Here is a 71419-nt window from a genome sequence, read left to right on the forward strand (position 1 = left end):
TTTGTAAACTGCTCTGAGTGGATATTAAGTCGTCCTGAAGGGCGGTATATAAATGGAATGTTGTTGTTGTTGTTATATGCCCAACAGGACTTCGTGCAACCCCCTCTTCCCCCGTGTACACCAGGTATGCAGCTGTTCCAAATACCCTTTCTTCATCTGGCAGGTGTTCCAATCCCTTGATTGTTTTGAATTTTCCTTTCTTGTACCTTTTCCCAGCTCTTGAGTCAGTTAAACCTTCTGAAACAATTTAGAGCAGTGTTATGAGAACAGGAATGTATATGAATGCTGTATTCAAGGAGAGCGAACTGTTGTTCTTGGCTTTTACTTTGGAACCTGAAGAATAAACTAGAAAGGTAGAAACGTTGGCTTAAATATTCTACTTTGCTGCCGTTGGTGACCTTCTCAGTCTGTGGCAGAGCATGTTCTTCTGATGTGGAGTCCAGTCCCTATGGTGCAAGGTGCTTCAGCTAATGTGCAGCCAGCATCTTCCAATGAGCAGAAGGCACCTAACTCCAGAGGAACGTGTTCTACAGCGGAGGGCCCCCTTTTCCAAGATATGAAGAGGAATCCACATGGAAGCAAGGCATAAGACTAGGCTATCTTCTTAAGCCAAACCAAACCTATAAACCACACATCATAGCTATAAAACAGCCACTGCCTTAAGAAGCTCCATATAAGGCCAGAAAGATTTCTGACCTCAGAGAGGGGTGCTGAGAGAGAGAAGCACTGCAAGCTCCCTTTGACAACATAAAAAGCAGCAGTTACCTGACATTAATTGAGACCTGCGGGCTCCTTGGAAGGCCAAGAACGGAAGAAAAGACAGTTTTTGAAAAACTTCCCTGTCCTGCTCTGTGGCGCCTTATTTGGTAGAGAGGGCAGGAGAGAACTTGGATTATAGTAAATTGGACAGTGGGGTCCTCCAAGGTAACGGTTGAGCTATTGCTCAGTGGAAGAGGCTTCCTGGGAGGCGGTGGGCTCTCCTTCCTAGGAGGTATTTAAGAAGAGGCCAGATGGTCATCTGACAGCTATGATGATTCTCTGACTTAATAGGAATGTTCCAAGATGTGGAGAGGGAGGGCATGAAGGGATGAGCCGGTACTTGGCTCTCATGGCCCTTCTATGCCCTGGGTAATGCCTATCACCACTTTGGGGTCAGCAAGGAATTCTCCTCCAGGCCAGATTGGCCAGGGATCCTGGAGGTTTTTTGCTTTCCTCTGGGCATACAGCAGGGGTCACTAAGGGAAGTGAAGGGGGATAGCTGTGAATTTCCTGTGTTGTGCAGGTGGCTGGACTAGATGACCCTTGGGTTCCCATCTGGCTCTATGTTTCTATGTTTCTGTGAACAGCTAACAATATTTGATGATCGATTGACCAACATTGCAACCCAAGATAAAAGTTCTCTGAAACAACAAACAACCTAATTTAGTGGCAAAGTGGCCTCTCGACACCACGGAGGGCTTATAACTCTGTGCGTGCTCTTCTGCTTTCAGCTATTTTTTCAGGCAAGGTCTTGGTCCAGAAGGCAACTTGCTTCTCTTTCAGCTTCTTTGACACCTTTTGCTTCAAGCCGATTTCCAGATATTGTTCTTTCTGGTCGTACTTGGGCCACGCTGTCAGGCCATCTCCATTAGGGTTCCTAGAAGCATTCAAAATGGAGAATTAGTTTGCTCTTTAATTCATCTTGGTCTTTAAAGCTGCACTCTGGGGGGAAAGAAGCAAGGGCTGCCGTAAAATAAAAAATAAATGACAGTGGATTCTTCACAGGGGGCTTGAGCCCAGCTTTCTCCCAGCTTCGCACTTTGCAAAGCAGATGCAATGCCTCCAACTTGCAGAATGATTTGTTTTAGACGCCTGCTGAATGGCAGGCCCTGCTGCTTTACAACTGTGGTATCTCTTTTCACCATAGCTGATTCCTACCCAGGAGCTGAAATTTGCTATGCAAAGTGCTTTTGAAAATGCCAGTAACTGGACCACTTATGAGCTCCGTTGAGGAAGACAAGCATGAAAACGTGGATCTGCCTGATACTGAATCAGACCCTCCATCCATCAAGGTCAGTCTTGTCTTCTCAGACTGGCAGAGGCTCTGCAGGGTCTCAGGATGAAGTTTTCACATCACCCACCACTTGATTCTTTTAACTGGACATGACGGGGATTGAACCGGGGACCCTCTGAGCAGATGCCAGGCAGATGTTCTGCCACTCAGCCTCAGGGCCTCCTGGAATGTTGCTCTGCTTTCCAAATGCACCCCAAAGAAAAAGGTAGGACTCCCATTCCATTGGAGAGGCTAAGATCTGTGGCTTGGGGTGGAACCCAAAGTGATGCAAATGGAAGGATGATGAGAAAAGGGCAGGAGGCCAGTCCAGAAGTTTCGATCTGCCTGCTGCATATTCCATTGCATGAATAAACGTCCGCACCCATTATGGCTGACCTTTTTTCCCCACTTTACATTGCCTTGCTTTACACCATAACAATGTTCTTACCCAGTGCGAGCAAAGTTAGCCCAGTATTTCATGATTATTTTGCTCAGGTTTCTCTCTTCTTCGTTAGCATTATCTGCAAAGCAAGGCATAAAACAATAACATCAGCAAAAGTTAGAAGATTTATGCCTGGTTTTTCAATGAAGTCATTGCACAAGCAATCAAAATGGTGATTGTGAGAGCTGAAACGGAAATTGCTTTGAAGGACAGGCCAGATGGATCTACTCACCAAGATGGGGAGCATTTCTAAAATTAACATGTTACCTAGAATACTATCTGTATACAGTCATAGGGAATAATATCCCATTATCTGTTTTTTATAGTGTAATCTTAAACAGAGTTACAATCATCTAAGCCCACTGAAATCAAAGGGCTTTCTGTAATTCCTTTCTTAAAAGATGGCAGAAAATTGATTTTGAATTTCTTCCAGGGGACCTCCTATAATCTCTTCATCTGTACCAGCATGAGAGGATGGGCAATCATAATACCAGCAAAAAGGGCTGGGGGTTTACTGTTCTTTTCTTTTTAATGAAAGCTAGGAAGTCAAAGAACAGAAAAGACAGATTGTTAACTTTGATACATCTATAGTGAACGTGATATGTCAGTTGCAGATTAAAACATCAAGCCAAAAAGCCCTCCAGAGGTATAATGAACGGTCACTGCAGGGGATGGGTGTAGAGAAAATGGCGCCAAACTGAGCAGGAAGATCCAGACTGTCCTACCCATTTGGAAGCCACCCTGGCTTTGTTACGTTCTTTCTCAAATAATCGCAGCAATGCGGGTTTCATAGAATCATGAGATTTGAGAAAGATTGCAGGAAGAACACAGGAAATCTGGGAAGTACAGAGAAGCACCACAATGCTGTGGGGAAGGGGGGAGGCCTACTACCCAATAGCATCATAGGTGGGGGTCAGAAATCTGCATGTATGTGACCACAGAACTTTCAGGATGAGAAAGCAAAAACCCAAATTGCCACCATTGAGCAGAATTTTTATGCCTATAAGCCAATTTTATCCCTGTGCTGCATACACCATGTATAATATAAATATGTATTAAAATGTTTCATTCTTTTATTCCTTCACTGTGAATTGTTCTGAGCTGCAAATCACAGTATTTTCTGTCCAGGCCCCTTGTAAGATCTGGAAACTGAAGCACCTACAACAGTGGATTTGGGAAGCTTGCTGTCTACTGGAGTTTATCCTGCCCTTCTGCAAGGTGGCAGAAATGGCCATCATTCTTATGTTTATCCTCAAAACCAACTTAGGCTGAGAGAGAGAGTGACTGGCCTGAGGACATCTAGTGAGCGTCATGGCAGGGCGGAGGTTTGATTCAACCGCAGGTCCTCCCAGCCTATAAGCTCTAATCACTAAAAAAATCTACTGGTGATCTTGGACCCCAGGGAGGCTTGACTGGCCTCGACCAGGGCCAGGGCATTTTCAGTCCTGGCCCCAACCTGGTGGAACTCTCTGTCAGAGGATACTCAGGCCTGCCAAGACCTGGGCCATTTCCACACACGTTGAATAATGCACTTTCAATGCACTTTCGCAATCCTTTTGAAGTGGATTTTTTGTTCCACACATGGAAAGTCAGTTTCAAATGTTCACTAAAGAGTGTTGAAAGTGGATTATCCAACGTGTGTGGAAGCAGCCCTTGTGTCTTTTTGGTGGGCCTGCAAGACAGAGATTTTCCACCAGGTGTATGGTTGAGGTCAGCACTAATATCTATTGAATTAGCCTTCCTGCCAGTCTCCTATTAGCAGGGGGCCATACAACCAATTGCCCCCCTCCCCCATGTATGAGTTCTGATTTGGAACATCAGTCTCACATCTCCACCCCTCCCCTCCTTTTTATGGGTTGCGAGGAAGGATGAATAGAATCCCGTCTTGGGGCATTAGAAGTGAGATCGTAAAGCCTGTTTTATGCCACTGAATTTGGAGTATGAACCTGTGATTTTATTGCTTTTTATTGTAACTTATTTGTTTTTATTTGTATGTTGTAATCCGTCCTGAGCCCATTTGTAGGGGGGGTGGACTATAAATTTAATAAATAATAAAAATTATAATAATACATCATGCTAACTCACCTTCCAAGAAGGGCTTTCCGAAGACAAAGCCAATTTCATCACCATGATCTGCTTTCACAAAGTCCGGCTTAAGAGCTTCGTACCAACTTGGACGATGCTGGAATTCATACACATAGGTTGGGTATCCGGCATCTGAGGGAGGGAGGAAGATTTCATCATGGCAGCTGGATTGTACCCAAACAAGGCACGGGCTGATTCCCATTCACTGCCTCCCCCTTCACCACTTCCTTTTTGGAACTTCTTGTTCCTCACCCAAAGAGCAAACCCCCTCTGTAACCTTTCCCCTCAGGTTACTTTATTTTAGGTTGATAGTCTTACGTTATTTTTTTTACTTTAGATACCTCAGGCAGGTCTCTGGAGAGGCATCAGATTCTCAAAATACTTAAATACTTGCACTTCCCAAAACCTGGGTCTCCCCATCTGACCCTGCCACTGCCTCTGCCCTCTCCTTTGGAGGTCTCGGCATCTCCCATCGCCTGAAGACTGCCACGGTGACCTTCTGCTTTCCAAATTGTGTCACTACCAGGCCCCACCCTCAGCCCCATCTCACTGAGGGAAATACTTGGGAGCTATTGTTTTATTTTGGTTTTAACTGGAAATTTTTTAAACTACTGTAAGCCACCTTGAACCATGTGGAAAGGTGGGTTATAAATGTTTTAATAAACAAAGAAACAAACAACTTCTCAACCTTCAAAATTCCTTCAACAGGACTTTGCTCCCCTCAGCAGCTCTCGGTTGCCGTCCTGTGTTGTTTCTTCCCCTGAACTTCTAATTCAGCCTGCCTGGCCTATCTTGCTCCTTGTTGACTACAGCCCCGCTGTTGAATGTGATCTCAACATTCTTGTTCATCAGCCATCTTACCCATCAGTTTCCCTATCTCCTAGCCTTTGAACTCCGTTTTTGGACTCCAACACAAATAGCCTCTGTCTCACTTCTGATCTTGTCTTTATTTATTTAGATATTTACGCCTCACTTTTCTCCCAGTGAGGATCCAAGGGAGCTTACAATATTGTTCCCCCACCTCCATTTTACCCTCTCAACAATTCTGTAAGGAAGTTAGGATGAGAGTGAGTGACTGGACACAGGTGACCCAACAAGCTTGACTTTATCAGGAAATGGGCAATTTTGCAATGGACTTTGCATTGGATCCCACTTCTCTCACTAGCGACTGTTGCTTGAAGGGCATATTCCTTGCTGAACAGTTGGACTTCAGGGACTCATCTTGGCGGGTGGTGGGTGTTATGTATTGGGCTAGCTTCGAGTAAAACAGGGCTCCTCAGGTATCCAATCCTATTGGGAATTGGGGTTAGCAACAGCCAATCGTTCCTCCGGGATATGAGCCAATTGCTGCCTTGTAAACATGTTACCTTTTGTTCAGGGCATGCAAATGAAGGATCCTAGTGCATGTGCTCTTATTGGGGGGTTACTGAAAGGGGGTGTAGTTTGAGGTGTATAGATCTGGCTCTTTCGGGAGCCACATCTCAGTTCTCTTGCAATAAAGTTGCTCTCATGAGCTGAAATCACTGCCTGGCTGAAATCACTTGAGCTCAAGGCTCAATATTTAATAGCGGGGGTATCTATGAGCCAGTCTTTCTACCACTATTATCTTGCAGATCTCATGAGGACCATTTCCAATCCAATCTGTTGTAGCAGAATCTCACCTCTGTGGAATCTCGCTGTTTGAATGCTAGGAACAACAAAGACGATATCTCCAAAAAAATCGAGAAGTCGGTCCCGCAGTTGTATGGGGTCCTCCGAATCCTTTAGATATTCATCGAGAATGATGTGAGCATGTTCGGGGGCAACATTCTGTCAAGGGCAAATGAAAAATCAGGGAACGTCTCTAGTTTCCTATTATCTCGGGAGGATTGCTTCCTCTACGGCTCACAGTCAGTATAGGTGAACAATGGACCTTAGCATCCCTTTCTGCTGAAAAGCCCGGCATTTCTTTCCCTGTGCCCCCTTCACGTGGGTGTCCCAGGTGGCAGCCAATGCTTTAGAACTCAGATTTTGGGGGGAGGAGGGACACCTCCTTTTACACTCAGCATAACAGATCTTGAGCAGTCCCTCCCGCTGCACTGCCGTCTATTTCTCCCACCCCTTTCTCCTCTAAATATTTTTTTAAAACAAAGTTCATTTGGGGCCAGGATGAAGTCAGGGATGGGTACCATGTAAAATGAACCTGAGAATTCCTTTCTCACCGTGAATTGTTCTGAGCCGAGAATCACAGAATCTACTGTTGCTCTGTCTAGGCCTCTTCTGAAATCTGGAAACTGGAGCACCTAAAAGAGTGGATTTGGGATGTGAACAGTGGAAGAAGCATAGGGTGTTTCTCAAAAGGCTTAAAGTGTGCATTAAAAACAAAATAAATGTCTTACATTCAGAATAACCCATCCGTACTCATGGTTATTGACCCCAGTAATGTAGGGTACATTATTGATTTTTTTCTCTGCTAGGAGCTCCTTGGGCGGCCTGGGTAAAAACACACCATCAACAACTGCAGGGAAAAACACAACATGCTGGAATAGAAAAGGGGGAAATGTTAAAAATGTTGAAGTACCATCCAAGCTGGTATTTATTAATTTGCAAGGTTTTTTTAAATACCATTTCTCCAGAGTCTACTTTATGTCAGAACAGCTGGCCCAGAAAATGTAAGCGAAGCAAAAAGTGACCCAGATTCACCACACTTAGCCCCCAATGTCCCAACACAATCCCAGCCACCAAGTCCAGTGGGGTGGCCAGAAGATTGGAATATCAGAGCCAAGCTACAAGTGACGCCTTTCACAGGTTGGACACTTGTCAGCTTCCCTCAAGTTTTGATGGGAAATGTAGGCGTCCTGGTTTTACAGCTTGGCTCTCCATTACAGCTGCAAGACCAGGATGCCTACATTTCCCATCATAACTTGAGGGAAGCTGACAAGTGTCCAACCTGTGACAGGTGTCACTTGTAGCTTGACTCTCAGTAGCTGAAGGAATTGCCCTACCAGCCTCTCTGCAGCCGGAAGGAATAAATAAGATTGATAAAATCAAATTTGTCCTAATACTAAAATCTCTGTTATTTATAATAGGATGTTATTTACCCAGGCAATGTTATTTATCTCCAGCCATGAAAAACTTCAACTGCCCATTTCCACATATTACACCTCTGTTAATAGTAGTAGGTTTAATTATATATGGCCAAAGGCCATCACAATACAGAGTTTAGAACAGTAAAAACAGAAATTTATCGCACAAGCATAAAATACAGTTATTAAAATAACAAAAATAAAATACAATTAAAATGGAACCTTAATAAATACCAGATAGTTATGAAAAAAGTTAGTTTTCTGAGGAAACAATCTTGGCCCTAATCTTTTTTGCAGCTAAGGCAAACAGGGATACTCTGCTAGTGACGAATCAGTATCAGAGAACAAAAAAACTAATCTGTCAATATCAGAGGTAAAGTTACACCCTATACCTCTGTTAAAGGGACAGGACATTTTCCTCCAGGACAATTGGCAACTCTAGAGAGAAGGAACGTCTTTCAACCAAGTGTGCGGCAATTTAATTTCATTCACTCTAGTTCCAGGATCAATCCCAGGTTTGAATCCCCGCTCTGCTACAGAAGCATGCTGGGTGATCTTGGCCCCGCCACTTCCTCTTTCAGCCTACCCTACCTCCTAGGGCAGGTATCATGGCCCAGTCTGAGAGTGAGGTCTCCTCTGGAGGAGAGGAGCCTCGTGTAGCCAGCCAGGACTCCTCAGGAGAAGAGGAGCCCTGTGTAGCCAGCCCTAGCCCTGATTCAGCAGAAGCCAGCAATCAGGAGCAACAGCTGCTGGCTGATCAGAGCTTACAGCCAGCAGCTGAGGCACCAGCACTCTCTAGCTCCAATACTACAGAGGAAGCTCAGCCAGGGACTTCTACAGGTGCAGCGCAGCCAAGAGCCTCCACCCCACCCCACCCCCCGCCAGGTTCACCCACGCCCAAGGAACGCCGCAGGCAGCGCCAGAGACTGGAACTGCAGGAGAGATGGCGCAGTGCTTGCCTCTTGAGCCAATGCCAGCTGCTGGAGAGTGATGATGAGCAGTGGCAGGATAGAGCCCCAGCAGCTGGCTGAAAACCACGCCTGACTATAAGAGCCAGTCTGGAGGAACTGCTGGGCGTGGAAGCAACGTGTCTACTGCCTGCAACCACTCTGTGTTTTGTGAACCTTGCCCGTGCCTGCTTTTGGACCTGACACTATCGGTGACTGACCTTGGACTGTGCCTGACCTTGCTTTTGGACTCTGGACTCACTCCTGGCTTTATCTCGTGCTCTGACCACTGGTTTGACTTGGCTTTTGCTCTTGGAACTCCCCTTTGACTTTGGCCTTAAGGTTTGGACTTGAACCACCCTGCTTGGGCTGGCCCAGCCCGTGACAGCAGGTTAAAATGGGGAAGGGGAGAGTACTGTGAGTGTGGCTCTCCTGCCTGAGCCACCTCTCTGTTCTGCAGGTCACAAGTCTTTCTGGCGTACTGTACTCTTGTTTGGATAAGATAAGGGAGGAGAAAGCCAGACATGTCTTTGGGCAGGGCACTGGCCCAAAGTGCTCGTACAGGAGAAAAGCAGGATATAAATTAAGTAGGCAAGCAAACAAATATTGTTCTTTAAAAGTCTGTTGCCCTTAAAAAGTCTGTTGCATAGACTCGGGAAGATGGGCGGAATTGCAGTTTGTTCAGGCAAGTGGCCTGTCCAAAGGCACGTCTAGCTTTCTCATCCCTTATCCAACCAAGAGCACAGCATACCACAAAGACATGTGACCTGCAGAACAAACAGGTGGCTCAAGCAGGAGAGCCAAGCTTCGGGCTGCAGAGAAGGGGAGCCGACACAAAGTCTTTATCCAAGTTGACCTCCAACAGAAGACCTTCCAAGCCCCCCAATATGACAGCAGACATGGGTTGTATACAAAGACCCATCCACCCAGGTCACCCATCCCAAGTGGTTTTCTGTGTGCATAGATCTGGAACCCACAGAGCTGCAAAAAAGCAAAAGGAAGTCATGTGTCATGAAAAGGAAGAGCCAGAATTAGGTCTTTGCTGTTGTCCAGGTTAGGCACATGGACAGCAGATGAAGCAAGTAGGGGACAGGGAACACAAGCCAGGAGGTGTACCATAGTGAGGAACAAGCCAAGGGTCAGAGCCATGAAATAAAAGTCTGCTCCACTGGTGAGTGACCTTGTTTTACCAATCGACTGCTTTTCTGAGCATGTGTGCAGAGAGGGAAGCAGTATGGCACCCTTGTTCCCAACACATGCGCACTAGGAGCAGGTCCTTCCAAAAAGCCTCAGCAGAAATGTGACACCATAGAGCTGAGCCTCTAAAGCTGCTGTTCTCCAGAGGAACTGATCTCTGTAGCCTGAGGATCACCTGTAATTCTGGGAGAATTCCAGAACCCAGCTGAAGGTTGGCACTTGTAGTCCCACAACCCGTAGATTGAAGATCATACACCTCCGACTAACACACAGGAAAGTGTGCGGAGAGGTTCCTGAAAACAGTCACTAAGGTCACCAAAAAAGACCAACTCAGAAGGGTTCATCTGGACAGCTAATCATTTCTGCCAGACCAAGAATGACTTCATTTCTAATCTCTTCACCTTTGTCGTAGTGACATATTTAAAATTCATGCCTTAGTAGAATCCTCACTCTGAAGTAGTGAAATACACTTGGGCTGGGAACCAGCCTTTGTTCCCTGTCCATCTTGCCTTTCCTACTTTGAAACTTAGAATTCCTACCATTTCCCCACTTCTGCAGAGAGATTTTCAAGGATAAAAAAGGACTGTATTTTTGTTTTTCAGAATAAAACACCAAGCAAACCTTAAAGGAGATAAGAGAGCCAGTTTGGTGTAGTGGTTAAGAGCAGCAGGACTCTAATCTGGAGAACCGGGTTTGATTCCCCACTCCTCCACTTGAAGCCAGCTGAGTGACCTTGGGTCAGTCACAGCTTCTAGGAGCTCTCTCAGCCCCACCCACCTCACAGGATGTTTGTTGTGGGGATAATAATGGCATACTTTGTAAGCTGCTCTGAGTGGGCATTAAGTTGTCCTGAAGGGCGGTATATAAATCAAACGTTATTATTATTATTATGGATGGCGTGTCTTATCACTTTAAACAGAAATACAACCCCCTTAAACTGTTGTTCAGCTTATCTGAACATCCAGGACGACTCCCTGAATGAGCTCACCAGCTTCTTGACCAAGTTCACAGCTGCGCCTGACAGCTACCACAGTCATCAAATCAGTCCCAAAAACGAATGCACCTTTTCACGAGATTATTTTCCTGTCCTTCCTTAGTTCATTTCCTCAAGCGTTCTTTTCCTCGTATTGCTTTCGGAGAAAGTTATCTGGAGAAGCAATCCATGGAAGGTCATGGGCAGGCCACAGGTCAGCAAAGAGGTACTTACTTTTTCATCTTTCTCCACACGGACTGTGGTAAATTCCTGGAATTGCAAGAGAAACCGCAACAGGGGATTCATTTGTACACTTATGGACACAGAGCTAAGCATGTTCTCCTGCTGCATTCTGATCTAAGCAGAGCCCTTGAATGCTTAAACGTGTTCCCTTTTTCAAGGCTGCCCATTAATAACAACAGCAGCAGCAGCATCCCTATATTCCACCCTTCTGGACAGATTAGTATCACACTCAGTGCAGTGAAGTCAGTGTTATGATTACCCCCACAATACAGTTGGGGAGCTGGGGCTGAGAGGACTGGCTTACACCTGCAGACCTCATGGCAGTAGTGACAGTCCATCCACCAGAGTGCTGATTCACAGTCCAGCCACTTGACTACTATGCTACAGTAGCTCTACTCTATGCTGCTTGCAACAATAAGTCACCTTCATTCAACAAAAAATAACTTCAAAGGGAGACTCCTGGTGATTCCAAGGTTAATTCTATTAATTTAGAACTCGCTCAAAAAGGGGACAGTTTCACTGTGTTTTATCTTGCAATCTGAGTTTGGCATGGAAATGTCACAGCTTGTGCTTTTGCATTTCAGAGCTATTTTCCCCCAGTGTTTACACAGACACACACGCGCACAAAAACATACACAAACTCCACTTTATGTAGTTATGTAATATGCATGGGTAGCATTTCATTCATCTGAGAGAGTTCATGAAAAACTTCTGTCAAAATAAATATGTTAGTCTTGGATTCTTTACAGAAATAATTTGGTTTTGCTGTGACATAACATATTAGCTAAGCCTGCCATATCTGTTTTTATTAATTCTTTTACATTTTTCTGGACTGCGACCATGGAAATAAATGACTTCTTAACAGAAATCTCTGACCTTACCTAGCTACAGCTACAGTGTTATTTTCCAGCCATCATAACAAAGTGTGTTTATTTAGTTTGTATTAATAATTCTACATCTTACAAGTAAAGACCAGGAACATAGTCCAAAATGGCATCCTGTCTTGAAGTCTCTCACACACACACACCCAACACGCAGCAATGATTACCACAAAGTGCAGGCAACTGCAGAGCTCTACCGTATTGCCAAGTAGAGAACTTCGTTGACATGCATGCTGAAGGTACCTATAAAGTTCTGCATCACTGCAAACTGAAGGCAACTGCAGAGCTCTCTGGCATTGCAAACTGCAGGCTCCAACAGAGCTCTGCAGCAGTACCAGAAGAAGGCACCTGCAAAGCTCTGCTTTGGTGCAAGGTGCAGAGCTCTTTGGCAGGGCAAACTGCAGTCTCCAACAGAGCTCTGCAGCAGTGCCAGAAGAAGGCACCTGCACAGCTCTTCATTGGTGTAAGCTGCTAGCAACTGCAGAGCTCTTTGGCAGGGCAAACTGTAGGCACCTACACAGCTGTGCAGTGCTGCAAAGTCCAAGCATCTTCCTAAGTGCCAGCATTCTGGTCAAATATGAGTTGGACCTCAGAGGAGAACTGAACTCTGCTACACAGTTTGAATTCAAAACAACATGAACTAAATCATTGGACAGTTCAGAATGAAAATTCAATGTTTCCTGTTGGCATTCCTTCCAGTCACAGTAGGCAGTCTACATCAAGCGTGCCCTTCAGATACTGGGAAAGGAGTGTACGAAGCAGTCAACGTTCGAACTAACCCGTTATGAAACCAGAGGCAACATGAATGACCAATTACATAACCTTCATTGTATGTGTGACAATGCCCTTACTACTTTTCCTTAAACTTAGGAAAAAATGGTGCTTTTGTGCCTCCATAAAACTGGTTATTAAACTGTATAAACACATGAGATCCAGTCTGGTGTGCTGGTTTGAGCGTCAGACTAGGATCTGGGAGACCCAGGTTCGAGTGGTGCTGTGGAAGCTCGCTGGGTGACCTTGGGCCAGTGACATGCTCTCAGCCTACCCTACCTCACAGGCTTGTAGTGACAACAGAATGGAGAAAGAGAGAACAATGTAAGACAGTCTGGGTCTCCACTGGGGAGAATAGTGGAGTTTAGATTAAATAAATAAATGACATTATAATGCTCTTCATCACCCTGTCTCCATTTACCAATGATGTAGAGCAGGGAGGGGGATTCCGCATGATCAATTTTGATCGGACTTTCTGAGCAGTCATGCCGCGGTGGACAAATAAGTCGGGGGAAGCAGGATGGAAAAAAAACCGGACAAAACGTGCAGTGACTTCGAATCTGCTGCTAGGATTGCCTTCCCACGTGTGGAAACACAAGAAAAAATCGAGGTCATTTAGAAGCTGAAGCAGGGAAAACCATTTGTGCGGAATCACCCGGAAAGAATACATGACATCATAAGAAAGACTGGATATTACCCCATGTGATGTGGAGGGAGGGACTTGACATTGGGCACCATTTTCGGCATCAGGCCTGTGTTGTTCGTAACATGAGGTCTATACAAAAGACTACCAAATTGCAATATGTTTACCATCTTGAGGGTGGTCTGCAAAATTTCATCTTCTGTCTTCCCTTTGAGACAACGAACCATCTCGCTGGAGCTTGACGTTTCACAGCCAGCGGATTCAGTGATTTTCTGCAGTCAAGAGAAAGGTATTTGTCAACATTTTCATGTTGTATTTTTGCTCCGGGAATGTCCTGAGTTAACGATTGATTATATTGTATTCACTTGCAGTACGTAATCCACCTTGCATTTCAGTGAGATAGGCGGACTATAAGCATCATCATCATCATCAACATGCTACAGGTGTCCCTTCATCCTTCAGAAACTTTTCTTTCCAAATATTTTTATTTTTCAAACAAATAGGGGTACAGAAAAAGGGGTGTGTGTTAAAACAGTTTAAAATGCACATTGCAAGGACTTTCAAAATATAGTAATAATATGGTAATAGTATGACATTTAAAATATAAATTTCAGATATTCGGCTTACTCATAATACTCAACAGGATTTCCTCTCTTAATCTTAATAAACAAACCCCACAAACAAAAATTTTCCCTGGCCATTACTCGCCTCCCACCAGGAAACCCCTTAGCTCTTTTCTTATCTTGACACGGCTGACCTGGCCACTTGGATCCATGCTACGGTAACATCAAGGCTTGACTTGTAATGCTCTATACATAGGTCTCCCTTCTAAGTTAACTAGAAGGCTCTAATTAGTGCAAAATGCTGCAGCTTGACTGTTATCAGGAGCGAGCAGGAGCTTGAACATCACTCCCATCCTACAGTCGCTCCATTGGCTACCCATCAGTTACCATGCTCAGTTCAAGGTATTAGTTATTACATACAAAGTTCTTCATGGCTTTGGTCCAGCATACCTACTGGACCACTTCCCTCCCTGTTTTCCTCCATGGCAGCTTTGCTCATCTGAACAGGGTCTCCTGCAGGTGCCAGGCTGCACACAGGTGAAGTCAGCAGCAGCCCCTACACGGGCTTTCTCTGTAGTAGCCCCTATCCTGTCGAATGACCTGCCTGAGGAAGTTAGAAGAGCCCCCACTCTCCTGGCCTTTCGTAAATGATGCAAAACCGAACTATTCAAAAAGGCTTTTTACTCAAATGGGAGGTCTGTATTGTAGGGTCAGGGTCTTAGATGCTTCGCTAATGAGTTGGGGACCACAGACTTCATCACTATATTGCCTTATGTATTATCTGCTGCTTTAAATATGTACTCCTATGTACCACCAGTGCTCCAGGTTGTCTAATGTTAGTCCTAGAATTGATTATGTTCTGCTTCAGTACTTTGTCTACTCTGTATTGTATTCTTGCTAATATTATGTCTTTTAAACTTGTATCTATTTACCCTATGGCATTGTTTGCGGAAATATCCTTGATACTGTATTGAAATGTACTTGTTACTGATTGTACTAATCTCATACTGTGTAATCTGCCTTGAGTCTCAGTGAGAAAGACGGAATATAAATGTCATGAATGAATGAATGAATGAATGAATGAATGAATGAATGAATGAATGAATGAATGAATGAATGAATGAATGAATGAATGAATGAATGAATGAAACTCCTCCCAGGACAGCTCTCCTTTCCCTCTATATGCAGTCCACAATGACAGCAATCTCAATTTCTTCTCTGCCTGATGGCATGATGTTTCTGTACGAAATACGTGGCAGAGGAAGGAAGATGTGAAATCAATAGGCTTAGCCCAGCAGTAGACAAACATGAATATCTGGCATTTCCTTAGCGTCTCAAAAGCCGACCAATACAGTTCAGGTTATGTACTTAATATTGTCTAGTTCTGCTTTTCAAACTACAGACCAAATTAGGCAAAAAGAAGCCTGTTTCCCTACAATTCTGGTGAAAGTATCCCTTGTACCCTGGAGCGTCTCCACCACACTCCCCACCTTTGAGTAACCTGTAATGCCTACAGGCTCTTCTCACCACCTTCTGGTGCTGACAGGTGCCTTCAATTTCAGTTCTAGCACTCCCTTCAAAAACCTACCTTAGCTAGCTCTGCAGGATGAAAATCTATGAAAGCATTAATGACGGCTGCACCACTTTCAGAGATGGCTTTGTGGAACAATCCTTTTGCCAGTGGAGATAAGACCTGAGAAGGGAAGGAAAGCAGGAATATCAGTGATGGCCTTTCTTCCACTCTCTCTATTTTCATTGCCCAGTGATTGCAAAGCTCCTCAAGGGTTCCTCGGTGAGAAGATCTGCAGTGGAGGACGCGTTTCCTTGAAAGACAGACAGCATTACTAACTTCTCTGCAATGCACAGCCCAGAGGAAGAGGAGAGTGCTGGGTGTATTTTAGGTGGCACCTTCGGCTAATGGGAAAATCATTAGGCTCACAGGCTTGGGTAATGTCCCCCCTCCCCAATGTCCCCCAAATTTTCTACAATTGTCTGTCAGTCCCTGGAAGGAGAAAGATTGGAATCCATTATTTCTGCATTCAACCAGGTTAACGTGATCTTTCAAGTCCATGTCCACATCTAGGGATGATGCCAAGGGCTTTTCAAAACAAATGCTTGCTTTTCTTCCTAGCATTGATAAACTGAGGATGATTCAAATCTTTTTTTTTAAAGATTTAGTGATCATCAATAACGTACCAGGGCAGAAGTGCTGCATGCACCTGCAGATTCACCAAATATAGTAACAGATCCTGGATCACCTCCAAACGCTGCAATGTTCTCTTGGATCCACTGGAGAGCTGCCACTTGGTCGTGAAAGCCCCAGTTTCCACGAGCTGTTGCGTCACCAGAGCTGGAAGGGAGGAGAAACTTGAGAGAAACGTGCTCAGCTGTTGTAAAGTTGATGTTAAAAGACTGGATCCAAATGCACCACGCAAAAAAAAGGTATTTGCTATCATTCTCAACCAGGTTCTGACAAAGAAAACTGGTGTGCTTTCATTTATCTAAAATATGTGAATGCTGAAAACCACCCATTGCCTAACTTACTGTTTACCTTCATGTCTCCAACTGCAGATTGCAGGCGCTGATTTAGTTGAGGGGTCTGAAACTGATGGTACCAGAGCCAAATGCGGCTCAGTATGGAACCAAATACAGCTCTTTCAAAAAGAAAATAAAACTTTTTAGTGAAAGTATATTGGATGAATCAGTGGGATGTTAGAATAACCAGAAAGGCAGGAAAAGCTTTTTGATAGGACTCCAGGGCTTCTTGGAGATGTTTTCCAGAAAAGGAAATGATAAAGGCGAACAGTTATTCAAGTGTCAACCATGCGCAAATTTGTGCCAGTGCACTAAAACAATTGTGCAAACTGCTCCTATGCTTATTTACTACTTATCGCGAGACCTTCCACGTGCCTCAGCCTAATAAAGGACTCCCATCTACCAGCGCCTGGGCAGCAGAAATGTTATGTTTTATTTATCAACCAATTATCAGTAATGTTAAGCTGTATATTTTTAGCTCTGCAAATTGACTTTCTCATGCTGCTCTTTGTTGGTCTCTTTCTTTGAATGTTGACACCGTTTGGCTCTCTATTGACAAAAGTTGCAGACCCCCTTATTTAGCATCCCTCCTGGTTGCTAGAAAGGCACCCCCTGACCATCTCTGCCACCTGCCTATGCATGAGCAAGAGGATACAGGAGCAGCCCAAGACTCTGTATTCATTTAGATGGATCAACGACAGAAACCAGACTACTTCCAGAACACTGGGATTCCCGCACTGTTTCTGTTCTGTCCATTTGTTTATCCTAATCTATTCCTTTTCAGATTCCAGACACTAATTTTGAACTTTTTATGGCTGCTTCAGTTAATGAAGAATGGTCTCAAGCAGGGCTTTTTTTCTGGGAAAAGAGGTAGTGGAACTCAGTGGGTTGCCCTCGGGGAAAATGGTCACATGGCTGGTGGCCCCGCCCCCTGATCTCCGGACAGAGGGGAGTTTAGATTGCCCTCCACGTCGCTCCAGACACTCACAGGCACGGAGGGCAATCTAAACTCCCCTCTGTCTGGAGATCCGGGGGCGGGGCCACCAGCCATGTGACCATTTTCTCCCCTCTGTCTGGAGATCAGGGGGCGGGGCCACCAGCCATGTGACCATTTTCAAGAGGTTCCGGAACTCCGTTCCACCACGTTCCAGCTGAAAAAAAGCCCTGGTCTCAAGTGATGACAATGATAGCAGGTGAGTTGCCCCACTTTAGGTCAGTTGGGTGGGCAATCTGGCCTTCTGCTTAAACCCATGCCTATCAAGCATTCACAATTAGTATTTTGTACTGAGCAGGAAAGCTCAGTAGACAGGATAGTCGACATGTTCAAGTCTCAATGCTGACCACACAGCTTACCCATACATTTTTTTTTAAATCCATGTTGATATTATGGGATGAGTGAGAATTTGTATTCCCCCCACCCCAGATTTGTTCTGATACTTCTTAGAAGTGGGCAGTGCCTCCCTTTGAGAGCAGAGAATCCTTTCGAACTTGTACAGGGGGAGGTGCATGTGTGGCGCTTTGCAGTGCTTTTTTTAAGGAAACCCGCTAGGCAGAATGTTTTAACACATGCAATTACAAAGTTGTTGCTTCCCCCCTGTCTTCCAAACCAGGAGCTCTCAATCCACAAACATCTAGAGATCTCCTTCCATTTCAACTTATTCCCTATGGGCAATTTCTGTCCTCATTATTCCCTATGGACAAGTGAGCTTTCCATTATTCACTATGGACAATTAATGTCCCCATTATTCCCTATGGGCAAGAGTGCTTTCCAGTATTCCCTATGGGAAATTTCTGTTCCCATTGTTCCCTATGGGCAAGAGTGCTTTCCAGTATTCCCTATGGGAAATTTCTGTTCCCATTGTTCCCTATGGGCAAGAGTGCTTTCCAGTATTCCCTATGGGCAATTTCTGTTCCCATTATTCCCTATGGGTAATTTCTGTCCCCATCATTCCTTATGGACAAGCATGCTTTCCATTATTCTCTATGGGTAATTCCTGTCCCCATTATTCTCTATGGCAAGCGTGCTTTCCATTATTCCCCATGGATAATTTCTGTCCCCATTATTCCCTATAGGCAAGCATGATTTCCATTATTCCCTATGAGTAATTTCTGTCCCCATTATTCCCTAAGCGCAAGCGTCTGGGCTTTTTTTCAGCTGGAACGCAGTGGAACAGAGTTCCGGCACCTCTTGAAAATGGTCACATGGCTGGTGGCCCTACCCCTGATCTCCAGACAGAGGGGAGTTTAGATTGCCCTCTGTGCCACTCCAGCAGCACAGAGTGCAATCTAAACTCCCCTCTGTCTGGAGATCAGGGTGCGGGGCCACCAGCCATGTGACCATTTTTGCTGAGGACAATTTAAACTTTAAAAAACTCCCCCTTGTTCCAGCTGACCCAAAGTGACATCGGCCGAATCCACACTTACCCGGCACAGCGCTAAGCAGGCGGAGTGAGAGCGTCTTTCTGGCGCGTTTTATGACATCATCGCGCCATGAGAGCGGCATCATGGTGCAATGACGTCATAAATCGCACCAGAAAGACACTCTCACTCCGCCTGCTTAGCGCTGTGCCGGTAAGTGTGGATTTGGCCATCATTATGTAGTCCTGGGAGCATGTGCGCACTTTGCGCATGCTCATGTGGTACCAGGGGCACTACCTCCTGCCAAGAGTTGCCCCCTGTGCTGGCAACTCACTGAGTTCCACCACCTCTTTTCCCAGAAAAAAAGCCCTAGCAAGCGTGCTTTCTATTATTCCCTACAGACAATTTCTGTCCCCATTATTCCCTAAGGGCAATCGCTGTCCCCACTTCCTGGTTTGTATTTTTGCTTTTTTCGGCTTTAAACTCATCTTTTTTTCTGTTGAGACACTGGGGCCCTCAGATGTCTGATCTTGACCACATGCAATATCCTCCCTACCAAAAAAAGTGGGAGCTAATGAGCAACTGAATAAGGATATCCTTCCAGCATTCACAGCCAGCAATGGTGTGGCAATGATTTCCTTAAATCAGAGAGGTTTTGATTCAAGTTCATATTCAGCCACAAAAACTTAATGGTTGACGGCTGTTGTGGGTTTTCCGGGCTGTATTGCCGTGGTCTTGGCATTGTAGTTCCTGACGTTTCGCCAGCAGCTGCGAAACGTCAGGAACTACAATGCCAAGACCACGGCAATACAGCCCGGAAAACCCACAACAGCCATCGTTCTCCGGCCGTGAAAGCCTTCGACAATACATTAATGGTTGACCTTAGGCCAACTAACCCCTCTAAGCCTAATCTACCTCACAGATCTGCTGTGAGAATAAACTGGGGATGAGGAGTTTGAGGAGAGTAGCAAATGTAAAGAAAGCTGGGAGAAGATTAACAGAACATTCACTTCGGCTCTCGCAGTATCTGCCCCCCCCCCAAGAATGTGCAAGTGGCACATAACAGCATAAGCTGCCACACTGAAGGTGTGTTCACAGGACAGATGCTTGTGTGCCAAACATAGCTGGAAAGAGCAAGTTAATTTCCCCCGGGGACACACAATATTGACAACGGGAATATACTCCTACCACAAATGTCAAGTTTCAGATGGTTGACACACATCCTGACGTTGTCCTCAGGGCAAGTCTCAGCATACATTGAGGCAAGGCAGCTGTCAGGGCCCAGGGCTTTCAGTGGGGCCTACTGTGGATGGGATTGGCCATGATTGGTAGTACACACTGTTAGCAGAGTTGCACACTAGGTGCAGCAAAGCGTGGGTGTGAGCCTGAGAGTAGAGTGTGGCACCAACTATGCTCCCAGCCGCACATGGTGCCCAGAATTATTGTGGTAAGGGCAGTACATGCAGCTGGGGGTATCAGCAGTGGGAGGACTTGTGAGCAAGGGAGCTGGTGAGGAAGAATGCATAGGTAGGCAGTTGTGCCTGCTGTCCAGAGGGGCTGGACAGCAGGCAGGGGAGGGTCTCAAGAACTTTCTGGCTGGGGCTTCCAGGCAATTTCTGCTCAGGACCTCACAAAATCTGGAACCAGTCTTGGTTGTCCTCATGGCTAGTGAAGGCTAAAGTGGGCCAACCCAGTTAGACTACAGGGATGAGGTGAACCGTATTAAGCTTTGAAATTTTTGGTGCAGAAAGTTTTACCTAAAAAAGCCAAGGATGCCCAGCCGGTATTGAATCGCTACAACGACCACGTCTTCAGAAGCAGCTAACACCGACCCGTCGTATGTGGAGGCCGCACCCAACAATAACCCCCCTCCATGGATCCAAACCATCACCTAGAAACAAAAATAAAAAAAGTTTTTCTGTTCAATACTTTGTTCTCTTAGCAAGAGTCCTCTGAAAGGGTCAGAATGCATTCCACACATGGGAAAACGCTCCTACCAGGATCCTCCTGCATAGGAAAAAAAAGACCTTCCCTTCAAACAGAAGGCTTCTGTGGTGATCTAATGTATCTTGCCCGTTGCCTCAGTCATAAACCATAACAGCTTCCACAGTACGCAAATTTTATGGTTTATGACTGAAGCAATTGGTGGTAAATATAATCTTGTGGGCAATCACAAAGGAAGCCTTTACTTATCTGATGGGCAAGTCTTCTCTGAATAAAGTTAGCAAATTGAATATGAGGAGTAAGAGTCAAACTAACAAGGTAGGCTTTTAAAAAGTTGGGTCCAGGTTTCCCAGACCCAATGCGATCCCCCACAGCCACACAGCAGCTGTGAGGAATGGCAGTTAAAAATTAAAGGAGCGCCCAAATGGCCTCAGAATGCCACTGCAGGGGAAGAAAGAGCTTCTCTGCCCTCCTGCAAGTGTAACTCTTGTGCACTAGAGGGAGATAAAGAGTTGGGGTCTTCCTTATAAGGAAAAAAAGGCGCCATTTTCCCTGAGATACTGGAGGGCCTGAAAAGGCTGGGAGAAGCATGGCCGTTTCTCACCTCAGAAGCACGCCTTTCTAAGAACTCTCTATTAATGTTGTGGCTGTGAGAATGTCTTATTACTGGAAGGGAGGATTGTGTTTATATTAATTGGCTGTTAATTTGTAATTTGGTTATTGTTGGGACTATTTGAAGTGGATATTTTACCTGAGAGTAGGGTTGCCAGCCTCCAGGTAGTGGCTGGAGATCTCCCGGAATTACAACTGGTCTCCAGGCCACAGAGATCAGTTCACCTGGAGAAAATGGCTACGGGGGGGGGGGGGGTGGAGTCTATGACATTATGCCATGGCAAGGCCCTTTCCATCCCCAAACCCCACTTTCTCCAGATTTCACCTCCCCAGATCTCCAGGAATTTCCCAACATGGAGCTGGCAACCCTATCTGAGAGACTGGAGGGCCTGAAACTGCAGGGAGAAGCACTCTCACCTCAGAAGCACTCCTGTTTATGAACTCTCTCTATTAATGTTGTAGATTCCTGTGAAGAACAGAAGACAATCTTGTGCTATCTTGTAATTTATTGTATGCTTTTTATTAATAAAATTTTGTTTAATTAAAAAAAAAGACAATCCAACACAGAGCACAGCTACAAGTTGTTGCCTTTCAAGGGACTGACCATGCAGAAGTCAGAAAGACTGAGACCGGGGTCTGCTTGAGTAAAACAGGCCTGTTTTGTTACATGATTGTTGTCGCATATGCTTTATTGTTGCATTGTTCCAAATAAGATGTTTTCTTTTTCCATGTTTGTTTATTGTTATTTTTTATAAATGCAAGAGTCACAAGGTGGGATCACACTGCTATAGACATGAACTCTCCCAGTTCTTAAATTAGATATATCTATTTATTTGATGTTGTTTCTTGAACAAAACAGGTTACAGAAATATTTTGGTGCCCGAACAGGGACAGTGCTGCCTTGTGATCTTAGCATTTCTATATTTTACTACTATTCTTAAGCAACTTCCAGTGTTATTTCAGCTAAAATGGAACTGTGTAAACTGTACAAATTGGATCCAGATTGCCCTGTTAGGCTGAGTGGAATACTGTCAACTGTGTCTGATGCTGATTTGGAATGTGCCTTAACTAACTATGGTACTGTGGATACCGCTGTTTTTGCTGCTCCATGTGCACAGAATACTCCACGTGGAGCAGCAAAATTAGAGCCTTCCTCCCCTGCTCCCTATTTTGGAAATGGCTTGAGGGGGGAGGACTTTGATGACTTTTGCAAGGTGCTGTAAGACAATCCTATTTGCATCGAACGAGCGTTTTCTTTCTGATAGTTTTTGTTTGAGAAGCGGTTTGTGGATTGTGGTACACAGTTGTATAGATTTTTTAAAATATTTCTTATTTAGGCATTTATACCCAGCTTCACCCCTTGGTGAGGACCCAGAGCTGCTTACGACATTGTTTCCCCTTCCCTTCCTCCAAACCAGCTCACCCGGTGAGCTTCTATGGCAGAGCAGGGATTAAACCCTGGGTATATAAAATCCTAGTTCTGTAAGCTGCCTTTGGCTTCCTGAAATGTGAGGGGAGGCAGGTGGTGTTCGAAGAGGAGGACTCAGCACTGTCCCTTTCCTCAGGTCCCCAAAGAGTTAGAAAGACAGAGACGTCAGGGCATCCTCTTTACTGTTTACTGCTCTGACTATCCCTTTGATATGAAGATTGCTATTTTCAGGACTTCCTCCTCGTGACATCCTCCTCCTCACTCTTCCTGGCTTTGTTCCAAGCACTATCTCCATCTTGGAAGCATGAATGCAGGACTTGTTCTAGCATCCATGCTCATTCTCAGACTAGATAGATAGATAGGCTCTATCTCTCCTCCTTTCCTATCAGAGTATGGAGTTCCTACAATAAAGAACTCTTATTTCCTTTCTAAGTATAAACAAGTGTATGCTTTATTTTTCTCCTGCACACACACCAGCCGGCATAACCAGCTCACACCACCTACAATCACGCTTTTACTGCAAACGATAGACTCTGCTAATGGCCCAAACATGGAATCCTTTTAATTAGGTTTCTGGGGCCAACATATGATTTATTTATCAGGTGGCAAATGCACAAATACGAAGACAGTAGGGTTGCCAGGTTCACTCTGGCAACTGGCAGGGGGTGGGGGGACTGCAGGGAACAAAGGGGAGACTTGCCAGTGATGTAACAATGTCACTCCCAGAAGTGGTATCATGTTGCCAGCCCACCAGAACTGCCTTGGTTTGGGGGCAAAAACTCATGTTTTTTGGCCCCAAACTATGCCTTCACCACCAATGTGCTGATGTCACTTCCAGATACAAGGGAAGTGACATCAGCATATCTGATGGTAACATCATTACACCACTGGTGAGTGTGCACACCAACCAGAGACTCCCCATTTCCTCCTTTCTCCCCCCCCCCCCGCTTGCCAGGTGAGACATGGGGGGGGATGGTCACTGGGGGAATGGCAGTCCTGACAAAGAGGTAGTGTAATATAGTGGTTAGAGTGTTGGACTAGGTTCATGGGGGAGAAAGGAGGGATATAAATAAATAAATAAATAAATAAATAAATACCCTCACTAGATTAGCAACTTCTGAGCTTACCGGTAACTTGGGTTTTGTATCCGAACGAGCCACTGTGTAGACATTTAAATACAAACAGTCTTCAGAAATAGTCAATGGAACATTTTCCTTTCTGGTACTAAAAGCATCCGACAGAGTTTGCCCCGCCACTGGATCCTGCAGGCACCTTAGCAAAGCAAAGCAAAACTCAGCCAAAGCAAAGAGATTTATTCAGTACAATGGGAGCAGAGTATTTCCTCATAACCATCTCTAATAAACTGATAAAGGAAACTCCAGCAGCATAAGATACCCAAGGCCACTGTATGGATATGCCGGCAGAGTACAAATAAACCAGAGAAGTTACGCTGTGCTGATTAAAGAGGCGAAAAGTTTATTTAAGAAATACATACTTGAGAGTGAAGAAGAGAGATAGAGTCCTGACTATCTGACTACATCTTGGAGAAGAGTGGGCAGGAGAGAGAAAAAGCAGGATATTGCCCTGTTTAGCCCAACAGGAGACAAGACAAGGAAATAACTCCCAGGAAACAAGAGAGATGCTGCTCTCACTGTCTAAACTAAGTGATCCTTGCTGCCCCCTGTATAGAAGGCTCTTCTTCCCTTCTTGCTGCTGCAGTACACCAGACATAGCAATTTCCAACAGGATAGCAGGAACTAAAACATTCCGTAAGTGGGATGCATGGAGGGAAGCCATTTGGAGGCCAAACCGGCAAGAAAATGGAAACCTAGAGTGGCAGCCATTTTGAGATCAGCTGAAGGAAGAGTGGGTATTATGTTTGTTAGTTTCACTCTTGCTGCATCAAGTAATGAAGTTTGCAATCTCTAAATGTCCTTCCCCCATCCCCAGAGATGAACCAGATCTCTCTTGTACCAAATCTCCCAGATCTCAGAGGCCTGGGATCATATTCCAAGACCATGTTATTAAAGTTGCAAAAACATGGTGGATGACAACCTTATTATGAGTCCAATAGCCATACCAATAGACACCCAAGAAGCAAGACATCTGTGAGACATCAGCCAGCCCCGAGTGGCCCAGCCTTACGATTGCCAACTTTGGGTTGGAAAATTCCTGGAGATTTGTGGGTAAAAGCTGGAGATAGCAGGGTTTGGGAAGAGGAGGGAGCTCAGCAAGGACACAATTTCATGGAGTCTAATCTCCAAAGCAGCCATTTTCCCCAAAGGAACTGATCTCTATAATCTTGAGGTGTTATAATTCTAGGAGATCTCCAGGCCCCATGTGGAGGTTGGAAACCCTACTTGCTGTTCTGATCATTGCATGTTTTTATGCTGTAAGATAATTTCAAGAAGTGTGAAAGGCTGGTTGGAGGCTTGGTGGGCCTTGTGTGGCCCATTAGGCACTAGTCAAGGAATGTAACGAAGGATTATGTTACCATAAAGTACAATGTTACCTTGATGGACCAATGGTCTGATTTAGGATACAGCCGCTTCACCATCAATAGGGCCATATGAGGAATACACTGAGCTTCATAAGCCCGTATTTTCCTCACAGAGTGAATTCAGGGGGAGACTATCTTTACATTGCTTGGGTCAATACATGTTCCCACTAAGGGTATACGATTTGGGTTTGGCATTCAGCAAAACAAATACCAAACTTTACCTGATTCAGTAAAAATTCAGTATTACTGAATTTAAAAGGGATTGCTGAATCAGATTCAGATTCAGGTTTACCAAATTTATTCAGTAAAATTTGGTAAACTTTGGAAATCGTGGCTGGGCTCTTCCTTGTTGTTCCTTTGTTTCCTGCCCTTTTTAACCAGATGGGAGGGAGGGGTGAGGCAGAGGCAAAAGAGAGGGGGAAGGGGAGAGTGAGTGGGCAATCCTTGCAGCAGCTTTCTTTCTCTAGCCAATGGGATTCTCTGGACGAAGGGTGGATTTTTAAAACTGCTGCAAGGAGTTCAATCAAGAGGCTTGCCTCAGAATACCCTCCATTTTGCTCTGGCCTGGAGATTAAATTGCCTGGCATGCTGCTGGCTGTTGGCTCTCTCTCTGTGGTCTTGTATGCTTGGGAACATGACTGGATCTTGCTGCCCACAGAGTAGATTCCTGGCTGCTGCTGCCTCTGCTGAGATGTGCTGCACCTGGAGGACTTCTGTAGCACCTGGGACTTCTGCTGCTGCCTGATCCGAGAAAACGCATGTTTCTTTCTTGGAGAGACATGAAATATTCTACTGTTGTGACTCACATAGGTGGGAAGGTTGTTGCATCTCTGAGACCACTCCATGGTTCAGCCAGTACTGGTGGAGCAAACCGTAGATGTCCAACCGGTGGCTTGGCATAGGGAATTCCAAGGAAAACATCCACATCTTTTTTTAGAGCACTGACTTTGATCCGCTGGCCCCGGAGCCTCCCATATTTGGTAAGCACTTCTGGAGGAGCAGAATCATGACCTGTGCAACAAACATGAAACAGATATCAGTGTATGTGTTATGTATTGCTTGAGTAGAAGGAAGGCTCGTGAGGCCTACAAAGCTATTGGTGTTTGGGTGCCGGCACGGCCAATTAGAACTATTGCCTTGTAGCTAGTCGCTGTGCTGAAAAATAGATACTTGTATATAGTTCATGCAAACGAAAGATTCTAGCTGCTTACATCGTATTGGTTGTTGTACAAGTGTGTGTGGTTTCTACAAGTATAAATTGGTTACTGCTGAGCCTGAGGTTTCAGTCTGTCTGCTTCCAGTTTTCAATAAAGATGTTTATCATAATAGAGAGCTGTTAATCTGAATATACAATAGCATGAACCAGAGAATTCTACTCAGAGTAGAATTTCCTGTGGAAAAAATGTGGAATTCTGATACCAGAAGCAGGGCTGGACTTGCCACAAGCTAAATCTGGTAACTGTTCTGGGCAGGTGTGGCATCATGTGGTGCAAGAAAGCATAAACCCAGGACAATTTCTCCTTCTGTGCATTTTCTGCTTCATTGATAATGACTAGCACTTTTAATGCAATTTTTTAAATACACAACACACACTATTGTATACCGAACAGCTAATGTCTCTGCTTTGACAGAAGGGATTAGACATTAGAAATAAATAAGCAAGGAGCCTGCAAGTGATTGCTTTGGTCGGTGGGGGTAGGGTGGGGTCATTTCATTTCCTCCTGTATCTCCTTCCCCACAGTATGTTCTCTTTCTCTCCTGTCAACTCACATATTCTTTCCCTTTTCCCTGCTTCCTTCTTTTCTTTCCACTCACCAATCAACATTTCTTTTATCTGCTCCAGCTTTATAATAATAACCTTGTGCTTATATATTTCTCTTCAGGAGAGATTAGTGCCTCAGAGTGGTAAACAAGTCAGTGTTATTATACCCACAACCAGGGCTCGTTTCGAGGGGGAACGCACAGGAACGCAGTTCCAGCAGTTCCCCAAAGAGGTCACATGTCAGATAGCCCCGCCCACTTGACTCTCGGACATTTTGGGCCAGTTTCAGCCTGGATTGGGGCCAAAATGGCCCAGATCAGGCCTCTTATGGGTGGTGGATCACTCCCCACTCAGCAGCGGCCTGATCCTGACCATTTTGGGCCCCTTTTCAGCCATTTTCAGCCCCTTTTTGCCATTTTGGGCCCAATTTCAGCCCTGAATGGCTAGGATTGGGTCCAAAACAGCCAGGATAGATGATGTCAGGGGGTGTGGCATATGCAAATCAGTTATGCCAATGACACACTTCTGGTGATGGCAAGGGCGTGGCATATGCTAATGAGTTCCTCCAGCTCTTTTTCTACGAAATGACCCCTGCCCACAACAGACACCCTGTGATGTAGGTGGGGCTCAGAGAGCTCTAAGAGAGCTGTGACTGACCCAAGGTCACCCAGCTGGCTTCAAGTGGAGGAGTGGGGAATCAAACCTTGGTCTCCAGATTAGAATCCCGCGGCTTTTAACCATTACACCAAACTAGGCTTGCCAGCCTCCAGGTAGTGGCTGGAGATCTCCCGGAATTACAACTGATCTCCAGGCCACAGAGATCAATTCACCTGGAGAAAATGGCTGCTTTGGGGGGGGGGGTGGACTCCATGGAATTATGGCATGCCAAGGTCCTTTTGCTCCCCAAACCCCACCTTCTCCAGGTTTCACCCCTCAGATCGCCAGGAATTTCCCAACTTGGGCCTGGCAACCCTACACCAAACTGGCTTTTTTAATTTATTATTTCATTTATACCCTGTCTTTCTCCCAAGTGGAGACCCGAAGTGGCTTGCATGGTTCTCCTTTATTTTATCCTCACAACAACCTAGAGAGGTAGGTTAAACTGAGAGTGTCTGACTGGCCCAAGGTCACCCAGTGAGCTTCCATGACAGAGTGGGGATTCAAACCTGGTTTTCCCAGATTCTAGTCTGACACTTTAACCAACACACTGCACTGGACCTCAGCTTTCCCTCCTTCCATCTCCTGGTTGCCTCTCCAGGAGAAAAGTCTGCACAGATTGCTTGGTAGGGAGTTTTCTGTTTGTTGTTGCTGGCCCTGTCCCTGATGAGTCCTCCCTCAAGGCAGGAACGAGGGGAACAGGGGTGGCCTTTCAGGTCAAAACAGCCCTAGAAAAGGCCCCACGCCTGCCCTTTTACTGACAAACTAGGAGATGAAGGCTGGCAATATATCCTCAATAACTGGCAATATAGAGCAGAACCACAAGTGACAAAAGGCACAGATTGGACACTTGTCTGCTTCCCTCAAGTTTTGATGGGAAATGTAGGCAGCTAGGCGGAATGTTGGACAAATGACAGTTGAAAAGTCCGTTGGACAGCCGTCGGAGAGCCAAGCTGCAAGACCAGGACGCCTACATTTCCCATCAAAACTTGAGGGAAGCAGACAAGTGTCCAATCTGTGCCTTTTGTCACTTGTGGTTCTGCTCATAGCCACAATAGCTGCTGAGATCTCCTTTCTTAAAGGTACAGGTACTATTTTGGTTATTTGGGAGAGAGGGTTAACCCATCAATTTTATTTAGATTTCATATTTTTCTGCAAACTTGGGGCGTTTCTTAGGTTTGTAGAAAGATAAATCTTGTCTGTTCATACTTCCACTCTCTGGGTTTAAGTATCCACAGATGGGGCCATGTCAAGAATTTGACATATTGATTGATGAGAGAAAATAGTGGTGCAAACCTATTTGGTTTGGAAACCCTCTTAGTTGTCAACTCATCCAGAAACTTGACTTTTTAAAAACTGGTTCCTAGACACTGAAACTAGTTTTTTTTTTTGTTATGAAATTTTTAACCTGTCTATCACTGACAGAAGACTCGTGATGGTATGAAAATGGTTTTTTAAAAAAAATATAGGAATATGACCTGAACTACATAGTAAAATTACTACATAGTAAAAATTAGGGTTGTTGTTCAATTAGTCAATAATCACAGCAGTATTAATTGACGATGCACCTGAAAAAGTAAGCTTTGGTTTACAAAAACTTATGCTGGAAAACTTTTGCTCCTTTTAAGTGCCACCGGACATCTGTTTAATTTTATTACAATAGACTGATATGCTTGCCCCTCTTGAATTATAATCAATTAGTTGCTTACATTTGCTTATGGACAAAAGAAAGAGCTCTGAAGATAAGAACATTATTCTGTATTCTTACTTCTTTAACAAGCCATTAGCATGGTAATTAAACAGAAGTCAAGTGAGACTTTAAAGACTAACAAGGTTTATTCCAGTACTAGCAGACTGACCTCCTCATTCTGCTTAATAGCTCCATTTTTCGCTGCACTCACATGTTTTCTGATGAGTTACTTCTGCTAGAAAAAGACATCTGTTGCTTTCATTACAAATTTATTTGCATTTGAATTTATTGCATTTATTGAAGGCAAAAGTTAATATAGCCCCAACTCCCTACAAAATTGGGGATCCAGTTAAAATGATTCGCCCACTAAGAGCAGAACCACAAGTGACAAAAGGCACAGATTGGACACTTGTCAGCTTCCCTCAAGTTTTGGCGGGAAATGTAGGCAGCTTGGCGGAATGTTGGACAAGTGACAGTTGAAAAGTCCATTGGACAGCCGTCGGAGAGCCAAGCTGCAAGACCAGGATGCCTACATTTCCCACCAAAATTGAGGGAAGCTGACAAGTGTCCAACCTGTGCCTTTTGTCACTTGTGGTTCTGCTCTAAGACTCATGGACCCTTCTAGATTCCAAAATGCCTTGAGGGATTTTAAAATCCCAGACACATGCCCTGTGGTGGCTGCTGTAGGAGTGTGGAACGCAAAGCTCCTTGAAGCCATTGACACCATTGCTCCTTATCGGCCACTCCGGCCCTTGGGATGGACACCAGCCCCATGGTTCACCACGGAGCTGGCTGACTTAAAGAGGGTTGGAAGACCTTTAGAAAGGCGCTGGAGAAAAACTCACGCAGAAGCAGAATATGCTACAGAACCCACTGGAGAACCTATGAAGCGGAAACGGAAGCAGAAAAGAAACGTTATTTTTCGGCAACTATTGCGTCGGCTAGTTCACGACCATCCCAATTGTTTAAGATATCCAGATGCCTCCTAACCCCTAAATCTGAACCTTCACAGTCCCAAGAACAGACAATTAACTGCGAGGCCTTTGCTAAGTTTTTTGCTGATAAAATAACATGAATACACTCTGATCTAGATGCTAACTGCAATGCAAGTGAGACAGAAGAAATGCCAAATACATCATGCAGCTTATATTTGGACTGCTTTGAACCAATCACAATGACAGATCTTAACAAGATCTTGATGTCTATGAAAACCACTACTTGTGCACTCGATCCTTGCCCATCCTGGCTGTTAACCTCAAGTAAGGACCACATACGTGAGCCACTAAGGTCTATTGTAAATCAATCACTAACTCAGGGCAGCTTTCCTCAACAGCTCAAACAGGCGGTTATCTGTCTGCTACTTAAAAAACCATCCCTAGACAAAAATGATGTGGCCGATTATCGCCCAGTCTCTAATCTGCCCTTTCTAGGCCAAGTGATTGAGAAAGCGGTAGCCGACCAACTCCAGACCTTCTTGGATAACTCTAACGCTCTGGACCCTTTCCAATCAGGCTTCAGGTCAGGGCATGGGACAGAGACAGCACTGGTAGCATTAGTGGGTGATCTCCATCTGAATATGGACAAGGGCCATGCCTCCTTACTGCTTCTATTGGATCTGTCCGCGGCCTTTGATACAGTAGACCATGCCATCCTGTTGAGGCATTTAGAAACAGAAGTGGGCATCAAAAGATGTGCCCTGGACTGGTTTAAATCGTTTCTCATGGAATGGACTCAAAGGGTTGCTGTCGGAGATCAGCTATCTCCAGAATGAGAACTATCTTGTGGGGTTCTGCAGGGCACAATCTTATCTCTCATGTTATTCAACCTCTATGTAAAGCCTTTAGGAGAACTCATTTGCAGCTATGGAGCTGGATGTCATCATTATGCAGATGACACCCAACTCTATATCTCGCTATCCAGGTCCCCCCAGGATGCAGTGGAAATCTTAGATCGTTGCCTGACAGCCGTGGTGAAATGGTTGAAAAACAACAAATTGAAATTGAACCCAGACAAGACTGAAGTGATGCTTGTAGGAAGGCAGAGATCTTGAAGGACATTGTACTCCCCACTTTTGATGGAGTTTGTCTGACCCTTGCAGACTCAGTTAAAAGCCTTGGAGTTATACTGGATCCAACATTATTACTAGAAAAACAAGTTCAGGCAGTGGCAAAAAATGCTTTCTACAACCTCACTCTAGCCTGGAAGATGGCTTCTTATCTTGACACGGCTGACCTGGCCACTTGGATCCATGCTATGGTAACAGCAAGGCTTGACTATTTATTTATTTATTTATTTATTTATTCAATTTATATACCGCCCATCCCAGGGGCTCTGGGCGGTGAACAGTTAAAATTGATAAAAACAAAACTAAAATCAATATACAAATAATAAAACAAATTAACAAGGTGCAGTGGTGGGGAGAACCTTCCCCACCCCAAAGGTGGGAGGCCGACATGGCACCGCCCCCTTCAATCACCAAACGCCTGGCGGAACAGCTCTGTCTTACAGGCCCGGCGGAACGATAATATGTCCCACTGGGCCCGGGTTTCCATTGACAGAGCGTTCCACCAGGCTGGGGCCAGGACTGAAAAAGCCCTGGCCCTGGTTGAAGCGAGGCGGGCTTCCTTAGGGCCGGGGACCACAAGTAAATATTTATTCGCTGATCGGAGCGATCTCCGGGGAACGTACAGGGAGAGGCGGTCCCGAAGATATGCCGGTCCCAACCCACTCAGGGCTTTAAAGGTAAGAACCAACACTTTGAACCTGATTCGGAATTCAACTGGAAGCCAGTGCAGCTGGCGCAGGACAGGTGTGATGTGTGACTGGTAAGGTATACCAGTCAGGACCCGTGCCGCCGCATTCTGGACCAGTTGTAGTTTCCGGATCAGGCCCAGGGGTAGCCCAGCGTAGAGTGAGTTACAGTAATCTAGCCTGGAGGTGACCGTTGCATGGATCACTGTAGCTAGGTCCTGGGGTGTCAGGTAGGGGGCAAGTTGCCTGATCTGACGAAGATGGAAAAATGCAGACTTGGCAACCGCCGTGACCTGGGCCTCCATCGATAGGGAGGCATCCAGGAGCACACCCAGACTCTTTACCACTGGCAAAGTTGCCAGTGGTGTCCCATCGAGGGCAGGGAGCTGGATCCCAACATCTGGCAGCCCCCGTCCCAGCTGCAGGACCTCCGTCTTCACTGGGTTCAATTTCAGCCTGCTCTGTTTCAACCATGCCGTCACAGCCTCCAAAGCTCTGGCCAGATTGTCTGGGGCCGTGTCTGGCTGGCCGTCCATCAACAGAAAAAGTTGGGTGTCATCCGCGTATTGATGACAACCCAGCCCAAACCTCCGCACCAACTGGGCGAGGGGGCGCATATAGATGTTAAATAACATTGGGGAGAGTATCGCCCCTTGGGGAACCCCGCACACCAAAGGGTGACGGGCCGATAGATCTCCCCCGAGCGCCACCCTCTGTCCCCGACCCTGGAGAAAGGAGACCAGCCACTGTAAGACTGTCCCCCTAATCCCCACGTCGGCAAGGCGGCTGGCCAACAAATCATAGTCAACCGTGTCAAACGCTGCTGTGAGATCAAGTAACACAAGCAGCGCTGACCCGCCTCGATCCAGATGCCTGCGAAGGTCGTCTGTGAGGGCAACCAAGGCTGTCTCCGTCCCATGGCCAGGACGGAAGCCAGACTGGAATGGGTCCAGGACTAGAGCATCATTCAGGAATTCCTGCAGTTGTACCGCCACCGCCCGCTCAATCACCTTGCCCAGGAACGGGAGGTTCGACACTGGGCGGTAACTGGACGGGTCAGTGGGGTCCAAAGATGGTTTTTTCAGGAGGGGCCGCACTACCGCCTCCTTTAACACTCCTGGAAAAACCCCAGAGCTCAGGGAGATGTTAACAATGGCCTCCAGATGGTCCCATAGCCCCTCCGAGCTGGCCTTCACCAGCCAGGATGGGCAGGGGTCCAGAGGACAGGTGGTTGGCCTCATCCCCTGCAGGATGTAATGCTCTATACATTGGCCTCCAATCTAAGAGCCAAGCTACAAGTGACGATTTACACTTGCCTGGCAAGTGAACAGACTCACATGGATGCATTTCACGAATACTCAGGCAGCAAAGATGAAGTTATTTTTTTAAAAGAAAACTAAGTGATGTTTTGCAATAACCTGGCTGGTGTTTTAGATAAAGGTGCTTGTTATTGGGTAGTAGAGATGATTCTATTACAGTTCTATGCTTGTAGGGGCTGAACCCCAGTTATTTGGAGCCATTTTTAAAAATTAATTGAGATGCAGTCCTTATTAAAATGTATCCATTTGTTCGAGTTTATTCCATTTCCAGAGGTAAATAATGAGGGAAGGGACAGACCTGAAATTTAATTTGACCAATCATACAGTGAGTCTCACATTCACCTGTGGGGGTGGGGGGGAGTAAAGTTTCATCCCTTCCTCCAGGAAATTCCAGCATAAGAGTCTCTATATATACACTCCAAAAACCCTGCTGCTGACTTCCAGCTATTGGTTGTTTGGAAGAAATACTTGACTGCGTGGTGCTGAATCTGACTAGCACGTGATCCCTGTTTAGATTAAACATGCCGACTGAGGACACTCTTCAAGTATGCATATAAAGTAATACCAGTTTGTTGTAGTGACGGATTCTTGGCCAGAAAGACAGTGGTGTGACATCCTCAGTTATATACCAGCATTCCTTTTCCGCTGCTACTATCACAAAATGCCTTCAAAACTAACTGGAGGATTCTGCCTGTGTGATTCTGGTTAAAAGACAGCCCCACTTGGATCACTTATTCACATCCCGGTTTTGGAGACAAAAAGGCCCTAAACAACTTCGGACCGAGGACTTGGAGGACCTCCTCTTCCTGTACTGTCCAAATCATCAGTTAAGATCTGCCTCCCAAGCCCTGCTCTCTATGATCCCACTTGCAGAGGTGAGATCGATGGAGACCAAAGGCAGGGCTTTTTTAGTGGTGGCACCACACTTTTGGAATGACCTCCCCCTTGCAGCTTGCCTGGCAACTTACTAACCTTTAAAACATTTTTTTTGTTCAGTCTCTGAGAGCCAGTTTGGTGTAGTGGTTAAAAGCGGCAGGATGCTAATCTGGAGAGCCAGGTTTGATTCCCCACCCCTCTGCTTGAAGTCTGCTGGGTGACCTTGGGTCAGTCACAGTTCTTTGGAGCTCTTTCAGCCCCATCCACCTCACAGGGTGATTGTTGTGGGGATAATAATAACATACTTTGTAAACCGCTCTGAATGAGCATTAAGTTGTCCTAAAGGGCAGTATATAAAATCAATTGTTGTTGTTGTTCTTGTTATATGAGTTACATCTTTTAAATCTTCAGAGACTGTTTCATCCATATAAATTTAGGCTGCTGAAGGTTGTTTTGTGCAATTTTTATGGCTTGTTTGATTACTGTTTGTCTTTAATGGCTTTATAGTATTGCTTTTATTTTGTGATCTACCTCAAGCAAGTCTCTGCAGAAGCAGCTTGTACATTTCCTACATTTGTAATTATTTGTTTCATTCATATTTCACCTTTTCCCCCGGTGGGGAGTGGCTTACAGTTAGAGTTGCTAGGTCCTCCTACCCTCCTACCAGTCCTACCCTGGCAGTGAGCATGCTCCTGAACTTCACAGAGGCCAATTGGGGGGACTTGTGAAACATGGGAGCATGCCCTCTGCCGGGTGTGATGATGTCACTTAAAGGAAGTGATGTCGTCATGGCCAGTGGGAGCGCACCCAGTGCTTACTGGCCCGTGAGGTTTTTTACCTCCCCGGTCCATTCCCTAGGACCTTTCCCCTCACCAGCCAGGCGAGTGGTGGCAGGGGGCATAAACTGGGAATGGGGGATCCCCCACTGCCACAAGAGGAACTGGCAGCCCTACTTATAGTGTTGTCTTGTCCTTTATTTTATCCTCACAACAATCTCACGAGACAGGTTAGGCTGAGAGTGTACGTGACTGGGACAAGGTCTCTCAGTGAGCTTCCATGGGAAAGAGGAGTCCTAGTTTGACATGTTTATTGCACTGTATACTTTTTCAAGCGCCAATAGTGCTTCTTAAACCAATTCTAGGTCTTCCCCATAGAAATGCAACAAGGGGATTAAATCTCCTCCCTAACTTAGATCTGGCTTGCATTATGCTGCCTGCAAGAAAGAACTTTCTGAGAAAACTGCTTTGTGGGGGGTGTCCAGCAGGCTGGAGAAAAAAATGCCTTGCCTCTTTAATAGAGGTTTCATCTTTGGAATGGGCTTTTTTCCTTCAGGCTGTTGGCAATTCAGGCACTGTAGTTTTAGCATCTGAGGTTTCCTGTGTAGCAGTCTCTTGGACACCGCAGCAGTTGCTTCACTCCATGCCTGCCTGCTCATTTCTGAGTATCAGACCTCAGACTTGAGAAAAAGGCCTTTTTCCCCTGGCCAGTTGGCACCTCTCACTCAGGACCTGAGGGACTTTCTGAGGCCAAAAGGGTTGCAAGAACTCACCCAGTTCTTGCATCCGTCTTTTGTGTGCCCTGCATTGAGTCCAGCTTTCTTCTGATAAGGCCCCCTCTTCCCTTTCCCAAACTTTTGAACATTGCAACCCAATGTAAGAAAGTCTTCTTAGGTTCAGCTTTCTCTACACCATTTAAAGTAAAATATTAATCTGAGTTACCCTTGATAACAGCACTGAAGTCAATGGGCTTAGAAGGGCGTAACTCCGCCTGAGTAATGCACTGCTAAGCACTTTTAATTCCAAACATCACAAATGCTTCCTTTATCCTTTTTCTCCACTGTTTATTATTCCGTAAGGCATACAGTAGCACAAAAAAAAGTCTTTGAATCTTAAATTTCAGCAATTGACTCCTGTGCCAACATGGACATGTAGAAACAACACATGGACAGCAACATGCTTGCTCCCTGCTTTGTAAATTCACTCCAAATAAATTTCCTTGACCAATATAGACATGATTTTTATTCTGTTCAGTTTTTTTTTAAAAAAAGAAGGGATATCTGAATTTTTGCCCTGTACAATATCTATCCTGGTTTTCTTTCTTAATGTTTCCTAACAGATCACGTAACAAGGATTTGACATTTCATTGTTTTACCATCCGGTTTTATTTTAGTTGCCTCCCTCCACCCCCAACCCCCTCGTTATGCAAGTGTCGTCGTCATGTCACAGGAGAGCAGAGATCCCTGAAATGCACCCTGGTATGGAGAGTGGCACTAGTTGGAACAGACTTTTTTAGCCTTGGTAAGCCACAGAGGGAATCGATTTAAAGGGAAAGTTCCGTTTCCAAACAGCCACTCAGCTTCAGGCCAATATTCCAGCTTCTGCCAAAGGGCGAGGGCAAAATCTCAGCATAGATAAGACAGTGTCGAAGGAACAGCGCAATCTTAACCGAAGTTATGCCCTTCTAAGTCTGTTGAAGTCTGTGGGCTTAAAAGTATGTAACTTCTGAGGATTACACTACAAATGGCATTCTTGATACAAATGTGCAGATAAACAATTTGTAGTATGAAAACTACGCATAGTAATATGGTCTTCCAAATTAATGACCATGGAACAGATTTTAGAACCCTTAGGAAGACATGCATGCTGCCTGTATCACTGACTGATTTCTTCTCTGTGGGATTATTTGTGGGTGTTCCTATAAAGTTTTATGATCTCTTCTGCAAAGTTTAGATAATTCAAACCCTGGGCAATATACTCCTCCATAATTTTCTTCCTGCACTGTTAAAGAAAAATGCTGGGCCTCTGGATCAGTGGGCAAATTATCCGAAAGATTATAGTTCCATAGAGGTAGCCAGGGCTCATTTCGAGGGGGAACACGCAGGAATGCAGTTCCAGCAGTTCCCCAAAGAGGTCACATGTCAGGTGGCCCCGCCTACCTGACTCTCGGCCATTTTGGACCCGTTCCAGCCTGGATTGGGGCCGAAACATCCTGGATCAGGCCTCTGACAGGTGGTGGATCACTCTCCCACTCAGCAGCAGCCCGATCCTGACCATTTTGGGACCTTTTCGGGCATTTCCAGCCACTTTTTGCCATTTTGGGTCCAATTTCAGCCCTGAATGGCCAGGATTGGGTCCAAAACAGCCAGAATAGGTGATGTCAGGGGGTGTGGCATATGCAAATGAGTTATACCAATGACACACTTTCGGTGATAGCAAGAGGCATGGCATATGCTAATGAGTTGTGCTAATGAGTTCCTCCAGCTCTTTTTCTACGAAATGACCCCTGGAGGTAGCCGTGTTAGTGTGTTATGGCCAAATTAACATCTTAAATATTAGGAACATTTTTTCATTGCGAGCTTTTGTGAGTCGAAGCTCACTTCCTCAGATGCATAGAACTCAACATCAGTCAAGCTAGGTTAAACACCCTTGCGTTCTTGTGAGAATTTAAGCCAGCTTGATGGATGTACATTTCTAGGCTCATGAAAACTCATGCTGAAATAAATGTTGCTAGTCTTTAAGGTGCCACTAGATTTCCATATTATGATATTAAGGGTAAAAGATTCAAGTCTCACCCATGCAAGCCCTTTTCCAAACAATGCCATTTTTTTATCGGTTCTACTTCTGCAACAGGGACCCAAAACAAAATAACCCAACCAGTTTCTCCCTCTTTAAAAATCTTACCTTCTGCTACCCATGCAGCAAAGATCAATAGGACCAACCAAAGCCCTTTTCCACTTGACATGGTGAGTCTGCCGAGAGACACCTGTAATGCAAGTGCTGGATCTCTTTATATAGTCCGCTGAAGTCCAAGGTTCTCTTGAGATAGATAATAGAATTATATTGAACTTCAGCCCTTGGCAGCTCCGCAGGCTGAGGTTAATATATCAAGCAACTTATTGGAAATGGGCCAGAAAAGTAGCTCCGCCTTCTCTGGCAGTCAAAAGGATTTCAAACTCCAAAGAAGCCCAACAGAGAAAAAGCTCTGGAAACCACTAGGTGAATTTATTCTTGTGCAGTGATTGGACCACAGGAGGACACAAGTTGCCAGCTCAGCTGGCTTTTATTAAAAGCTGCTCTGTGAGTCCCAGGAAATGAGCTAAAAATCATGGAGGATAACTGTAGTACTGTAAATCTGGAAGTCCTTGGATTTGAATCTGCCATGAGGGTGGCCTTAGAGAACCTGTTCGTTCTTGACCTTAGTGCCCACTCCCCCATCTACTGTATATGGCAACAGATCTGCAGCTGTACAGGATGGTTTTAAGGACTGCAACAAAAAAGAATATGAGAAGGGCTTTCATACTCTATAAAATGTGAATTATCATCAGTGTAAGTTGAAAGCCTCTAGTGAAATGCAAGGAGGGGAAAAGTATAAAGACGCCCACCTTATGCACTAATAACAGTCTGTGATTTCCAGTTTTGTTGACCCCATGGACACTTTTGGCCTTTTGAGTGGGTGCCCCACGCAATGTAGGGCTGTATTGTAACAAAATGGTTCAGGAAGATACTCAAGTAAGGGGTCAACAAAGACTGCAGTCAACAAAAACTGCAGTCTTTACTACTACTGTGTATAGTTTGTGCTGTTTGATGCTATAAGTAGGATTCTACTATGCAATTTTTGCATTGTTTAATGCATTATGTTAATACTTATGCTTTGCTTCAGTTCTGTTTTCAGATTTCTGCTAGGCTTCAGATCCCTACAGTCCAAATCTTATTGCATTGTTCATTGGATGTCACATCCTGTTGATCGTACCAATTTAACCTGTGTAATCTGCCTTGGGAAAGGCAGACTGTAAATAAAGTAAACAGAATCCTATTATATAAAAGGCAAGCCGTACTGGTGACGACTCACCTTTTACCTTGGTGTGCCTCCAGAGGGCACCGCCACTGCAGGAAGGTTATAATACACTGGCTGTTATAATACACTGTCTTTCTTCTGTGTGAGCCCAAGGCTGCTGACCCAATGGGTGGGCTGAGTTGAGTGATCTTCCTGTTGACCTCCTCAATTTCTAATTCTTCAGGCATGGACCTATTTTCCTCAGGATAGAAAAGGGAAGATTCCTAAACCTAACAGATGATTTGGGGGATGTTTTCAGAAGAAGATTGAGACTTGGAAGAGCAGCTGTGAGGGAGCTAGAGAAGATCCATAAAGAGGTTTCTCTGGGAACCAAGATCAAGGTAATCCAAACTGTGGTATTTCCCGTTACTAGACATGGGCACAAACTGCATTACGAACTTCAAAAACCCACGAAATTGGCGATCGCGATCCAGCAGTTCGTGATTGTCCATGGCAAATGAACCAGTGTTTGGAAGAAGCCTGGTTCGGTGCATTTGGCCACGGTTCGGGAAGCCAGACAGTCAGGTGCCATCAATCAATTCCCCTGGAAATGGAGCCAGGGGAATGCCTGAACTCTGTCTGCGCTCCTTCTGTCGCCCTGGAAACCCAAATCGAAGCCCAGCTTACCTTGATTGGCAGGTCTTCCTTCCAACCATGGAGCTGCAAAGTGGTTACAAGTTGGGCGAAGACACCCGGGGGGAGGGAGTGGGGAGGGGGTGTTCTGTAGCCACGGGCACTCCAATCTCATCCCTGCAAACCCTGATAGGCAGCTCTGACGGCCAAACACAGACCTCCTGCGTTGCTCTATGGGACCTCAGCTTATAAAAAGCACTGCGCTCCTAGGCTGGCTTTCACTTTCAGTTAGCAGTGGAGTGTGAGAGCTGTTGCTTGCTACTTGCTAGCCTTTGGGGAGAGACAGAGAGAGTATAATTGAGCTTGGATTTTTGTGGGAGTTTCCTGGGGGCCTCGAATTGGAGAGGGTATAACTCCAAGATCCCTATTGCAATCTTGACCAAACTTGGGTGCTGGCTGGAGGAGAGCCTGCTACACACTCCATGTGAATATGGGCTTTCTAAGTGCAATGGGGGCCATTCTGAGCACCATGAACCACGAACTGGTTTGGCAACGGGAAATGTCCATTGCAGTTTGCGACTTTGGGATTGTCATCAGCACCAAACCACAAACCGTGGATTCATTAAATTTTTTGGGTTTGTGCCCATGTCTACCCATTACTATGTAGAGATGTGAACGTTGGACAGTGAAGAAAGCTGATAGGAAGAAAATTGAGTCATTTGAAATGTGGTGCTGGAGGAGAGTTTGTAGATGCCATGGACAGCCAAAAAGACAAATAAGCGGGTACTAGATCCACTCAAGCCTGAATTCTCCCTAGAAGCTAAAATGACAAAACTAAGACTATTGTACTTTGGTCACATCATGGGAAGACATTGGCCATTTCCACACGGCTTACCTTGTTCCGGAAAACAGCGAAATCTCACGCAAAGATGCTGTTATAGCACAAGAAGACGCGATAACAGCGTCCTCTCGCGCAATTTCGCACAAGATTTCACTGTTTTCCGGAACAAGGTAAGCCATGTGGAAACAGCCATTCTCTGAAAAAGTCTTTAATGCTAGGAAAAGTGGAAGGCAGTAGGAAAAGAGGAAGACCTAAAACGAGATGGCTGGACTCAATAAAAGAAGCCACATCCTCCAGTTTGCAGGGTCTGAGCAAGTCTATTAATGATAGGACGTTTTGGAGGTCTTTCCCTCATGAGGTCGCCGTAGGTCAGAGGCAACTTGATGGCACATAACACACACACACTGCAAATATCCAGAGCCGTGTGCCAGGGTGAGAGGAGGGTTTTCCAGAAGTGTTTTTTCCCCCTTCGCTATCCTTTGTAGTAAAGGCAATCTTGTCCCTTAGCAAAAACATCTTCATAGAGGCCAAACTTTCAATGCTTTCCTTTCCCCCTCAGCAATATGACAAAATCATCCATTTCTGCAGCCTCGTTGTATTTGAACTATCAGAGCTGGTTTCTCTCAAATGCAGTGCTCTTCCTGGGCTTCGGGTAGGCCTTAAAGGCTATTAAAGCTTCTACTTGGATTTTGTTGATAGGTCTGAAACATCCTATGCATATAATAGGTTATATCATACCCCATTTCTCAGCCAGGTTTGGAGCCTTCCTCTCTCTTATAAGTGTGACTTGTATGCGTGGGCAGAATTTTAGAACTGGGACGGATCCGGCCCAAGTCTGGAACGTGGAGCCAGCTTTTAGCTTGGTAAAAGCTTCCAAAGGCCCTCACAAGTTAAGTTTCATTTCTTAGGGGCTGGCAGAAGAACTCACCCTTTGTGACAGAAACCAGATAAAGTCATAAAATAGCTACCAATTGGCAGAGAGCCCCTTTGGCGGTTGTTGTGGGTTTTCCGGGCTGTATTGCCGTGGTCTTGGCATTGTGGTTCCTGACGTTTCGCCAGCAGCTGTGGCTGGCATCTTCAGAGGTGTAGCACTTGTGACAGCTTAAGGACCAGCAGGTCCTTGCTACACCTCTGAAGATGCCAGTCACAGCTGCTGGCGAAACGTCAGGAACCACAATGCCAAGACCACGGCAATACAGCCCGGAAAACCCACAACAACCATCGTTCTCCGGCCATGAAAGCCTTCGACAATACAGCCCCTTTGGCCTTTGCATGTAAATTGCAATAGAACAGGACAGATAAGCACTGGAATTGTTGCTATCTCCAGGAGGAAAAGGGTGACCCAAGTTGGGACCTAGCAAAGTGTGAAAATTTCTTTTGTAACTAACAACTTTAGCTAGAACATATATCAAGTTAGCTGTCCATCTCAAAGAAGGGAATGTCCTGATTGATAGCCTTCCAACTTCTCCACGTCAGAACTGTTTGAAGAACAAAGTTTAACGCAATTGATGAGGTTATCAAACTATGCATTCCTCTGATATTCCATCTATAAAAGAGGGAAGCACAGAGCATTGGGGACCTTCCTCTTGCCAGGATGCATAGACCTGTTAGGTCCTGCGGCTTGCAGCGGGGGGGGGACGGGGGGGGGTCCAAGAGCTCTTGATTGATTGGGGGAAAGGACATTGTAGTATCTCTGTCTTGTAGTTTATTGTGTCTTGCATGCTTACATGTGTATCTGCATCTATCTCTTAAGTGTCCAGTACCTGGTAGGGGCAGGCCCAGGACTGGTGCCTTGCCCCACCACCACCTTGTCATTCTCTTTTGCCTTTCAATAAAACTTCCAGTTTTGGTTAAGAACTTTGCTGTGCTGAGCAAATACTTTAGATCAGTGCTAGGGACAGAACAGCCAGTTTGCACTCATTACATGCCTTTGGTACGGGGCTGACCCTGCAAGGACCAGTGTCTGCCTGTGGGATCGGGTCCAGGCAGAAAATTCTCACCACGATCTGGTGCCGAAACCCAGGACAGGCGCGTATCCAGCCCTGTCCAAAACTTCCGTCGCTTGAACTTTGAAGACTGGTAAGTTGTTTAACCCTTTTCTTGCTTTCCTGTATTTTCCTGGAAGAAGGGCATTGTCAGGTCTGTTGCCCACTGTCCCTCCATATTGTTGCCCAGCATATGATATGTTGCAATAGCCTCTTGCACCTGCTCCCTGTTGCTTTCCAGATTCCAGGACGGTTCGAGCCCTTATCTCGGATGGCTCGCCGCAGCAGCCTTGGGACAGCTCCTTCCATCCCGCTGCTGATTGTGGCCGATTCCAGATGAGTAACCTTAAGGCGCTTCATGCCGTCCTCTTCCGGATCGCGACGGGGAAAATGCGAAAAATCGCGTTTCCTCGCGCGAGTTTTGCGCGTCGTCGCGCAAAACTCGCACGAGGAAACGAGATTTTTCGCATTTTCCCCGTCGCGATCCGGAAGAGGACGGCATGAAGCGCCTTAAGGTTAGTCATCTGGAATTGGCCTGTGTTCGGCTGGGAGAGCCGGAGGGGTGGGGGGACATGTGAACGGGTTGATATAATGTATCCTGTACTCAATGCGTCATTCTTAACAAGAGACCTGTGTACAGCCAGATGCCTTTAACTGCTTCTGTGTAACCTATGGACATATGTATGGCGAAGCCTATGATATCTCAACAAAGACCCATTTACTCAAGAGAGTTTGGATTTCTTGCTGCAAGGGTTGGGAGTCACCTTCAACGTATCCTGTCTTCCATAGACTGACAGGCATGCCATTGTGAGAGTTGAAGGGCTGAGAAAGCTCCGGATAAAGAGAGTGTGTGCCTAGGCCAGTAGTTCCCGGGAGACCAGTGCAGGTTCACTGGCTGCCTGTGAAAGGTGTCTGTAGTCAGAGCCTAATTAAAGTTCCCTGGTTGGAGTTAAGGAGCATTTGCACTGCATCTAGGCAGCCTGCTCCAACTTGGAAGGGAAATTGGACCTCTCTCAGAGGCAAGCTACAAGTGATGCCTTATACAGGTTGGACACTTGTCAGCTTCCCTCAAGTTTTGATGGGAAATGTAGGCATCCTGGTCTTGCAGCTGTAATGGAGAGCCAAGCTATAAAATCAGGACGCCGACATTTCCCATCAAAACTTGAGGGAAGCTGACAAGTGTCCAACCTGTATAAGGCGTCACTTGTAGCTTGGCTCTCACTTAGGAGAAGGGAGTTTTAGCCACCTTTGTGAGAGGGAAGGGGGACTTGGAGGTCTGCCAATATCTCACTAGCTCGTCGCCTGAGAGCCAAGCTACAAGTGACTTTTTTCACGTGGAGAACACTTGATCGTTTTTGCAAGTTTTCCTGGGAACTGAAGCCCCAGTGTCCTTCCCCTCACTGTAAGAATCGCTGCCTGAAGAGCCAGGGAAAGCCGGTGGCAGCAGCAGCTTTTGCAAATCGTTCCTCCAGCCACAGGCCTGCTCTCAACGATCGTTTGGGGGCGGGCAGCTGCTACTTTCTCCCTGGGCATCCTGCTTGGCTTCACCGACATGTCGGCTTTCTCCAGAGCAGCTCTCCGGGAGCAAGACACCCAGGGAGCTCTCGGGAGCTCTCTCAGCCCCACCCACCTCACAGGGTGTTTGTTGTGGGGATAATAATAACATACTTTGTAAACTGCTCTGAGTGAGCATTAAGTTGTCCTGAAGGGCGGTATATAAATTGAATATTGTTGTTGTTGTTGTTATCTCTCAAACAATATTCCAGTACAAGTTTATCCAAATTTGACTGGGGGACAGCAAAATGATCCCATACGCACTTAGGTGCCTTGGTCCTCCATGGAGCTGTATCAGTTTAGAGCAAGACTCCCAGACCCAAAAGAGAACATTGAGGGTTACATTAGAGAGCTGCAGGATCTAATTAATTTGTACACCCCATTGCCTGCAGATTTGGAAAAACTAGTGAAAATTACAACTATGCCTCATGAATTTACTCAAGTCATGCAGTTTCCTCGGACAGCCAACCAAGGGAGGACAGTTTGGCCCCAAGATACTCCAGCCCCAAATGCTGTAATTACAGACCAGATTTTACAGCAAGCAACTCAATTACAAGCCACTAGGCTTTGTGAGAAGCCTTCCCAAAATGAGTAGCCTGGGGAAAGATTAGAGATGTTAGGCAAAGAGAAAATGAATCTCCAAGGGAGTTTCTGGATAGATTAGAAAGTGCTGTTCACCAGCACTCTACTATTGACCCACAACAGCCAGACCAGGTGGGACAAATAGTTCCTTTAATTGTTAGATGGGCTAAATCCAAAAATAGGCTCTCAAATGAAGAGTACATTGGTGGGATGGCAGGATAAGACCATGCTTGACATTATGGCTGCAGCAACCCAGTTTTGGGACAATTTACTAGAAGAGAGACCACAAGAGAAAGAGGTAGCTAGGACCAGGGCTTTTTTCTGGGAAAAGAGGTGGTGGAGCTCAGTGGGTTGCCCTCAGAGAAAATGGTCACATGGCTGGTGGCCCCGCCCCCTGATCTCCAGACAGAGGGGTTTTGATTGCCCTCTGTCTGGAGATCAGGGGGCGGGGCCACCAGCCATGTGACCATTTTCAAGAGGTTCCAGAACTCCGTTCCACCGCGTTCCCTCTGAAAAAAAGCCCTGGCTAGGACAGTCATAGCTTTGCAAGTAGAAAAGCTGAAAAAGGAGCTGGAGGATAAAATAGAGACAGCTCCCAATCAGACTCCTAAGGAAAATCTCCCAGTAATTGCTGTTGCTTCATTAGCAGCCCCACAGGGACAAACTCCTGTGGCAGTTTCATTTTGTACCTCAAGCACAGGTTTTAGAGGGAGGGCAGCAGCCTGCCGCTTTCACTCCAAGGCGGCAAGGTTTCCACCCCCACCAGCGAGCGATGTCTTCTCCAGCACGGTCTTACCCAGCTGACCCAGCAAGGACCAGTGTCTGCCTGTGGGATCGGGTCCAGGCAGAAAATTCTCATCACAGTATGCAACTCTAAGATGACCCCCCCCCCCGGCTTGCATTTAATACTATAATTGTACTGGAGGGGTGGCAATAATAAGAACAATGTTATTTAAGAGCGGTGCTAAGAGCCCCAAAGACTGCTGTTCGTAGCTTTCTTCAACCTTGAGGTGTTTCAGACTGTTTAGATTGCCATGAGAACAAGACAGACTTCAAGATACCCTGGGATGAAGATGTAAACACGGAGTCTCTTCCTTTAAAAATATAAAGACCAGAAGTTTGTCACACCTCTCTCCAGTTCTAGCCTGACACCATCTACTGCACGGTGCCCACTTAACTCTGTAATGGATTGCGTTCACTGTAATTTGTGGCACTTGAGCCAAAATTAAGGTAAAGTTTTGGTAAGGCACTTTCTATTTTTTAAAATGTTCAATAAACTTGACTAAAAAAATCTTCAATATGGATTTTAATGGGTTAATCTGCAGGCACTTACAAATGAAGACGAAAAAAAAGTTCTGCAGGAGAAAAACTGCAGTTTTAGACGATCTGCACATATAAGATTGTATGTTTACCTAAAAAGGCAAATAACAGCTCCCCAGGGCTGCTTCAGATTGGAGAAACAGTATGAAGGGGAACATTTAAACTCTTTCCCCTCTGAACTGGGTGCCTAATTTTTAGAGGAGGAAAGAAGTTGTCAGCTGGAACTCCTAAAATCCGTCTTTTCTGTTTGAGTATTAAGGTATCTGCTACCATTCCTGTTTAAAACAACTTTAAAACCTCTATGCTGCTTGTTTAATCCAAGCCACCCTGCAAAACCAATCCCATCAATTGACTAACAGTGCAATCCTAAAAAGAGTAAAATATTGTAGCCCTGATTTCAGTTCTTAAGATTCACCAATAGCTTTCACTAATAACCTCCATCTTGTAACAGAAATCTTTGACAGCACTTCCTAAATGCTGAATCAGAATCAGGGCTTTATTTCTGGGGAAAGAGAGTGGTGGAACTCACTGGGTACCATACACATGCACGCAAAGCACGTTTGTGCTCCTGGGACCATGTGATGATGTCACTTGCAGGAAGTGAAGTCATCACACAGGCTGTGATCACCCCAGGAGTGCCCCTGCACTCCACAGGAGGCCCAATTCAGGTCCAAAACAGTCTGGAACGCACCGCTGCTACATGGGAGAGCGCTCCTCTGCCCAACAGCGGCCCAATCCTGGCTGTTTCGGGCCCATTTCAGCCATTTTGGGCCAAAATGGTCCCAAAATGGCCGATAGGGCCAAATACCCACCAATCATGTGAGTATTTTAAAGAGGTGCCGGGACTCATTTCTACTGCGTTCTGGCTGGAAAAGAACCCTGAAGAATCACACAAAATTTCTGGTTGATAAAGACTACTTGATAGCAGTCAAAGCCTCTGATTTTTCCCTCCCTTCAGGGCTAAGACACACTTTGACAAATACAGTTTTCAGTTATCATTTAAGTATTTGATGTCTCAAGACAACAGCAGACCAGGAAATCACATTGCCAGCTAGAGATCCAGACGTGTTTCCTGTTCTTTTGTGGTTTTCTTTGTTTTGTCCTGCAAAATCTCCACCCAGAAATCAACCTGGTTCTTTCTCAGTTTCTCTGCTTTCCGTTGCTGCAGGTTCAGCTCCAGATATCCTTCATTCTGGTCATAGCGTGGCCACCCCACCAAACCTTTGCCATTTGGATTTCTAGAAAAACATCAGAAACAAAATTTGCATTTGGAATGTTAAAGAGACTGATCCACACTGTTTCGAAATAGCCAGGAATCTCACCCTGTGCGAGCAAAGTTGGCCCAGTATTTCATGATAGTCCTGCTGAGCTTTTTCTCATCCTCTGAATCGTCACCTGAAGATGGGACAGGAGAGACAAAAGGGAAAATAGTCTCCGTGGCTCAGTATTGGTGCATCTCCTCCTTTGCCTGCAGAAGGTTCCAGGTTCAATCCCTGCCTAGTTTAAAAGTAACAGGTGATCCGAAAGGACTCTTCCCGAGACCCTGGGGAGCTGCTGCCAGTTGGAGTAGACAAGACTGACTTTGACAGACCAACACGTGACTCGGGAGAAGGCAGCTTCATGTGCACAATGAACTTGGAATCCCTGGGATGGGGGGCAGCCGTAGCTTAGGCATGGCTGTTTTAAAAGAATCGGGCATGTTTGCAGGGTTCCTTGCCATGGGAGCTCCATGCCCTGTTCAGAAGCAGGGTAGCCCTGAACGCTGGATGCTGGGCGGGAACACTGGAGGAGCAGATCATCAGACCCCAACACGGAGTTCCTTCCTGGAGGTATCAGGATGGCGGCTTGGTTTGAATAGCAGGGTGCTTTTGAATGCGTTCAGGCCTTCAGTCTTGAAAACTTCGAAGAGAGTGGGGAAAGTCTTGGAGGATCATAGTGGGATTACAGGAAGCTATCCACTTACAGACAGGATCAATGCTGATTAGGACCTGTATTTTGGATCTTGCTGGTTTGTATTTCTGGTTTTATGCTTTGGGGTTTTTTTTTCTAAACCTGGATTTTATATTTCTGTATACTGTTGTAGTAATTCTCACTGAGAATTCCTTAGAGGAGAATCACTGTAATGTTAATGCTACAACCAACCAATGCAATTTTGAAGCTTGCCCATTATTAAATTAACCCATAATCATACCCTTACTCATGAAGGCTGATTTACCTTTTATTAATGGCCATCCGAAGACAAAGTAAAGTTCATCGCCGTGGTCTGCCTTCACAAAAGCTGGCCTTGATTCTTTGTACATATTGGGCCGGTGCTGGAATTCATAAAAGTAGACTGGAGCACCAGAATCTTGAGGGGAAAAATAAAAAGAGAGTAAGTTCAATATTGTTAGTAGTAGAAAACATTCTGAAACTGCTGGAAATGTTCAACAGGAAGCCTCAATCAATTGGGTGCTCCAAAGGAATACACACAGTTCAGTCACATAGTAGGATGGCATCTTTCTTTTCACTGCAAGGCTCAAGGGTCCACTAGGCCTTACCTTTCTTCTCTATTTGTTTTAAAGGAGTTTTGTTTTTTTTGCAAATGTAGCATTGCTCTAGCACAGAGAACTTTAACCCTTTCCTCACCTGCTGCTTTCTTTCTGGAAAAAGCCACTCCTCAGCTGATTTTACCCCAACAGGCAGAGGACAAGGGTGGGGGAGGAATTCAAGTACTTCTAAATGTTTCCCAGCAGGGGGGAAATCATCTTAAGAGAAAGCAATCCTGGTCATTGCATTTGCCAAAAAAAATCATTTAAAATAAGCATGGAAGAAGATCCCATAATGGGAGACAGCCAGTTTGGTGTAGTGGTTAAGAGCGCGGGACTCTAGTCTGGAGAACCGGGTTTGATTCCCCACTCCTCCACTTGAAGCCAGCTGGGTGACCTTGGGCTAGTCACAGCTGTGGTGGGGTTAATAATGACATCCTTTGTAAACTGCTCTGAGTGGGTCATAAGTGGTCCTGAAGGGCGGTATATAAATTGAATGTTGTTGTTGCTGTTGTTGTAATGTGCAACTGAACCTTTATCAAAGAGCACTTTTGAAACCTAATAGAGTAGAGCAGCCTGGGAGATGTTTATTGCAAAGGAAAAACAAAGAGAGGGGAAAGTCTCAATTCCCTTGGAAATAGGTACTCTGCAGTCTGATGCAAGGAAAAACCCCAAAGACAAATGAGGTAAACAAATGACTATCTGCCAAACAGTTAACTTCAAATTCCACCTTCTTCTATTTCCCTCAGATCAGTTATTATGTCGTTGTGGGTTCAAGAACATTCCATGTGCTTTTCCACAACATTGGTTTCCCCCCTTCTCTACCTATATCAGTATCATTTTGTGCTCTTCCTGTCTTACTTCAGACTATAGCAAAGGTGGTCTGTGAAGTCCAGACACAGATAAATAAGAAAGTGAGCTGTAGAAAAAAACCTGGTGTGGAAAAGCTAAGCTACAAGAGACAAATTACATGAGGAAGAGCACATGAAGGGAGTCGCAATATTAGCCAGGAAGCTGAGTTTTAAAAGAAATCGGACGGCTTTGTCAATTTCCCCTCTCTACAGATTGCTGCTTAGAAGGTTTGTTTATTTCCTCTTCACCTCTTAGAAGGGGAGGTGAAACTGACAGAGCGTTCAGGAGGCAAAGAGGAAATTAAGAAATCCTGTGAGCAGAGATTTCCCTGGCTCTGTAGAGAGCGAAAATTAACAAAGTCTTCCAATCTCTTTTAAAACTCAGCTTCCCGGCTAACATTGCGATTGCCTTCACATGCTCCTCCTCGTGTAATTCTCTTATAGCTTGGCTCTAAGTGGCAAATGTGACTTTTGAAATATTGACAGAAATGTTGACAGGAGACCGGATATGAAAAGTTTACTAATTTAAAAGAGGTAATTATGACTGGCGGAGCTTGGCTATCCCCAACCCAAACCCTAATTTTCCTCTGCTGCCATGTGTGAAAGTTGAAGTAGGGGTTGGAGGGAGCTGTTTATTGAATGTCCACCTTTGGCCCATTTTGAAATCTCTCCACAAGCAAACTTGATAGGAGCCAAATGTGTCAGCACTTAGAGAGGTGGATCAATGCTATTCATAAATGGGAATGAATTTGGTCTCTGTTACTTGACACCACCCATCACTACCACCCCAAACAATTAAACCTTGAATTTATAGTCATGATTCAAAATTGTATTTTAGAAGCACATTCAGGTCAGGTATTGTTTGCCTCTTTGTGTACATTCATTATTCATCCCTAGTTATTACGGCGTCTGCATCCCACCTTTCCCATCATCCATGAAAGCTCACAGTGTGCATCAAATAAGCACTACACAGAAGGTTTTTTCAGCGGTATAAGCAGCAAATGAAACACTAATGCAACAGCCTCTAATTTATAAATCCCCTCAAACAGCCATCAGGTAAAAATGTCAACCTCTATCAAAACCCTCCAGAAACAGAACTGAACCCTTGCTCTTTTCTACTTAAACAGAACTGCTTTACATTGTCTCCACTAGCCTGCCTCTTGGGAAATAATCCAGAGGGTTGGTGCCATGGTCAAAAACGCTTGCAAACAGTCTGTGGCTAATTTATTCAATCTGCGAACAACCAGGAAAAAATTCTGAAAGGATCTAAATTGGAGCACAGGTTCATACAGGAGAGGTGGCCCAATCTGAGCCTCAGGACATTAGAATCCATACCTTAAAATTAGCCCAGAATCATGTAGGTAGGTAAACAAATTAATTGTTTTAACAATATGTTCAGGTAACTGGCTCAAGGTTGACTCAGCCTTCCATCCTTCCGAGGTCGGTAAAAGGAGTACCCAGTTTCCTGGGGGTAAAGTGTAGATGACTGGGGAAGGCAATGGCAAACCACCCTGTAACAAAAGTCTGCCAAGAAAACGTCGTGATGCAATGCCCCCCCATGGGTCAGTAATGACTCAGTGCTTGCATAGGGGACTACCTTTACCTATGGTTATGGTCACCAGAGCGCTCCTTTTACTGTTTCAATTGGAGCCCCTTCCCATATCTATGTGATTGGTAGACCTGTACTAAAGAGATGGTCTTCACTGAAAGAACCCTCATGGTACACATAGTATGCCTTTATGAGGAAGATCCACATTTTGGCAGTGAAATCCAAATGTGAAAAACAATGAGAATTTTGGCCAAGAGGGCTTCTATGAGCCAAGCTACAAGTGACAAATTACACTTGCCCGGCAAGTGAACAGACTCACGTGTATTCCTCCCTGTTCACTTGCCATTCACTTGCTCTCAATGTAAGGCTGTATTGTAACAAAATGGTTCAGGAAGATAAGTAAGGGGTCAACAACAACTGTGGTCAACAAAGACTGCGGTCTTTACTACTACTGTGTATAGTTTGTGCTGTCTGTTGCTGCAAGTAGGATCCTGCTATGCAATTTTTGCATTGTTTAATGCATTATATTAATACCTATGCTTTGCTTCAGTTCTGTTTTCAGATTTCTGCTTGGCTTCAGATCCCTACAGTCCAAATCTTATTGCATTGTTCATTGGATGTCACATCCTGTTGATTGTACCAATTTAACCTGTGTAATCTGCCTTGAGAAAGGCAGACTGTAAATAAAGTAAACAGAATCCTATTATATAAAAGGCAAGCCGTACTGGCGACGACTCGCCTTTTACCTTGGTGTGCCTCCAGAGGGCACTGCCGCTGCAGGAAGGTGTCTTTGAGCCTGTTTAGGGCTTTTCTCTGTAAATGTCTCCCCTGCCAGAGAATTACATTTCAGAACAACACCCTGAGGGTGCAGTCAGTTGTCAAGACTCACATGGGATGTACTGGGCAAGGTACTGAATGGTGTCTAAGAGCCCAGCTAGAAGTGAGGAATTACACTTGCCTGGCAAGTGAACAGACTCACGTGTATTCCTCCCTGTTCACTTGCCGTTCACTTGCGCTCCACTTGATCAAGTGGAGCGCAAGTGAATGGCAAGTGAACAGGGAGGAATACAATACACATGAATCGGTTCACTTGCCAGGCAAGTGTAATTCCTCACTTGTAGCTTGGCTCTATATGTCTGGTGTGAGAGTTCTGTTATTTCAGAAAATTCACCTCTATAGATTCTGGCTGTTTGAATAGCAGGAATAACAAAGAGGACGTCTGCCATCAGATCTCGGAAGCGGTCTCGTAATTGGATACGGTCTTCCGTGTCTCCCAGATACTCATCCAATACCTTCTGCACAGATTCAGCTGAGAGCCCCTGCAATGAAAGGAAATGGCAGGCATGTTGAGGATTTTTATAGCACTGTTTATAGCACCGGTAGTGGCGGTGGGAAGGCCCAGGGGAATGACAGCCCTGCAGCAGGCCCCAAGTAGGCCCTGGAGTGCTCCTGCGCTCTGCAGTGGCCCGATTCTGGTCCATTTGGGGCCGAAATCAGGCTGCTGCGGAGCACAGGAATGTTGCCAGGGCAGCACGGTCAGCTCTGGAGTGCTTCTGTGCTCCATGGTGGCCTGATTTTGGTCCATTTGGGGCTGAATCAGACCCATTTGGAGCCAAAATCTGCCTGCTGTGGAGCACAAGAGCACTCCAGGGTCCATCGCATCTCCCCAACAGCGTTCCTATGCTCTGTTTTCTAGAGTCCATTAAAAAAAAATGGGCTGAGTTGCTAGTGAAGCCATATTCTACAACTTGGATTCTTTCTAGCATTATGTTTTTGTTTGTTGGGTTGGCTGATACTTTAGTTTCAGTGCTGTGAATCCTCCTGATTTATAATCTGCAGATCTACACATTTGGTCTGGGTATTGAGCTAGATTCTTCGGGAGGGCCCTTTCCAAAGTGCTTTATTAGACCTCAGGATTTCTTGACCTTTCATTATTGCCAGAACTTAAGGACTGTCAACTCAAGGTGGGGGAGTTCCTGGAGATTTGGGGGTGGAGCTTGGGAAGGGCAGGGCTTGGGGAAGGGAAGGAGCTCAACAGAGACATGATGCCACAGAGTTCGCCCTCCAAAGCAGCCATTTCCTCTGGGGGAACTGATCTCTGGATCTGGAGATCAGTTGTGATTCTGGTTGATCTCCAGGCCCCACTTGGAGGTTGGCAACTTTACCCCACGTCCTTGTGCACCCAGTCTCCCATATTCCCATTTTACAAACTCAGAGCTCGTCTCTGATGATCAAAACAGAGAACACCAAGATATCTGTTGAATTAAATCTTCCCTGCATTTTTTTCAAAGGGTCTATAATATTTTTCTTAAGTCTTTCCAGGTATCTTGGAATTTGTACATAAACAAGCCATTCCACAGTCCAAAAAGCATGGAGTATCTGCTTCTCTCTTACCCACTCGGTGGCTACAACTTGGAATGCTGCCGTGATGTTCTCCCGATTTACACCATCTGTTATATTTAAGGAAAACACTGCCTGTGTGTAAAAAAAATATATATATTTGCATTCAATATTGTTCAGTGTGAGATTATGCCACCTTAATGGCAGCAGAAGATAGAAGGTAATACTCAATGTGTGGACAAAACAAGTCTTATCCACGAATAGCTTTTGCAGAACTGCATAGACAGGAACACATGAAGCTGCCTTGTATTGAATCAAACCATCTGTCCATCAAGGTCAGTATTATTCATTCTGGCAGTAGCTTTTTGGGGTCTCAGTCAGTTTTTGCATCACCTGGTCCTCTTAAGATGCAGGGGATTGAAAGTGGGACCCTCCTCCACTGAGCCACAGCCTCTCAGCATTGAATGTATCTTTTTTTATGCCATTGTTGTTGAAATGATATATTTGTAGGTAAAGGTAGTCCCCTGTGCAAGCACCGAGTCATTACTGACTCGTGGGGGGAGTCACATCATGACGTTTTCTTGGCAGACTTTTTACGGAGTGGCTTGCCATTGCCTTCCCCAATCATCTATACTTTACCCCCAGAAAACTGGGTACTCATTTTACCAACCTCAGAAGGCTGAGTCAACCTTCAGCCAGCTACCTGAACCTGGCTTCCGCCAGGATCGAACTCAGGTCGTGAGCAGAGCTTGGACTGCAGTACTGCAGCTTACCACTCTGCACCTTGTACCCAATGACATACTTGCACGAGGATGCACTCACCTATCTATCTTCTGGGGACCTGGCTAAAATCTGACACCTTAAATTTGCCTTTGGGGGCACTTTCACACATGCTGAATATTGCACTTTCAATCAACTGGATTTTACTGTGCGAAAAGGCAAAATCCACTTGCAAAAGATTGCTGAAGTACATTGAAAGTGAATTGAAAGTTATTCCACTTGTGTGAAAGTGCTGTACATCCTGTCTTCTGATCCTTTTTTTTTTTTACTCCCATTTGCAAAGATGTGGTTAATACATGGATAACACAAAGCTGGAGAAGAAATGGGAGTGGTATGGAAAGCAGTTGGCAAAACAGAATCCTCAGTGTCTGATCAATGTCAAGGCGGACTCACATAAAGTCCTTGTGGCTGACAGATGCTTTTTTACCAGATATGTACTGGGAGTTTGTGTACTGGGAGTTTCTTGTTGGAAACCTATCCATCAGCACACATTAAGTTCATTTATTTATCTGTTTCCTTCATTTATACACACTTTTGCTCCCAGTGGGAACCCAAAGTGGCTCACCACAGTCTCCCCATTACCATCTTATCAGGTTGGGAAAATGGTGTGGGAAAAGAGAACCCATGGGCTGTGGTTCTGATCTGAACCCAGCCAGTGCACACCTGCAAACTGAGCTCCTCGTAGGGAACTCTAGGCACTCGTTTGACAGAAAGTCCTCATACAAGCCATGGAGGGCTTATAGCATATGACTCATCCCTAAGGCACCCTTTCAGATAACGCAGGTGCTTGCGATACAGAAAGGAGAAACAAATGTCTTACAAGAGGCATGGTCCAACCGAATTCATCGTTATTCACGCCGAGTAGATATGGGACAGCCTTGAACTCCTTTGCAGCCAGAAGCTCTTTGGGTGCCTTTGGAAAGAACTTGCCGTCCACAACTGCATTCATGCTTTTAATTTCCTGTGGTGTTTTTTTTAAAAGGAAAATATATGTTAAATGTGTGCTTGCTTCCTATGGGTGGAACATTCCAAGACATTCATAATTAGAATGAAGCAAATCTGAACTAAGCTAGACACATATGTAAAACCCAACAAGTCCAGACATCTGCATAGGCTCGAACTGTATCAGCAGCATGCCAACTGCACACCCAGTTTTCAGGATCACTGTAATGATTTCTATGCTTGCATGTGGGTAGAGTCTAGAGCAGCATCAGCAACTGGTCAACCTACACCAGGGAGCTCTACGGCCAAGGCCAAGAAGTAGCCCCAATCCCCCCCCCCCATTCAGTGCAAGGAAGAACCTGCCAAACCACAGGCAAGGCGGACACAGACAACCGTCTGCTTGCCAGGCAGTGCCTGTAGCGTCATAGTAAACAGGTAATCTGCGTTGCCCTGCCAGGTGCTAGGGAGAATCTTGCCATTTCCTTGCTATGGTACCTGTATGTTTTCCCCATTTGGCCAAAAGCAGCTTTAGGAAAGAGGACATTTAAATGGCAAAAACAGCATGGATAAAAGGCTTACTCTCCCCCCAGCTGGGCCTCTCCTCCAAGCCCGGTCTGGTTCTCAGCAAACTCAATCCTGCATTCTGTAGTTCTTCTGTACTCTTGTGGAATATATCTTACTATATATTCCTGAATGCTGACAATTAGCTGCGTGGTCCACACACCCACAACTTCATTGGCAGATTCTTAAATGTACACCCCAAACACAGTCCCTGCACAAGTGGTATTTCTGTCCACCACCCCCTTTGCTGCAGCCAGAGAACTGGAAGGTTCAGACATAGCAGGCCTCCAGCTTCTCCCCAATTGCCTGAACACAGGGAAGCAAGATACTGGGGACTCACCCTGACCCATAGCATAACACAAGAAGAGCCTGCTGGATTGGACCAGAGATCTATCTAGTCCAGCATCCTGTTTCATTCAGTGGCCAATCCATTGCCCTGGAGGGTGAATGGCAGGGCATAGGGACCAAGGCCTTCCTCTGATTTCACCTCCCAGCACTGGGATCCAGAGATTTACTGCCTCTGAATGAAGATGATCCCTTTCGTCACCATGGCTAGTAGCTGCTTGAAGGACCTATCCTCCATGAATCTTTCCAGTCCCCATTAGCCATCACCACATGTGTTGGCAGCAAATCCTACAGTTCTCCATTGGTGGTGAATTCCACCTACTTGCAGCTATCACTATATTTGCTGGCAGTGAATCCCACAATTTAAATCCTCTTGGAACAAAGAAGTCCTTTTATTGTTTGTCTTGAATGTATTGCCCGAGGTCCAGCATTATGAGGGGGGAAAACCCTCTTTCTATCCAATTTCACACACACACCCCCCACACACTACATAATTTTATAAACCTCTATCCTGTTGTTCCGTGGTGGTCTTTTTTCTAAAGCAAAAAGCCCCAGACTCTTTAGGCTTTTTCAAAGAAAAGGTGCACCAGCACATGAGCAGAGAGCTGCTCAATACGACAACAGAAAAACAAGCTAGCAACTGCGGAGTCATGTGGGTGGGTGCAGGGAACAGGGTGTGATGCAACTAGTCACGGAAAGCCTATTTCCAAGCTATGGCTGCCACCCCCTTTATGGAGTATTCTTGGCTTTCAATATATTAACAACTTGAAGAAAAACTATAGAGCAAATAGCTTTGTCGCTGGTAAAGCCAGAGGTGACTGCTGTTTCATTGGTGAATTGAATTTCTGGACTTCTTTTTATTCTTTTCTAACTAGAACAGGTCTCCAAGCACACAAATTATCTAATAAATACATAAATAAATCCCTCGATGGTTGGCGTTTATCTGTATCTGAAAAGAATATGGATGGACTGCTGAAAACATGACAGATTTCTTTTTTCAATATCCCGGAATATTGACAAGATTAACGGTTCAGGCAATGGCCAGCATAAACTCTACATGGCGTATATTAGTTCATTGTTTTATGTTCACCATTTAAATGTGTCCATTTATTCAAAGACGTCTATGTAGCACATAGGCTTTTAGATAAAATAATACAGACATAATTAAAACTATGTTCACTACAGATCAAGAAGGATAGCCATGTCAGACTGTCTATATCAGTAGAAAAGAGTCCACTAGCAAAAGCTCATACCCTACCACAAATTTTGTTAGTCTTATAGATGCTACTGGACTTTTGCTCTTTTCCATGTTCACCATGGAAAGCATCTTCCAAACCCTTGTGGATAAAAGCACAGAGGACAAGCCTCAAAATGAATGGATGAATTTTGCAACCAGGTATCATGTTCCCATTGATTCAGTTGGCTTTTAGGAACCACATGTGGCTTTTACCTACCTTCAATAAGGATTTTAGTTCTTGCTCTGTTTTGCTCCTCAAGCAACGCACCATTTCCGCACTGCTTGTCCCACAGCCGGAGACTTTTGCTATTTCCTTTGTTAAGGTTTTAAAAAGACATGCAGTTAAAGGCAATTACGAAATGAACAATGAAGAACAGCCATTGCCCAACCAGGGTGGTGATGAAAGAGGTTGTTGGGCTTACAGTCTTAGAGATGCTATTGTAAGATATAATTGGGGGGAGGATAGCAATGTGACATCGGGTTAGCATCTCCCCAGCCCTCTCGCAAATATTAGCAGACGAAGGACTGGGGAAAGATAAGCAGCAGAGTGCTTAGAGTGTCAGACTAGGATCTGGACGGCCTGGGTTTGAATCCCCCCCTCTGCCATGGAAGCTCGCTGGATGGCCTTGGGTCAGTCACATGCTCTCAGACTAACCTACCTCACAAGGTTGTTATTGTCAAGATAATATGAAGGAGAGGAGAATGATTGTGTAAGCCACTTCAGGTTCCCATTAGGGAAGGAAGCTAACAGCACCCATATATCACCTCACAGCCTGTTGTTTGGGTCTCAGCCACTATCCCTCTCTAACTTTCATTCACAGCACACTAACAGTCTCTCTCTAATCACTGGAGGAAACACCACAGAGCCACTGCCATTCCAAACCTACCGATAACGTTGTCTTTTTCAAATGCTGTGAGCTGATTTAATTTAAAATATTCATCTCTCGCTTTTCTCTCCAATCAATAGGACTCGAAGAGGCTTGGTGGTGATGGAGAGTGCCCTCAAGCCATAGCTGACTTACAACAACCCCTGGTGGGGTTTTCATGGCAAGATACTAACAGAGGCGGTTTGCCACTGCCTGCCTCTGCAACCCTGGTCTTCGTTGGAGGTCTCCCATCTGATTTTTGACCAAGGCTGATCCTGCTTAGCTTCGGAGATTTGATGAGATTGGGCTTGCCTGGGCTATCCAGGTCAGGGCCAAAGTGGCTTACATACATTTAAAAGCAAATACAATAGTACATTATGAAATGATATACATGTATGGAAGCAGGAGAGTGCAATATGCACAATCACTCTATTGTGAAAAAAGGGCAACGTGTGCATTTTCCACGCAGGTACAGCATCCATTGACCTGATATACACAATATGGTGACTGTGTATATCAGCTGCATTACAGGGGCCGACAAGCTACCACACTGCAGAAACAGAACGCCAGCATTTTGTCTGCAAAGGGCTTATGTTGTGTTTCATGCACATCTTGGTCACTTTTAACCTATCACTTTTCTAACCCTATTCAATCAAATATATCCCTTGAATCTAATAAAGAAATCCTTTTTGCCTAGATTTGTTCTTCTAAATGATAGCAAATGCTTGAATTTCACACACACGTGCTCCGGGACAATATTTCCCTGGAACTGTTTCCAGTGGGTTTTCTCTGGGGTGAGCAATTTGAGGAGGGGCTATTCTTAGGAGCACAATCCAAGTGTTACACAACAGCACACTTACTTTTGCAAGGACTTCTGGGTGGGAAGTCAACAAACCTGGCATTATAACAACTCCACTTTCTGCTATGGCTTTCTGAAACAAACCCTTGGATAACGGAGATAATACCTACAGGGAAAAAGTGTGCAGATTAGAATGTATTAAAGATCTGAGGTGTTTGAATAGTAGGTAAATCTGGTTATCTCTCTGAGGCGGTGTAAATGCAGCCTCTTGACCGAAGGAGACCCAGGCAGGTGCTAAGGGCTACATGCACTCCTTTGGAAACTTTGAAGGTTTATGTTTTGGTCTCATCAGACATGACCATATTTTAAACATTGTTTTATTTATGTAGTTTTCTGAACACAAACTAACAACAAACGTATGTAACCGCTTATAATACAGAAGTTGATCCAGTCAGGGAAAACAACATTCAATAATAAGAATACCAATATGGGTATTTAACAATCTTTAACATTAGCATATTATGACAATGCTGTGAAACTATATATAAATGGATCAAGACAGAGTAACTGTCTGTGGTAAATGTATAGTCTAGGAAAGGCAGCCATTGTTTGAGAAGTGTTGACTGATCATGTGGGTTATCTAGAGTTTGAATATGGTCTGAGATTTTGTCCATAATAAAAAAAAACCCCAAAGTTTCACAAACGAGTTTCACAAAGGAGGCAAGGTTTCGCCCCCCCCCCCAAGAATCTCATCTGAAAGGTTTGATAAAGAAGTATTGCCTGATCTGTTCTAACCTATTGATCTCCCTTCATCTCCCTGTAGTTCTTCCCACTGAATGGAGCCAGGATAAGTCCCATTATTTGGGACACTAGACCAAGCCCTGTAGCACACTATACTAATAACAGGGAGAGAAGGAGTTTCCTTCAATATCCTTTTTTGAACATTAACTTGCTACGGCTTTCCCAGTCTTAGGAATCTTCCAAACTCCAAAAATTTGGAGAATTTTGAGAACAGACTGGGGGTTCTAATAATAAAATGGCTGCCATGAAGACCAGGTCCAACCACAAAATGCTGGGAGGCTCCACAAAATATTAGCCAATTGCAAGCTTCCTCCTATGACAGGGGCAGCTTTTTCTGAATGGGAGCTCCTTGCAGATGTAAAGGTGATGCTTCCTAGGAACTTCAGAAGTGCCTCCTGCTCCAATGAGGTTTAAGGCCGCTTTGGGGGATAAAGAAGTGAGCACGATGGTGCAGAGGCAAATTCTACCACTGTCAGTATACCCACCTGAGCATCAACGCTAAATGCTCCTGCAGACTCGCCGAATATGGTCACAGACTGGGGATCTCCTCCAAATTGCTTGATGTTTTTCTGAACCCACTGGAGAGCTGCGATTTGATCCAGTAAGCCCCAGTTTCCACGAGCTTCTACAGATCCAGTACTACAAGCAAGACAGACACAGTACACAACAAAATCAGGAACAGAGAATCGACTACATCATTTACATGCATTTTTCTACTTGTTACAAGCCAGTGCTGGAAGAGTATGAAGGGAAGACACTCAGCCACTACCCCGTTCTTGCTTCTTTTTGCTGCCAACATGATCTAGTTTCTCCTGTCCCTCGGCCTTTCATTAGAGTTTCATCCACTGCCATTTCTCATCCATACACAGTTAGAGGTCTACTCCACTGTTCTCATTCTTTGCTTCAGGCTTTTTTATCTTTCCTGATTGGGCTGCCTAGTCTTTTAACGTTCTCTGCATTTTCAATCCCCTTCCCACACAGCTTACACAATAGACTCAGTGCTTGACCATAAAAATGCCTAAATCCTGCCTCTCCACACCTATGTTTTCCTCTTCTTTCACTAGAGCTGTCAATCACTGTCACATTTCCATAAATAATGTCATCAGAGGAGTCTTGCAGGTAGACAAGCAAATCATACAGACGCTTGATACCTTACATTCACATATAAACCTCCCATTTATCCAGCTGGGGTGGGGAATTACCACCTCTCAGCCTCAGTTTCCTACCCCCAGGAATTAAGAAGCAGGAGTGAAAATGGGCTTCACATAGTGATACTCAAGGAATCTCCCCTAATCTCTTTGGTAAACACCACAGAGACTAGGCAAGGCAGCCTAGAACGTCACCCAGAAGTGACATCACATCCTCACCAGACTCTGCCTGCCCAGGCACTGCCTCCCAAATCTCCTGCCATGTGTGTATGTATGTGTGTATGTGTGTGTGTCCTTTATAGTCCGCCTTTCTCACTGAGACTCAAGGCGGATTACACAGCATGAGATTAGTACAATCCCTATCAAGTACATTTCCATAAACAATGCCGTAGGGTAAATAGATACAAGTTTAAAAAGACATAGCGTTAGCAAGAGTCCAATACAAAGTATAAGAAAATACTGAAACAGAACATAATCACTTCTATGATTGACATTAGACAACATAAAGCACAAGTAGTACATAGGAGTACACATTTAAAGCAACAAATAATATGTAAGACAACAAAGTGGTGAGGTCTATGGTCCCTAACTCATTAGTGAAGCATCTGAGACCCCCTCCCTACAATACAGTCCTCCCATTTGAGTAAAAAGTCTTTTTGAATCATTCAGTTTTGTATCGTTTGTGGAAAGCCTGGAGAGTGGGGTCTGTTCTGACCTCCTCAAGCAGGGGCCACCACAGAGAAGGCCCGTGTACGGGCTGCTGTCGATTTCACCCATGTGCATCCTGGCACCTGCAGGAGACCCTGTTCAGATGAGTGAAGCTGCCGTAGAGGAACATAGGGAGGGCAGTATTACTGTGGCAGTATTGTTCCTGAAGGTGGCCCCTTCACAAGTTCACAAGTGGAGCGCAAGTGAACAGGGAGGAATACATGTCTGTTCACTTGCCATTCAAGTGTCATTCGTCACTTGTAGCTTGGCCCTAAAGCAAACACTTTAGTCAATTGCGGCCACCCAGACTATCATTATGAGAACTTGGTAGGATCTAGTCTGGTGGGAAATCAGGCAGCATCCACTTGAATTTGAGACAGACTGAACAGAATACTGGTGACCGTGGCTTGGTAGGCAGAAGAACAATGCCCGCCTGCCCTGGAAGCATATTATTTTCAGGATTAGAAGCGAGAAATCTTTCTAAGGACATAAAGGAAGAAGACTGATAAACAGTGCGACTGAACGGCAGGCGCCAGTATAAGGTGCCAGTTTGGCACACCAGAGGCGGCGAAGAGAATCCATCCCCTCCAGAGTGACCTCCGCAGGCTCTGTCTTTTAAAACTGCACTTCCCAGCTACCATTGTGTTTCCTGGCACTTGACGAACACGCATTCAGGCCTCTCACGTAGAGAGACTCTTAGATTCTCAGGCACATGGGGAGTGTCTATTGGGATCAGGATCACAGTGCACAGGAAAAAGGGACTGAAGCTCCACACACCCTCCATGCCAAATGGCCCCGTGGAGCTGCTATTTTTCCAGCTGGGGAATCTTCCATATGTGGCTGAAAATTGTTCCCTCTTCCCCCATCCCACAGGCCTACACACACCTGAATATAAGTTTCAACAGGGAATCCCCAACATATATCTGCTTGGCAGGACCTGGAGCAGATCTTTGAATAGCCTAACGCACGGAGAGGCCCATAAACCCCAAAAGAAGAAAAAGGCCCCTCTGGTCACCACCCATCTTACCTAAAGAATCCAAGGAGGCCCAGTCTGTACTGAATCATTACAACTACCACATCTTCATAAGCAGACAGTGCGGATCCATCATACATGAAAGTTCCTCCAAATGTCAGCCCTCCTCCGTGGATCCAGACCATTACCTGAAGAAGAAAAAAACAGACCAAAGAAGCTTGTCAGGACTCAGTTTGCGGGTTCCAGACCCAATTTAAAAACCACCACAATGTGATGATAAAAGTACAATCACTGGGTGTATTCTAATTTTGTCCAGCCACACCATTTAATGTTTCAAAAGCTCTATATACAACTGAATACTCAATGTAATTCCAAACTATATTCCATTTTATTTTCCCAGGGAGCTGTTTTTGTGACTACTTTTTCCTTATTAGGCAACAGGGGGCCTTGAACCAAGATCCCGGGCCTAGCAGCTCCAAGGCCTTGTTTTGTTTGTCAGCTGAACCGCTTGCCTATACAGAGGGCTGCTTACTCATCTCCTCTGCCCCACAATACCCCTCCTCAAGATGGCCAGCTGAAGAAGTTGATACTACCCAGGGGGATCCAATGGGACCTTCTTGAATAAGATGACTGAAGGGTCCAATGAGACTTCACTGGGAGGTATAAAGCTGTTGCCTCCAGGTTGGGCCCTTCGGCCTGAGCAGTTTGTCTGTGGGGTCAAGAAATGTGTTTAGCCTGGTTATCCAGGTTCTTGCTCATTAAGTCCCCTTGACTGAACTTCTGCCTAGTGTTCTGAGCAGGACTTTGCTGTCCTCTTTGAAGCCTAATTTAAGCTGCTTCTTCCCTCCCACTTCAGATCTCTCCATGCTCCTGACCTGTTTTCTCACTCTCTGGCTGCTTCCATACAGGGGTGCAAAAGGATGCGCCCACCAAAGAAGCAGTGACCAGTAGGGCAGCAGCCATCTGCACACACTTGTTGCTATTCCCACCCTACCTCTCTCCGCCATTCTCTCATGTTGGTGCAGAAGCACTGATGGAACAAGAGTTGTGCTGCTCCCCCTGCAGGCTTACAGTCCCCCCCTTTGCCCCTTCCCAGCTGAGCTGCAATTAAAGATACCACAAGGTTCATCTGGGAACAGAAAAAAGTAGGGCTCCCCCCATTTAGGGAATGCAGAGATTCACCCTGCCAATCTGAAGACGGGACTTAGTTCTGCCACCTTCCTGCACTGACTTTCCACATGGGGCTCTGCCCACAGCCACCACCCTGCATTTGCTCCATTGAATTGGATCAGAAGAGGTTTTCCTATGATGCAACGTCAAAGAGAAAGCCCTATGCCCGGAATGAACAAACGTGACATTGCGTAGAAGCTCTAAAAACACGCATGGGCAACAGCGTTCCATGCAGGAAGAGGAAGCCCTTGGGAGACTCTCCCCTCTTTGTCCCTTTGGCTCCTCTGTTCTACCGATACTCTTCCTGTTAGCCAAGTCTTGGATTAGCTCTCCGGTTTCATCCCTCTTCCTACTCCTTTTCACCAGCTTGCACTTCCTTTCTCCTGCCTGCAACAACATACCCTGAACATGAGCTTTTATTTCTTGACTTTTATTTATAGTTCATCTTTCTTGCTGAGACTCAAGGAGGATTAGGGGCTATAAAGCCGTGCAATCAGGCAACATAAGACAACCAATGAACCTGCCTACCCCCCTTCCCCCTTTCTTATCCCTTCTTGTGTTTTCCACATGTTGACTTTTTAGATTGTAAGCCTGTGGGAGGGATTACTGCAGGGGTCCCCATCCTTTTTGAACTTGCAGGCACCTTTGGAATGTCAAGAGGGGAGGGGAGTACCAACCCAATAGGGCTACCAAAGCAAGTAGAGCCAAACCTCAAATGGCGTCTGCTGGAGGTGCATCCAAACAGCATGCCTCCCTCCTCACACCTCCTGGGAAGAGGAAAAGCTGGACGGGTGACTAAGGAAAAATCAGGTGCTTACCAGTCTTCCTCATCCTCCAGTGTCAAACCATTCATTTGAACAAAAATAAGCCCCACCTTACAATGGCCCCATCCACTTTCTGAAAAGCTCTGCAGCTGCGAAAGGAAGTACTGGTGGGCATCATAGTGCCCCCGGTCAACATGTTGGGGAACCCTGGGCTCATTACGTTGTATACCCATACATATTGTTATTGTTGTGGTGGTGGTGGTGGTTGTTATTGTCCACCATCCACCAGCTGTTAGGGCTGGAATATTTTGTCCCACACCGATTTAAATTTTATCCAAGAATCTAAGAGTCAACAAGGTATCAGTATGTGGCTTATTTGAAGTAGTACATCTGTTTGCAACTGGCCTGTTGTTATCCTGTCTATGCTGATATCGCTTAGGTGTTTAGTTAGTCCTTTTGGAATCACACTTAGCACTCTTATTAGCACTGGAATAATTGTATGTTTCTCCCAGAGATGCTGAACTTCATAGAATCATAGGGTTGGAAGGGACCTTCAGGGTCATCTAGTCCAACCCCCTGCTCAATGCAGGAAATTCACAACTACCTCTCCTTTCCCCCACACCCACACCCACACCCAGTGACCTCTGCTCCATGCCCAGAAGATGGCAAAACGCTGTCAGGATCCCTAGATGAACTGGCCTGGGGGAAACTGCTACCTCACCCCATCAGGTAGATGATGACGACGATTCCTACTACATAAATGAAGCAGAATTTCACTTACAGGCAACTGGGCTTTCGTGTTTGGGGTGTAAATATTCAGGTAGAGACAATCTTCGGATGCGGTCGACTGAGGTAATGTGGCATTCAACAATTTCTGAAACACATCAATCCATCCCAAATCTTGCAGACATCTAAAGAATAAAAACAAAAGGGAGCAAACAACAGTGAGATCAGCCAGCAAAATGTCTGGATCATCAAGATATTGTGTGTCACGTGTGTGTTTTGTGCTGTCAAGTTGCCTCCGACCTATAGTGATCTTGGATAATTACATTTTGGCATCGGGGGGGCGGGGGGCGGGGAGGTGATGACATTTTGTGTTTGTTTGCACTATAGATTTAAACTCAAAGTAATTACACTGGGAGGCCATTGCACATGAGTAGCCGTGTTAGTGGCACTTTAAAGAGTAAGAAAAATTATTTTATGGGTCAGTGCTCACTTCATTGGATGCAGGAATATTCGTTAAGGTGTGTGAGGCTCTTTCCTCACTAGCGCCCCCAGCCAGCCCGTTGCCATCCTGCTGACTGCCGTCTGTGGTGCAACAGAACCCTAATGCCTCACGGGTCAATAAACCAATTAAGAGCTCAGCTCTCTTAGCTCAATGCACCTGGATAGAAATGTTCTTTCCCATTAGCCGCTTGAAGCCATTCAGCGGGAGAGTGGTGCAAACTGATTGCAATGCTTGGAGGGGGCAATAATGACCATTCAGGAGGCAGTTCTGGAAAGTTTCCAGAAACTGGCCTTCTGATTGGTCAACGCTGGTCAGAACCGTATAACTGGACCAGGGCCTTAGCTTCTGAAACTGACCGACTCGCAGAACTGAATCACCATCAGCATCTTCAGATTTCATGCTGTGCTGCTTGAGATTTGAATTTTGCAGGCTTTATTGCCCAGCTGCTGCTCAAACCATCTGTATGTGGCAGCTAAGAGCCAAGCTACAAGTGACGCCTAACCCAGGTTGGACACTTGTCAGTTTCCCTCAAGTTTTGATGGGAAATGTAGGCATCCTGGTCTTGCAGCTGTAGTGGAGAGCCAAGCTATAGAACCAGGACGCCTACATTTCCCATCAAAACTTGAGGGAAGCTGACAAGTGTCCAACCTGCGTCAGGCATCACTTGTAGCTTGGCTCTAAGGTTCCAGCTCAGCTCTAGGTAATTATTGTAACCTCTAGCTAAAATAGCTTTATTATTCTGTAAGCTTCAGAATTGCTGAGACCTGTACTGGATCAGTTAACTGAATTCAAGGTATGGGAAGTCAGAAGGAGCACCAACGAACAAGCCTCTTTTCCTCGATCTTTGCAGAGCTTAGGCCCTGCCAGGGGTGGGGGCAAGGGAATGTAGAGGGAGAGCCTGGTGGTGGGAGAGGGGTTCACACGTTACAACATCTGTGGGTGTCTCCAGGGAAGGGAGTGCACCACTTTCTTCCTTCTCCTGACTGAGGAAGGCTATCCCTTTGCAGTCAGATTAACAGTGCACTCCTACAATGCGTGAATCGACAAAGGAAAGGGACATCTAAAAAATTAAAAACGTAGCACAAGAGGAATTACGGCGAAGTGAAAAATGACCGGCTCTTACATTGGAGAGAAAGATGTCGCGTTTCTGATGTGACTCCAGCGCTCGGGTGCTTGTGGAGGAGCAAATCTAAGGGATCCAATGGGTGGCTTTGCAAAAGGGATTCCCAGAAAGACATTTACAGGCTGGTCAATACCATTCACACTGACTACCTTGCCCCGAACGCGCCCTTGTGCAGTAATCACTTCCGGGTGGTCATTTCTTTCACCTAAGAAAAGTCAACAAAGATCATGTCAGAAGGCATAAAACTCTCCTTTTAGCAGCTTGGCTCTTTTGTTCTTTCTGCTGTTTCTTAGCTGCAACAATCATGAACTAAAGGAAGACAATACTTGTCCATGTCTTCTGTGCATTTCCCTATGCCCTGAGTCTGTATGGATGTAAACATTGAACAATGAAGAAAGCTGACAGGAAGATCACTGATTCATTTGAAAGGTGGTGTTGGCAGAGAGTTTTGCAGGTATCATGGACAGCCAAAAAGACAAAATAATGGGTTCTAGATCAAATCGAGCCTGAATTCTCCCTAGAAGCTAAAATGACTAAACTGAGGCTGTCATACTTTGGTCACATCATGCATGAGAAGACAAGACTCAATGGAAAAGAAAATAATGCTAGGAAAAGTTGAAGGCAGTCAGAAAAGGGGAAGACCCAACAGGAGATGGATTGACTCAATAAAGGGCACCACAGTCTTCAGTTTTGCAAGACAGGAGGAAGGCTGTCAATTATAGGAAGTTGTGGAGGTCACTGATTCATAGGGTTGCCATACGTTGGAAGAAACTTGATGGCATATATATACACATACACTGAGTAAAAAACCAATGTCTTGAGTTCATCTTCATCATCTTCATCTATGCCCAACTTTATCACTGAGACTCAAGGTGGGTTACAAAATTTGAAACTAATTCAGACAGCAAGAACCTCCAGTAAAGAACACAGTATGACTGGGATTAGGAAACTGGAAACCAATGCAAAGAAAAAAGTGTCTAAGGCAACAAAAGTTGTCTAAAGCAGTGGGAGTCACTCAGCAGCTTGCAGAAAGCCACATTCACGATTACCATCACCCCAAAGAGCCACATTGACTTCCTTCCCTGCTATGATGCTTGCACCTAAAGTTGCCCACCTCCAGGATGGGCCTTGAGATATCCTGAGATTAGAAGTGATTTCCAGGGGACAGAGATCAGTTCCCCTGGAGAAAATGCTTGTGAGGCTAGACTGAGGGCCAAGCTACAAGTGACGAATGACACTTGAACGGCAAGTGGATTGAGTGGAGGGCAAGTGAACAGGGAGAAATACACTTGCTGTTCAAGTGTCATTCGTCACTTGTAGCTTGGCCCTGAGAGCCAAGTTACAAGTGATGCCTGACACAGGTTGGACACTTGTCAGCTTCCCTCAAGTTTTGATGGGAAATATAGGCATCCTGGTCTTGCAGCTGTAATGGAGAGCCAAGATGTAAAACCAGGACACCTACATTTCCCATCAAAACTTCAGGGAAGCTGGAAAGTGTTCAAACTGTGTAAGGCATCACTTGTAGCTTGGCTCTGACTCTATGGCATTATGTCCTGCTGGGTTCCTTCCCCTCCTCAGACTACACTGTCCACAAGCTCTTCCCCAAATCTCCAGGAATTTCCCAACTCAGAGTTGGCAATCCTACCTGCACCTCAAGGCTTACAGCTTCCCTGTTCCTCTGGCAGTAGATGTTTCAAAGTGGGACCCACCTGCCAACCACAAGCCCCACTGGGCAATGGCCTTGCCCACTTTCCTAAACCAAGGGGTAGGGGCCACCTTCAGGAACAGCACACAGAAGAGTTACAAGTGGCATGTCAAGGACCCCACACCTGTGGCTCCCAAGACACTGAATATCACTGGTCTAAAGCATGGCACCTACAGCACGATGATAGCGCAACATCAACAGAGGCAGCCATTGTCAGTCTTTCTGTTGGGAAAGCATACAATACCATATCTGCACAGAAAATGATGTCTTTCGGGACCTGGATAACCTACCATGGAGCCAGCTTTTTTCCTCCTCACCTGGTCACGTTTTAAAAAGCAACTGTATTTCGGCAGAAACTGCGGAATCTGCCAAATGCTAGGGAACAAGAGACCAAAGAGGTCCCCCAGGGCGTGACTACCATTGATCTATGAGCCCAAATCAAAGCTGTGAGCTAATTGGCAACTCTGTTCTCCCAATGATGTCACTTCTTTGAAAATACTGTGAGCAATCTAGTTCAAGCTGCCACCCTTACATTAGTAGTATGCAAATTCCACTCGCCTCCATATAAAATAGGCTTGGCTAATATATATTTTGAAACCTGTTATGAGATTTGGGGCCCACAGTGTTCCTACTGGCACTTCTGCAAATAAAGTGGGCCCCAAGCATTTCCGACAACCCTCCTGCAGCTGCCACTCAGCAAGTTCTCAGTGGATTCTGGCACATGGAGTGCTGAAACCACCGTGTCCCAGGACCCTTTGAAACATCGCTGGCCTGGAAGCTCTCTGCATCTTTTACACACGCACCCAATTCAATGGCCTCATGACCTTAAATACAGTAAATAGCGCACGCTGCCTTGGTTCCCATGTAGGAAGAAAAGGGGACTGGGCATTTTTGAAATAAATAAATGGAAGACAAGCTGATAATGTTGCTATGAAATAGGTTAAGTGCAAATGTCACAGCGGCAAGGTAAGCATGATGAAACAACTCCCAAACATCCTCTGTCAAGGCGTGCATAGGTATGCTTTCTTCACGTCTTTGGGGAATATGCCTCACCCCAAGAGGGTGGCACACAAGTCCATCTCCTGAGACTCTTATTACAAGATCCAGGAGCTATCTGGGGGACCAGGCAAGAAGCTTGATATGGTAAAGGCGGAGCCTTGTTGGGGTTGAAGATGGTAATCAGCACTTGACTGTGCTGGGTGGCTCAGGAGCAGTGAGTCTGGACCTCTGGAACTAAGAGGGAAATAGCTTTCTCTGCTCGGTTCTGGCCCCTTTCACCCTGAGATTTTTCTCTGGAGCCCCTTGAGGTGAAAGCCCTGAAATCTTATTCCTAGCTATCCTAAGCCTTGGATCTCCAGGATAGCAAGGACTGTTCTGTCATAAAAGAAAGGAGTAAAGAATTCCAAGGATGTGCTTCCTCTTCCCTCAGCTCTGTCATCTCTTCCCCCCTGAATTTTCTCATGTGCCCATTTGGTTCTATGTAGGTCAGGTTATCACAACAGGGCAAAGAGCTGCAAACTGGTGTTCTTGTTCTTGCTGAACTGCTCTCCGACAGTGTCCCTTCTTGAGCCTGTGGCGGCCGAGTCGTTGATGGGGGTCATGGGTACTGGTGGGCAGCTGGCGAGTTCCTGGCACCATCCAAACCTACCACAACGTTGCCCAGTCCCTGTTCTGTCTCAATGGAGTTTCTGCACGAAAGCTTCCTGGCTCCACAGGCGCAGGACAATGAGGCGATACTTTTCTGTGCCTCACATTTAACACACTGAAAAGATTATTTGAGCCAAGTGATGAATGACACTTGAACTGCAAGTGAACAGACTGAGGGCCAAGCTACAAGTGATGAACGACACTTGAACGGCAAGTGGATTGAGTGAAGGGCAAGTGAACGGGGAGAAATACACTTGCCGTTCAAGTGTCATTCGTCACTTGTAGCTTGGCCCTCACATGTATTCCTCCCTGTTCACTTGTGCTCCACTTGATCAGTCTACGTGATCAAGTGGAGCGCAAGTGAACAGGGAAGAATACACGTGAGTCTGTTCACTTGCTGTTCAAGTGTCATTCATCACTTGTAGCTTAGCCCTTTGCGTGGACAAACTGCTTGAACATGACATAATTTCAAACAATTCCACTCATCATAAAGGGCTTTTGTTCAGCTTTTCTTTCTCCAGGTCCCTTGAAATACTTGACATGCTTTGAGACACTCCATTCCCTCTCAGCACCTACCATATTCTACGTTTATCATCTCAGCCCTGCTGATTCTAAACTTTAAAAAACATATTCATAGATTTGTCATTAATAACTAGTCATCATGACAAGGAAGTAGTCTGATGCTGAACAGAACATGCTTTCACAATCTGTTTGTGAGTTCATAGCGTTGCCAACTCTAGGTTGAGGAATTCCTGGAGATTTGGGGGTGGAGTTTGAGGGAGGGCAGAGTTTCGGGAGGACAGAGACCTTAGTGCGGTATAATACCATAGAGTCCACCCTCCAGGTATTTTCTCCAGAGGAACTTATATCTGTAGTCTGGAGAACAGTTGTAATTCCAGTTGTAATTGTAGAATATTGGTAATTCCAGTTGTAATTGTAGAATATTGGCCTAGATTCCCAACACGGCACCCGTGATTTTCTTGATGCCCATTTGCTTCATCCTCAAAGCATTTTTCTCAAAGCAATGAGCCAATCCTGGCTTTCCTCTCCCTGCTAGAGCAGAAAAACCCAGAAGCAACTGACTTCAACAGAAGCCTTGCTTGGGTGACTTTGGGTCAGTTACTTCATTCTCAGAATTATTATTATGAGGATTAAATGGACAGGAGGAGAAACAATATTGTAATCTGCTTTAAGTCCCCATTGCGAAGAGAAATGAAGTGTAAATATATAAAAATAAATAAAAAGACTATCCACATATTGGCCTGAGGAGTCACATATTATTAAAGCTTAACCAAAAGAGCATCTTAAATCTAGAATAAATTTTGCTGTTGGGCCCTGCCCTCAAAGCTGTTTATTCACTACTTTCCTTCCACATCATTTTTGCTTTATTAGAA

The 71419-nt window shown here is 45.3% G+C and overlaps 2 protein-coding genes across 2 annotated transcripts in view; both read right to left on the reverse strand.

Moving 5' to 3' along the window:
* Nucleotides 1-290: 290 nt before the first annotated feature.
* Nucleotides 291-38091, reverse strand: LOC129344075 (fatty acyl-CoA hydrolase precursor, medium chain-like). Its single transcript, XM_055000567.1, has 14 exons — nucleotides 37956-38091; nucleotides 26027-26231; nucleotides 23848-23992; nucleotides 20493-20626; nucleotides 16039-16192; nucleotides 15431-15535; nucleotides 13447-13551; nucleotides 10976-11011; nucleotides 6938-7078; nucleotides 6761-6841; nucleotides 6221-6368; nucleotides 4560-4691; nucleotides 2481-2553; nucleotides 291-1636 (listed from the first exon to the last, which is right to left on the reverse strand). Exons 1-14 carry the CDS (start codon nucleotides 38014-38016, stop codon nucleotides 1459-1461), a joined length of 1698 nt encoding a protein of 565 aa, XP_054856542.1. The 5' UTR covers nucleotides 38017-38091; the 3' UTR covers nucleotides 291-1458.
* Nucleotides 38092-45931: 7840 nt separating this feature from the next.
* Nucleotides 45932-71419, reverse strand: part of LOC129344080 (fatty acyl-CoA hydrolase precursor, medium chain-like) — a 26031-nt gene continuing 543 nt past the window's right edge. Inside the window, exons 2-13 of the mRNA XM_055000575.1 lie at nucleotides 66674-66878; nucleotides 65104-65233; nucleotides 62443-62576; nucleotides 60045-60198; nucleotides 58820-58924; nucleotides 57311-57406; nucleotides 54829-54969; nucleotides 53283-53363; nucleotides 52060-52207; nucleotides 48179-48310; nucleotides 47286-47358; nucleotides 45932-47201 (exon numbers count right to left, since the gene is read on the reverse strand). Coding sequence (XP_054856550.1) covers nucleotides 47015-47201; nucleotides 47286-47358; nucleotides 48179-48310; nucleotides 52060-52207; nucleotides 53283-53363; nucleotides 54829-54969; nucleotides 57311-57406; nucleotides 58820-58924; nucleotides 60045-60198; nucleotides 62443-62576; nucleotides 65104-65233; nucleotides 66674-66878 — 1586 coding nt within the window. The 3' untranslated portion in view covers nucleotides 45932-47014. The remainder of the gene's footprint in view (nucleotides 47202-47285; nucleotides 47359-48178; nucleotides 48311-52059; nucleotides 52208-53282; nucleotides 53364-54828; nucleotides 54970-57310; nucleotides 57407-58819; nucleotides 58925-60044; nucleotides 60199-62442; nucleotides 62577-65103; nucleotides 65234-66673; nucleotides 66879-71419) is intronic.

The sequence above is a fragment of the Eublepharis macularius genome, chromosome 16 (genome assembly GCF_028583425.1).
Source record: "Eublepharis macularius isolate TG4126 chromosome 16, MPM_Emac_v1.0, whole genome shotgun sequence".
Taxonomy (NCBI): domain Eukaryota; kingdom Metazoa; phylum Chordata; class Lepidosauria; order Squamata; family Eublepharidae; genus Eublepharis; species Eublepharis macularius.

Coding starts and splice junctions, on each gene's coding strand:
- LOC129344075 (XM_055000567.1), bottom strand. CDS start 38,016: ATGTCAAGTGGAAAAGGGCTTTGGTTGGTCCTATTGATCTTTGCTGCA. Junction 15,536..16,038: donor CATGCAGCACTTCTGCCCTG/GTACGTTATTGA, acceptor TTCCCTTCTCAG/GTCTTATCTCCACTGGCAAA. Junction 6,369..6,760: donor TCGGCTCAGAACAATTCACG/GTGAGAAAGGAA, acceptor TGCCCTTGACAG/AATGTTGCCCCCGAACATGC.